Raw genomic sequence first — 72089 nt, forward strand, 5'->3', positions numbered from 1 at the left:
CCGAAAGTGATTGAGCTGAAGGAGCAACTCAAACAACTGTTAGATCAAGGCTACATCCATCCTAGCAGTTCACCATGGGGAGCTCCATTGTTGTTCCAGAAGATGAAGGATGGAGCACTTCGTATTGACTACAGAGGGTTGAATCAATCAACCATTAAGAACAAATATCCTATTCCAAGAATAGATGAACTTCTTGACCATCTTCAAGGTGCAAAGATCTTCTCCAAGATTGATCTCAGGTCTGGATATTATCAGATAAGGATCAAGGAAGAGGATATCCCAAAGATGGCACTCGGCACAAGATATGGACACTTTGAGTTCCTAGTCATGTCATTCGGGCTGACAAATGCACCTGCCACCTTCAACAGGCTAATGCAGGATATCTTTAGGCCATATCTTGATGACGTCATACTCGTCTTCTTCGATGATACCTTAATCTACTCCAAACAGGAAGAATATCATGAACCCCAGCTTTGCATCATCCTTGAAACGATGAGAGCACACAAGCTTTACGCCGAGAAGAAGAAGTGTGCATTTTTCAAGCGTCAGATTGAATATCTAGGATTCATTATATCAGCAAAAGGAATCTCAGTGGATCCGGCCAAGGTCAGAGATGTTCTGGAGTGGCCAACACCAACAACTATCAAAGAAATACATAGTTTTCTTGGATTGACAGGATGGTACAGGGTCTTTATCAAAAACTATGCCTTGATTGCAGCACCTCTGATGGATCTACTGAAGAAGCAAACATCAATTGTATGGTCAATTGTTGAACAATCTAGCTTCAATAAACTAAAGCAAAGATTGGTATCAGCACCTATCTTGAAACTTCCAGACCTTGGTAAGAAGTTTGAAGTAATAACTGATGCTAGCACACTTGCCTTAGGATGTGTGCTTATGCAAGAAGGTCATCCTGTTCGAGGAAATTGAAGAGCCATGAGAGGAATTATTCTACCCATGATCTGGAGATGTTGGTTGTCATCAATGCTCTCAAGCTTTGGAGACACTACTTACTGAGTATCAAGTTTACCTTAGTAACGGATCATAAAAGTCTCAAATGGAACTTTACCCAGAATGAGCTCAACATGAGGCAACGTCGATGGATTGAACTGCTGGAGGAATATTATTTTGAAATCAAATACTGGCTTGGAAAGGAGAATGTAGTTGCCGATGCACTCAATTGCAAGGCATTTCTGAATTCTCTGATTTTACTAGATCCATCAACAGCTAGATCTCTAGCCACAAAGGTATCCATGCCGAACAACCCAATTCTTGAGCTAGCTAGAGAAGAGGCATGCCATGATCCAACCTATTAGAAATTGCTAAGAGAGACCCCTATCAAGGATCAAGACCTGAAGCTACAAGCAAAGTATCAAGAATTCTCTATCAATAGTGGACTTGTCTACTATAGAATGAGATTATGTATACCAGGGCAAGCTAGTCACTCAAGCAAAAGATACTTTGGGAAGTTCATGACTCCCCTTTTTCAGGACATCCTGGCTATGCCAAGACCCTCAATGCAGTCAAAAAGAGCTATTATTGGGAGAGGCTTAAAGGTGACGCTCTCAAATATGTCACTGAATGTTTGTCTTGTCAATGCATTAAGGCCGAACATGTCAAAATGCCACGGAAGCTGCAATCACTTGACATTCCCCAAATGAAATGGGAATTCATTAGTATGGATTTTGTTGTTGGCCCGCCCCAAGTTCAGGGAGGTTACAACTCCATAATGGTTGTGGTTGATATGCTCACCAAGGTTGCACATCTTATTCCTATTAAGACAAACTATAAAGCCTCGGACATTACAAGGTTATTTATCAAGGAGATATTCAAACTGCATGGGTTACCCAGAAGAATCATTACCAATCGTGACTCTCTCTTCAATTCACATTTCTAGAGGGCTATCTTCGAAGCCATTGGGACTCAACTCTATTTCAGTACAGCTTACCATCCCCAAACCGATGGTCAAACGGAGCAAGTCAACCAAGTCATTGAAGATATGCTAAGGGCACACTATTGTCGAGAACCCAAAAAGTGGATTCAATATTTGCCACTAGTTGAGTTTGCCTACAACGCTTCTTACCAACAAAGCATTCAGATGACCCCTTTTCAAGCATTGTATGCACATGATTGTCGAAGTCATTTAAACTTCTCGAATCCAACCTTGAGGGTTGAAGCCTCAAAGCAGATGCTGGAAGATATAGATGACCAAATCAAGTCAATAAGACAGGACATCCAAGCCGTCAAGGACAAACAGAAGGCTTACGTGGATCTGAAATGTCAAGATAGATCCTTTGCTGAAGAAGATATGGTATTCATTCACATACGTCCAAAGAAGAGTTCCCTATTACTGGGTGAATGCAAGAAGCTAAGTCCAAGGTATTGTGGACCCTACAAGATTCTCAAGTGCTTAGGGCCTAATGCTTATAGACTACAACTCCGTAAGAACCTAAAGGTTCATAATGTATTCCATATCAGTCTATTGAAGAAGTATGTGCCTAACCCTAGATACATACTTGATGATCAACAAGTTGTAATGCCTAGCCAAGGAGTCCTTGAGCTACGGCCTGACAGGATCTTAGATGTTAGGGAGAGGCATTTGAGATTCAAAACGTTGAGAGAATATCTTGTCCAATGGAAAGATTATCCCAAAGAGGATGCCACTTAGATGGATGAAAGTACTCTCAACCAACAATACGCCCAGTTCCTCTTGAGATGAAGACATCTCGATTCCTCTAAGGGGGAGAGAATGTAATATTTTCGCATGAAATATTTATGAATTTTGACCACTACACGGCCCGTGCAGGAGCAACTTAAAATTATCTCCCCGCGACTAAAACTACCCTGGGCTAAATGCTCCAACCTCACGCATTAATAAACTCCACCCGCATGGTGCATAAGAGGCCACGGCTTGAAACCTACAAGCCCGCATGAGAACACCTCTTCTAGAGGGAAAAAGGGATAATGGTTAGAATTTTGGCAAATTTTTTTATTAATTACCCCCTCCCCTTAGCCGATGCATGGCAGGGGGAGAGGGAGTGTGAGAGGAATGGCGTAGTGGTGGAGTGCATGGGGAAAGGGAGGAGGCATGCAAACCATCCACGTGGTGGCTATCTCTCCCCCCCCTTAGCCTATATAAACTCCCCCTTGGAGCTTGGGGGAGGGAAGCACGATCCAACACCGTGCTGCCTGCCCATCAGAGGAGCTGCCGCCCGTGCCGTGCTGCCGCCAGCCCCTAAACACCTCTGCCCTGGTCGCCGCTGCTGGCCGCCTACATCATCACCATCATCATCTTCATCTCCCTCAATTGTCACCTTCCTCCCTCCTCCCCAATCATTTCCACCCCACTCCACGTCATGTTTCTGAGACAGAAGTATAAGAAGCTTCTAAAGACAAAGCTTCCATAAGCCTTGTGCACACAGCTTATCCCCGAGGATTCTTAAAACCGCGACTTGTAAAGGAAATTCATGCGCGAGAGGGAGTAGGCAGATTTTGAGACTGATTTGCCAAAGGCTAGAGGAAGTTCGGAGATCGTAAAAGTGCAAGGACGAGTTCGCAGAGTCAAGAGTCTATGTCATCGATGGCCCCCAAACAAAAGACGCGAGGTGCACACACGGGAGCCTCCAACCCACGTCTACGCGTGGACATCCCTACGAGTCCTCATGCCCAAGTTCTTAAAAGATTAATTCTTCATAAAAGGAATGCATTAGACACGTTTAAATTTCATGAGGAAGTTATGAATGCAATTACTCATTCGTCTTACGAGTTTTAGTTGCATTTTGCACTTTGCTTGCATTTCCAAAGTGACAATCCTAAACTAATATTGCATAGGTTAAATGGATGAAATTTTGTTTAAATGGATCCTTGTCTTCCTCACAAGAAAGAACAAGCACTTAATGCATTTAGGCAATGATTCCCTAGATGTGATTCGTAGGAAATAATCATCGACGTCCATAAAAATGGTGTCCAAGTAATTGCATTACATGGAAGGGATTTATGTACCATGCATATTGCATGCGATGTTAGTTGCATCCTAGGTTTGCTAAGTGCTGAAGAACAAATTAAACCAATAATGGTTCCATATCATTCATGCATGGACTTCATTTATCGAAGTTGGATTTGGGAATGGATGAAATTTCATATTAAATCATGAATTCAATGCATTGGAAAAAGGGTTCATAGGTATAGTTCTTGATGCAATCCAACATAGGCTTTTATATGACTTAGCCATGAATTGTCTATCATTATATATTAGGCAAGGAAAAGAGATGGTCATTTTACGTTTTATAGTTTCATAGAAGGAAAAATTCAATGAATTGCATATTTGCACGTAATGTGATGTCTTGCAACTATTTACACCTTTTAGGACAAATATTAGCGTCCCTAAGAAAATATCGTTTCTTGTCGCAAGACAACTAGACCGATTTAGCTAAATCACTTGTAATGACATAACCCACATGGGATTCTTAAAGCATAAACAATTAGTACAACAAACACCTCAAAGTGCTAGCCAGGGTTTAGTCACGATAAAAATTCTGCCTAGTATTGCACTTGGGATGCCAAGTCAATACTTTCGATCCCAAAGGTCCTACCTACATTCACGGAACGTCAGGATTAGTTGAACGCCCATGCAACAACGATCTAGGGTTTTACCCTAAGGATCGAATGACCTAATACTAGACTTCTGATTGAGTTTAGAAACCTTAGGGTCAAACATTGTCGACCTAGTAAGGTTAGGGTTGGGTTGGGTCAAGAGGACTCCCAAACCCTACACCTTGATCAAGCATATTTCTTAACCAAGAAATGCCATTTGATGGGAGAAATAAGCCCACAAGTTAGGTGCGACACTTGTGCAATAAGTTGCAACGTCGCATGGCTTTATGTTTAAATCACAAGATAGATTTGCCACTCCTTGGAACAAGGTTGGCATGTTCCAAGTACAAGCTTAATTTGCAAGAGGATCAGTAGTCATCCTGCTAACTAAGTTGCCAAGTTAGGGTAACGAGAAATTGACTAATCAAGTTAGCGCAACAAAGTTGCCCAGGATTTACTGTCTAATTTAAGGGACCTAAGGTGTTGGTTCACTTGGGTTAATAGGGTATAAACCCTAACCCAAGGATAAAAGGGTAAACAAACAAACCCTTGGGGATCTTGCCAAGTCGCAATTGATCCCAGATAGAATGTTGGATACATTTGGAGATGAGGATTCACACCTTAACAGTTGGCCAAACAAATGACCACTGGATTGATTGTGTTTGTATAGTTAGGAGCACTATTTGTATTGCTTTGCTCAAGGAACTAAAGATGGAAAAATAATTAATACTTCAGGTTGAAGACCTAGAGGGAGAGGCAACATCAGTTACCCCCGACTGTCTGCCTAACCCTAACCAAGGGGGTTATTAGTCGCGCCGAGTACGTGGACCGAACCCGCCGCAAGAGGTCTCTCCGTGGGTGCTACTTGGAGCAAGAGGACGCTTGGGTGCCAGGGGGCTCTAGCCGTAAATCCCTTGCCTCCGGGTCCTGCACAAGAGGCCGACATGACTCGGGATTGGATCTTGAGGCCCGCATACTAGTCTACGTTCAGAAACTTAGATTAATAATCCCTAAGTATTGTTGGATTGCCTTCGGGCGGATTATGGATTAGCCTACAGGTTGGATTATATGATGTATTCCAAAGACTGATAAATAAGATCAACTGTTGAAAAGGAACTTGTTTGTCATTGTTTTTCTATGTCAGTGCTTAAGTTATGTGAAGGAGCCGGTGAATAATTGGTTAATTAAGGAAGATGTTTTTGCATGTCAAACTAAACATGATAGGTAATTATACAACTAAAGCAACCCCGAGGAAAGTGCATGGATGTGGCCGTGGGTCCGTCCTATGGATGGGTGGTCCTGAATGGCCGGGAACTTTTCTCAAAGAAGTTGACAGCAAGGTAACGAGGACTCAAAATCTAGGAAGCTAGAGTCTCGATTTGTGTTGTTTTAGGGGAACAGAATGGGACTATACCTTACGGGTAGAGAGGTCGAGCTTTGCAACCCCCTCGTTTCCCATTCTCCTTGAACCGAGTGCAGCATGAATCTATTTCGACTCTGACGTTTCTGCGTAAAGTAGTTCACCTGGGGTTCACGCTAGCTACCGTTCTAGGAATTTTACCACTAGGAAAACCCTGATTCAGGTCAGTCCTAAGTGGGAACGGCCAAAATGCTTCCACTTCGTGGCAGACTCGAGAAGACCTAGATCGCAAACCCCGTGACATTCCGTGGGAGTGTTGGGCGGCGCTTTCTAGACTCTCTTCCCGATGAGCTACTAAGACATGTCTTGCAAGTGAACAGGTAGACACATTATAGGAACGGAGGCCATTCTACCCTTAGAGTTCTTTGTCCCTAGCTTAAGGATAGCAGCTTAGGAGCGTTGGGAGGGAAGAGAAGCTTGGACCGACCACTTAGTGGAGTTAGAGCATCTCACGGAGACTCGACTCTTAGCCACCCACGCTCTGATTTGTGAGAAGGCACGAGAAAGGATGTGGTTTGACAAGCATGTCAACCAGCGCAACTTTGATCAGGGAGACCTCGTTCTACTATACTCTGTGAAAGGTCACAAACAGAAAATGAAATTTTGAGGACTGGGACCTTTCCGGGTACATGCAATTAGTAGAACGGGCAATGACACTCGAAGGGGAAGGAATAGGCTTCTTCAATGGCAATCGCATGAAAAAATACTATCCTCCTTCCCATCCGTTGCACGAGCCACCTATGTTTGAAGCCCCTGTCAACATCTGTGTTGAGTGTTGAAATGACTTGTTTTTTGGCTGATTTTTGTTGTTTTTGAGAGCTGAATGGTTGATTTTATGGGAAGATTGATTGATTAGGAAGTGGTTTGAGAGTGTTTTAGATGATAATGATTGTGTTTTGGAAGATTATGATGTTTGTTGATGGTTCTATGATGTTCTGATAGGTTCTTATTGGTTCTGTATACCTTCTGTTTTGTTCTGTTTTGGTCTGTTTTTGATCTGATTGTCTTCTGTAAGGAGGGATGGAGTATGGATTGATGAAGAATGAGATATTGTGAAAGCTTAGTGAATGGTTTGTGAGAGTTTTGAATGGTTTGAGAATGAGTTATGTAGTTTTGATGACCTTCTGTAACGTTCTGTAGGTCTTCTGTTCTGTTTCTGTTCTGTTCTGTACTGTCTCTGTTCTGGTACTGTTCTGTAGACTGTTCTGTAAGTGTTCTGTGGAATGTATGTGTGATTTTTGGGAAAGTTTTCTAGCCTTGGAAAGAGGTGAATACAAGTGCAAAAGAGCTGAAAGAAGTGGAAGAAGTAGCTGCTGAAGACTCAAGAGAAGACTAGAGTGAAGTGACAGTAGTGAGCTGTGAAGAGACACTGTAGTGGCTCTGGTGACCTTTCATATCAGACATACCTCTTGGGAGGGGTATCCACGACCTAAGAGTGATTATTGAGAGTAATTTTAGAGAGATTGTAGTGAGGATATGATGTATTATTGATGGAGTGTGAGAAAGAGAGTCAGAGATAGCCAATTCTATTGAAACAAAGTGATTGTATATGAGAGATTGAGAGAGAAGACTATGAAGATATTGAAGATGAATACTATGTGATGTATTTCCATTCAAAGATGGTGTATTTCTTTGTTTTCTTTGTGATATTGATGGATTTTGTGAAGATGTTGAAGAATATGGTTGATTCTATTAAAAACCGTGGGAGATTTACATGATGCTGCATGAAGATTTGTTGTGCCTGGTGTTCTTTTCTTCATTGTGATCATATGAAACATGATAAACAAGCTTGTTGATGTTACAAGATAGATTTTCTTGCAAGAGAATTCCCTTTTCCTTGGTGTTCCTCTCGGGGCTCCATGTTTTTGGTGCACAGCCGGGGAAACTTGCCATCAACAAGCACCAAAAGAGGCTGAAAATGAAGGAATTGGCATTGCCAAGAAGAGAAGAATTCAATGGATGTTTGTAAAATTCATTTTTCCACTGAAGAGTTGGAATTTCTCATACTAAAAGCCACTTTTCACAAGAAGTTCATCCCACAATGGCGGAAACATATCACCATCATGATGCATGCTCTATGTGGTGGACAGTTTCCTCTTTCTGTTGAAGCAGCAGAAACTTGCATCTTGGTGGCAAACTGTTTGGGAACAAACTGAAGAGCAGAAACAGAGAGAATGAACATCCATGGAAGACTTGGCATTCATTGAGAAGTTTCCAGACAACATCAAGTGGGAGATTGTGAAGAAGCTTCAGGAGTCTTGGTCTGTAGAGGTTCACAGGGACAAGAAGGAAAAGAGTTGGAATTTGTTCGTGGATGCTCAACAGCAAGATACATGGGATGCTTGGTGTACTGATAATCTTCTGTTTGTTCAATTAGCAACCCACTGGAAGTTGGTAGGCAGAGTGTTTTTCACAACATACACTATTGAAACCATCAGAAGCTGGCATTACTATGATGATGGCACCACCACAATGCTCAGACGTATGCATTTTGACACCTTCAGAACCGAATACCTTCCTCTGTGCAGTGGCATGAAAGCAGAATTTAGGGACGTTGAAAAGAAAGAAGTAGAAGAAATGTTGGCAAGAGAGTCCTCCAGAGACTGAAGCCTTCTGTTAACCCTCTGTGGAGCACTAACAACATAGTGGAGTCAACCCCCTGATGAATGACGCGATAAAAAGGCAAGCGTTAGAACGAGTCCAGAGGTACGTAAGAAGAGAGAAAGCAAGAATCAGAGCCGAGAGCGAGCTCGCAGCAGAAGCCGCCTTTGACGCCCTTGCGGAACTCTTTACAGAAGTCCCAATGGCACATCAAGCCCTTCCTCCTCCTGCTGGAGGTCCACTTCCAAGCCAGATCCGTCCTGGAAATATTGATGACAGACCAGCGAATGTAGTCCCATTGCCAGTTTTTAAGGGAGAATACAATGAAGACCCCGATCTTCATGTAGCAGAGTTTATGGTAGCATGTGTGGCTAACAATGCCAGAACCCCTGAGCATTGGTTAGCAATATTCCCCGCCACTTTCAAGGGCGCGGCGTTTCAGTGGTATGAGAGACAAGCAGCAGGAACTTTTGGCACATGGGATGACCTGAAGTTGGCCTTCCTCACTAAATTCAGGCGTGAAGGTTTTGAAGAGCGGATGAGAGAGGAATTTATGAACCTAAGTCAGTCCTCTAGAGAAAGAGTGGAAGCCTATGTCTCACGAATGGAATCCATCCTGAAGAGATGGACTAACCATAATCTAGATGATGGCATTCAGAAGGGAGTGTTTCTCAGAGGATTACAACCAGAAGTCCGTAAGTTTGTGGAGCTTCAAAGACCAGCCACCCTGCAAGCTGCAACAGAAGGTGCAAGACTGTACGATGAAGTGGAAGCTAGATTAGCGATGAATACAGGAAGAGGAGTCCTACCTCCTCTGATGTCAGGAATGATGTATCCACCAAATGCAGTCCCAGGGACTGTTCCCTATCCCTACCAACAGATGCCCCCGGTATCACAGTACAGTGCACCAAATCCACAGTGGCCACAATCCATGCCTCAAATGATGGTTCAACCACAACAACAATGGTCCCAACCAATCTCCTCAATGCAAAATCAGCAGCAACAGTGGAACCCTACCAACTGGAGTCAACAGCCAACAGTTCAAACAGGAGCTCTGAATCAGAACCAGAACAGAGACCCCTCTGTACCAACCCAACCAGTTTATGCAGTGATTACAGAGACTCCTCAAAACCCTCCTGCCAGTACGTCCGGAGGAGAAAGCTTGAAGGATTATTTATCCAACTCAGTTGCAAACATCAAAAAGGAGTTGATGGATGTGATTACAGAGCAACTACAGACGCTGAAAGTGAACACCGCTAGCATATCCAACGTTGCAGGAGCAGGAAGAGATGTGATGCAGTCAAATACTTGGTGTGGTAAGTGTCATCAAGCAGGCCATTTAGCCACTGAATGTACACGTAAACCAACCATCCCTGGAGCCTTCTGTTCCTACTGTTTGCGGAAGAATCATACAGAGGACATTTGCTCTCTGAAGGAGATGCATGATAGGAGAAGAAAGGAAGAAGACGCAAGATTCAACTTGCTGGAATCCAAAATGACAACACAAGATATTGGACCCAAGCCTAGAGAGTTTGGTCCTAATTTCGGACCCAGAAGATTTCCTTCCCAAAGTTACAGAGGAAGACAGTCTGGCGGTGGTCAGAGATCAGAAGTGGAGTGTTACAGATGCGGAGAAAAGGGACACATTTCACCAAATTGTCCAAATCCTCGAATGTCAGTGGATTACAAGCCCTTATGCAGTCGATGCAAAGGAGAAGGCCACACTGCAAAAGACTGTCCAAGCCCAGCCCCAGTGAAAAACAGTGCTACTGATAGTCCGTCCAAGGTCCAAGAGCCTACCTCCAATTTGGTAGAACTGGAAGTTGCTGCCATCACGCGTGCAAAGCAGAAGGAACCATCTACCCAGAAAGAAAATAACCCTCCTGCCAGAACAGTGAAGTTCAGTCTTCCACTCGAAGAACAGAACAGAACAGAGCCTAACAGTGCCCTACAGAGCCCTACAGTGCCACAGAGAGTTACAGAGACAGTTACAGAGACAGGACCAGAGGTCCAGGATACAGAAGAGGAGGAAGTGCCACAAGTGGCAGAAGAAGTTCCTGTAATTCCTCTGTTGGAAGAAAGAGGGAAAATGAAAATGGGTGTTGCCCCATTCCCTAACCGATTAGAAAAGCCAGTGGATCCTGTTAAGGAATACGATCTGGTCAGAGATCTAGATACCTTTAAACCAAACCTCACATTCCGACAATTATTGATGTTGTCCCCCAGTTGCCGGAAAAGATTCAAAAGTATACTGACAAAAAGACGTGGCTTAAGGATTGCTCCCTCAACAGCGACAAAGTCCAACGAGGCTACAGAGCCTGTCAAAGAAGTGGACGTGGCTAATGCTTTTTTAGATCCGGGTACCCCAGAGACTGGCGTGTGGATAGAAGGCTGCTTCATTGCAAATGCACTGATTGATGGTGGTTCATCAGTGAACATTATGACGGATGTGACGATGAAGGATTTAGGCTTACAAGGTGTGCAACCAACCCAATGGCTCATCAGACTGGCGGATCAGAGCAGAATCAAGCCTTTGGGCGTTCTTCCATATGTGAAGACTACAGTGGCTGGAAAAGATTATTGGCTGACCTATTTGGTGGTGAAGCCAAACTCTTATGGTACATCCTATCCCCTGTTACTAGGCAGACCATGGCTTTTTGAAGCCCGAGCAAGGACGGATTGGTTCAAAGGAACCTTGACCTTGGGCAGAGGACCCAACAAAGTGGTGCTGAAACTGTATGGTTCTCAAAAAGGACATGGATCCACCTCTTTGGAATTATCTTCTGACTCCCCTAACGAGGCTACGGATGGAACATCAGCAGACGAAGATGCTGTCAAACAAATCCTTCCTAAGAAAACAGTGGCACATTCCTTAACAGTGGATACAGTAAGCCGACTTCCAAAGGATGCAAAGCCATTATCAATGGGTGAATACTTCCTGCCTGAACCAGGCATGACTTCTGAAATCACTTCTGATAGTGAGATAGAAGCATGGATGTACTGCTCTCCCTGTTACATGGCCACAGCAGAGACAGAGGATGGAGAGGAACCAGAGAATCTGTTCTTCTGTTACAGAGCTCCTACAGAAGCAGAAGCAGAGACAGAAGCAGAAGCAGAGAAAGAAGCAGAGACAGAAGCAGAAGCAGAGACAGAAGCAGAAGCAGAGACAGAAGCAGAAGCAGAGACAGAAGCAGACGCAGAGACAGAGAAAGAGACAGACGAGGATGAATATGATATGGACGAAGAAGATTATGAAAGTGAGACAGAAGGGTCTATCCCCCTTGAAGGGGATACATTTGAAGAAGAAGTTCCAGAAGTATCAGAAGCCGATGAGCTCATGCTATGGGACAGAATGGCAATGGTACCATTTGGTCTGGTAAATGGATCATCTCATATGCAAAACCTTTATAAGAAATGGATGAAGAAGAACAAGCCATCTTTCAAGTGTGGCTCCTGCCGTCCTAACCCATCCTTGCCAAAGAAAGATGATGATGATGCACCATGCCAACAAGCACCAGTCCCACAAACCCAACAGGCATTAGTAGGTCCCTGTTATGTGACGTTCCTGGATGTATCATCAGAAGATGAGTCTTCAAGCCAAGAGGTAATTAACTTTGAAACCAAACCCGAAACGGCGCTTATTCCATTCCAACGTCTTAAGGAGCAACCTAAGTCTCCACCAAAAGAGGAAGTTGGTTCTAGTGGGACATCAGAAGAGGACACCACTCCCTTGAAGGAGTCGGATCTGTATCCAGAAGCAGTCCGCGGGACCTTCATCCGTGAAGTAGAAGGTGAAAGGCAGTTAACCTTTGTGGATGCAGAAGGCACTGAACGCCATTTGAAGGTGGGTAGCAGTCTCCCAGAAGAGGAGTTGTCAACCTTGTACCACTTGTTGAAAGAAAATTTGGACGTGTTTGCATGGTCTTACAAAGACCTAAAGGGGATTGATCCCACAATATGCCAAAATCATATTGACTTGGAGCCTGATGCCAAGCCAGTACGGCAACGACAGAGGCGAATGAACCCAAATTATTCCACATTGGTGAAAGCGGAGCTGCTGAAGCTTCTGGAAGCCGAGTTCATTTATCCAGTGGCAAACAGTGAATGGGTTTCACCCATCGTGGTTGTACCCAAGAAGAATGGAAAATTGCGAATATGTGTGGATTTCCGAAAGCTTAATTCCAAGACGAAGAAGGATCACTTTCCTATCCCTTTCACAGACCAACTGTTGGACACAGTGGCAGGACATGAGCTTTATTCTCTTCTGGATGGGTTCAGTGGATACAACCAAGTGCAGATCGCAGAAGAAGACCAGTCCAAAACAACCTTCACCACAGAATGGGGGACCTATGCTTACCGAGTGATGCCATTTGGGCTCTGCAATGCCCCTGCTACGTTCCAACGAGTCATGATGGCTGCATTTCAAAATCATCTGCACGATTTTATTGAGGTATATTTGGATGACTTTTGTGTCTATAGTTTGATCCGTGAACACTGGGGACATTTGGAACAATGCTTTGATCGATGCCGGGAGTATGGGATTTCCCTCAACCCCGACAAATGCATCTTTGGGGTCTCTTCTGGAGTCTTGTTGGGCCACATTGTCTCTGCACAAGGGATATCAACAGACCCTGCAAAGATCGAAAAGATCTCAGCTCTGCAAGCACCCACCAACCTCAAACAGTTGAGGGGATTCCTAGGCCATGTGGGTTACTACAGAAGGTTCATAGCTCACTTTGCAACAAAGGCAACCTCCTTGCACAAGCTTCTGAGGAAAGATGCAGAGTTTACTTGGACGGAAGAATGTGACAAAGCCTTCCACACTCTGAAACAGTGTCTGATAGAGGCACCCATTCTGCAACCTCCTGATTGGACGAAAGAGTTCCATGTACACACTGATGCATCAATTGAAGGCTTAGGTGCTATCCTCTGCCAAAAGGGCTCCTCGAAGTTGGATCAACCGATCTATTATGCAAGCCGAAAAGTCACTGATAGGGAACGGAACTATACAGTGACAGAGTTGGAGTGCTTGGCAATGGTGTTTGCCCTGGAGAAGTTTCGCCATTACCTCCTATCCACCCATTTTAAATTTTATGTGGATCATGAGGCCATGTCCTTCTTGATGAACAAAGCAGATGTGAAAGGACGGATGATGAGATGGCTCCTTTTATTCCAGGAGTTCGACTTTGAGGTGATTACTAAGCCCGGTCGTTCCCATGTTCTGGCTGATCATCTGTCGCGTATCCCACAAACTGCAGACGAGGAGCAAGATGATCCAGACCTCCCCGATGCTTCCCTATTCTTGGTGGAAACTGTCACTCCCTGGTATGCGGATATTGCCAATCTGCTGGCAACCCAACAATACCCTCCTGGTATCTCCAGTCGGGAAAGGAAGAAGCTCATGCTAGAATCAGCCCCATACACCCTGCTAGGTGGTGCACTGTACAAGAAAGGCAAAGATGAAGTACTCAGAAGATGTGTTGCAGGAGACGAGATTGGGATTGTTTTGAAGGCTTGCCACGACGAGCCATGTGGAGGTCACTTTGCAGGAGAAGCTACAGCCAGGAAGGCTCTGCTAGCAGGATATTGGTGGCCTACCATTCACAAAGATTCCTATGATTACTGTAAAAGATGTGATGCTTGTCAAAGAATGGGGAAACCCACCAAGACAAGTGCCATGCCATTGCAACCTATCCTTCCGTTGAAGCCGTTTGAGAAGTGGGGCATCGACTTCGTAGGTCCAATCGATCCTCCTACCAGAAGGAAACAGAACCGATACATCCTCGTATGTACGGATTATGTCACAAAGTGGTGTGAAGCTAAAGCCCTCAAGCGGGACGATGGTAACAGCGTGGCCCTGTTCATGTACGAGAATATCATCACCCGTTTTGGCAGTCCCTTAGAGCTGGTAAGTGATAGAGGCACTCATTTCCTTAACAAAGTCATGGAGGAGTTGACAGGATTGTATAAGATCCGCCATCGCAAGTCCACTCCCTATTACCCCAGAGCCATTTGCCAAGTCGAAGTCACCAATCGCATCCTCTGCTCGATTCTGACAAGAACGATTGCTGCACATCGTCGTGATTGGGACGATCGACTTACAGAGGCCCTCTGGGCGTACAGAACCTCCCATAAAGCAGCAACGGGACAAACACCTTTCCAGTTGGTGTATGGAACAGAAGCTGTTTTTCCTGTTGAACTGGAACTACCCTCTTTGAGAGTGGCGATCAAAGAGCGTTTGGGGGATGACGATTCACTGCAACGCCGTCTCCTGCATTTGGAATGTTTGGACGAAATTCGTAGGATGGCTCTACAGTGCATGGAAGCCACGCAAGCTCGACGTAAGGCTTACCATGACAGCTTCATCAAGCACAAGGAGTTCAAAGAAGGTGATTTGGTCTTAGCCTATGATTCACGCTTTGGCAAGTTTCCTGGCAAGCTCCAACAGCGGTGGATGGGCCCCTATAAGGTACTTGCAGTCAACCCTAATGGCTCTGTCCAAATACAGACCGTTGATGCCTCTGATGATCCCTTTCTGATCAATGGATATCGCCTGAAGAAGTACTTCCCTCCTTGGGGATCTTGACAATTACGGTCACTTGATCTTTTCCCTCGTTGGTGCGGCACTGTACTTCTTATGATGCTACTTCTGTTAGCCGTTCTTCAATCACTCCTGCTGAAGCGGATGCAACCCTCTGTCCCCTCAAACCCCCCTTCTAGCCTTGATCTCTTAACCTCTATTTTCCACCAGCGACAGTGGCGAGGTGGGTTCTGACACATGGTCTTTCTACCATTCCCTTGTTCAATTTGAAGAAAAGAGAAAAAAAAAAAAAAAAGACAAAAACAAAACATATCGGTTATGGGAGAAAAGGACTTAGGTCCCTGTCATGCCGACCTATCCTTCGAGAAAAGGTGGAAACACCCTCGGGAATAGGGAAAAAAAAAGAAAAGAAGAAAAAGAAAAAAAAAACAAAGAAGAAAAAGAAAAAGAAAAAAACAAAACAAATCTGTTATGAGAGAAAAGGAAGCAATTCCCTGTCATAGCAGGCCTCGTTTCGAGAAAAGGTGATAAACACCCTTGGGCGAGAAGCTGGCTGTGGAAAAGGTGGTAACACCCAGCAGTCCAGAAAGTGGATTCATTGATTGATATCCCTCGGATCCAATTCCGAAGCTGCCTCCCTTGGTACGCCGTGTCCTGGGTCTCTTTGCAAAGTGAGTACCTGTCCTCCAGCAGACGACATATTCCTATCCAACACAATGTTCGAATTTGATGGCTACCTCCCTGGGTACGCCTCTTCCACAATTGACGACGCGATCTTCATCGACAACCCCTTGAGTGATGTGAGCTTTCATCCTAACCGGATGGGGACGTGAGTATGGTTGCCCTCTGTAACTATCAACAGAGAGTGAGACAGAGGGTGGGGCGAGAGACCAGTCTTTTCCCTTCAAAATTAAATGAGAGGTGAGAAGTGTGAATGAAGAGTTGCACGCACGGGATGGGCCTCTCAAAGCACAAAGCACAATTTGTTTCTGTGCACTGCACCATAAGGCTCCCTGGCCTTCCTTCTTGCACCGTATGCCGGCACAGGGCGGGATGCACTGTTGCACCATCAAATGCGCACAAGGCATACAACCTTTGCACAAGTGACTGTGAGGATTACAACAATGGGTTTCAGGAAAAGGCTGCCCTCCTGTATCTATCAACAGAGAGTGAGACAGAGGGTGGGTTGAGTGTGACTGGAGTTTCTTCAATCAATTACTGAGAGGTGAGATTGAGGGACGTTACGACACTTGGAGTCAGGTATGTTCCCGTTTCCCTATGCACCCACGGGATGGGTCTTTACCATCAACACAAGACACATCACCCTGTTCTGTACACTGCACTGTAAGGCTCCCTTGCCTTCCTCCTTGCACCTATGCCAGACGGGTTGGACGCACTAATGCACCGTCAATCGTGCACCCTGGCATACTCCTCCTGCACCATTTCCCCCTTGTTGATTCCTCAACCGGGTATGAGTTACGGGTTTTAATCATTCTTTCTCGAGTGATATTAGTCATGGGGCGAGTGACTGTTCCTTCATTCCAAATTGAGTGACTGTGAGTTGAGTGCAATATCCCTCATCAACAACGAATTTCCTACGATTCCTTCCATCAGCTACCTCCTTGGGTACTGCTGCGTAGTCCCTGCCATGACGAACGTGTGCCAAGAAGATGCCTTGGTCCCTCTAGCGCCGACAACAACTCTGGACGTGCCGTCGACACTCAACCTTGATTCTTGACGAAATGGGCCAAGTTTTTCTAACCCTACAACTTCTGTTTCTTAGTGATGTTCATGTTTTAAGTGTGGGGAAGTTAGTGGATGGTCTGTGGCATGGTCCTGGGTCCCTAATGCTCGGTTAACCCTATCCGTTAAGGTCTTAAGTGTGGGGACGCGTCCCTACGCGTCTACATTGCATACTCATCTACATATGCCTTATCTTGCTCATGCATGTATACCATGACTTGCTTTTACCCTCCTGGGGTCCCTTCCCACCCGCCCGGTTATGTTTCACTCACCCTTGGGGCTGTTTCCTTGCAGTTTTCCTTCATTCCCTGATTTTGAGGTTTTTCCATGTGAATGCACCCTACGTTCACTTAAATCCAAATCCAACCTTATAGCCCTGTTCCTCTCTTTGAACGGACCATTTTTCCTTTTTACCTACCCCTATTCCGGTGCACGGTTTTTGCGTTATTAATTTTTGAAGCATTTTACAATTTAGCCGGTTTTCCCATGTGAACGTATTTTTCTTGCTTCGGAACCGTGATCTGACGTCATAGCCCTGACCAACGCTTTTTCCCTGACATTTTTCCTTTTTATATCGCATCATTTCGATACACGGTTTGTCCGTTATTAATTTTCCGGGTTTTTCAGACTTTTTCGTGCGTATTTTTGACATTTTTCCATGTGAACCTGCCCTATTTGCATCGGAATTCCAATTTGATTTGACAACCGTGTCCCCTGTGCCTTCCCCTACCTTTTTCCTTTTTCCTCCACCCTTTTTCGACTTCTCGATTTTTACTTATTAATTTTTAAATGACTTTTCGGCGTATTTTTGGAGTTTTTCACATGTGAACCCCTCCTATTTCTATCGGAACTACGTTTTAACGTGATAACCCTGTGCCACTCCTTCCTGCGGACATTTTTCCCTCTTAGTGCATGTCATTCCGGTAAACGGTTCGTCCGATATTAATTTCCGATCCCATTTTTGGGTTTGTTTTTTGGGTTTTTCCCGTGTGAACGCGTCTTACCTTCGTCGGAATTATGTTTTGACATGATCGGATTATTGGGCACATCTTTTTGCCCAGTTTCCCTTTTTTCTGTACCTCATTCCGATGCACGGATCTTTCGATATTAATTTTTAAATTGCGTTTGTGGTCCGTTTTTTCTGTTTTTTGCACATGAACGCCCTTTACCCCTCCCGGAACCCCCGTCCCGTATTTTTAATGTTTCCCCCCTGTTGTCCTGCCCACTTTTTGTTTTTACGCTATTTCGTTTTGACATCCGGATTGGGAGTTATTAATTTTTCTTTATTTTTACATTTTTTCTCGCGCTTGTTTTGCGCGTGAACGCGCCCGTTTTCGATTTAACGCGTCTCCACGCGCCCCGGTCGTGTCCGCGTCCCCCGTACCGTCCTCCCCGTGTCGTTTCAATCCCGTCACGGCAAATTTTTTTACCCCGCCCCGCGCACGTGCGCGGGACGAGGATCCGCCTTTTCTTGACCCCGCCCATCCTCCCTAGCCCCTGCTTTTCCCTCCTGCCCGCCCACCCATTTTATTATTATTTTCTTTTTGTTTATTTAAAAATATATATATATAATAAAACCAAACAAACTCCTCTCCCGCCTCAACCGTTTCTCTCTCTCTTTCTTTCTCTCTCTCTCTCTCTCCCTCTCTGCACGTCCTCTCCCTCTCCCTTCTCTCTTCTTCTCTCCCCTCTCTCCCTCTCCCTTCTTCTTTCTTCTCTCCCCTCTCTCTCTCTTCCTTCTTCTTTCTTCTCTTTCCTCTCCCTTCTCTCTCCTCCTTCTCTCCTGCCCGCCATTCTTTCTGCTTCCTCCCCTCTTCCTCCTCCTTCCTCCATTCCCTCCACCTTCCTTCTCCTCCTCCCTTAACCCCCACCACACCCTCCTCCTCTGCTCCCTCCCGCCTCCATTCCTTCTTCCTCCCTCCCTTCCATTCCTCTCTCCTCCCTCCATCGCAGCTCCCTCCCCTCTTCCCCCGCCTCTTCAGCCCTCGCTCCCACCCTTCGCCGCCGTTTGCGGACGCTGCAGCCACCCGACGTCCTCCGTCGCAGCTCCCACCTGCCACGTCGCCGTCGCCTGCCGCAGCCGCCCCGCTGCCCGAAGCGCTGTCGTCGCCCGGTGGTCGAGCCGCCGCCACCTCGCGCCGCGCCGCCGACCGCCCGCCCACGCCAACGCCACCTCTCCCCCTTCTCCTCCACCTCCCACCTCCACCTCCTCCACTACCTCCCTCCCAGGTAGTTACAACTAACCTAGTTAGTAACTAACCTAGTTCAATCCTAACTCCCCTAGTTAATCCTAACTGACTTAGTTAATACTAACTTACCTGACTTAGTTAGAACTAACCTAGGTTGATTTCCCTGACTAACATGACTAACCTAACTTAAGTAACTTAAGTAACTTACGTGACTTAAGGGACTTAAGTGACTTGTGACTTATGTGATTTATGTGATCAATGTGACTTACTTAATCACAAAATTCATTTTTTCATAAAAAAAATTCAAAAAATTTCTAAAAATTCCTTCTGTCTTTTGTTAATTTTTGGACCTTTGTCTGCTAGGAATTGCCTTTCCTATACTTTTAGAAAAATTCATCTTTCCTAAAATTACCCATAAATTGCCAAAAAAATAGGAAAAATCATTTAAAAATTGTAAAAACTTGTAAAAAATTCTAAAAACCTTCTAAAAAATTTCCCTCACCTCCCTTGCTCATTTTCCATTTATTCCAACATAAAAAATCATACCTAAAAATCAAATTAAATAAATAAAAATAAAAACCCAACATCAATCCACTTAATACATCTGCTAAGGTGTTATTTGTTGTTTCATCAGTGCTTTTTGCTTTTCCTTTCCTGGGACTCTTCCGTGCGCATTCCTGCATTTCATACACACCCTGCCAGGTATTTATTTTCTGTTATTTATTTATTTCATTTTTCCCCTTACTCACATTAATTGTTAAAATAAACCCTTTAATTCACCCACCATGGCACGCGCATTCGCGCTAAATACACATTTTTTTAAATTAAAATAAACCAGCCGTTCACTTAGCACGCGCTACGTGCGCTACAGAGGCACTCTAAAATTTTTATTAAAACGAACCAGCCGTCACATGAGCACGCGCTGGCAAAAAAGCGCTCCACATCACTTTAATTATAATCAATGAATTGCATTTAGAGACCCAGTCGGGAATCGAAGTCCGGGACTCGTGTAACTGCACCGGTTTAACCTAATAATTGGTAATTAAATTTGTAATAAGGAACCGCCGTTTTCTTATTAAGGTTTATCACCTAATAAAAATTCACCCATTTTTAATAATTGATTAAAATCAATCCTTCATTAAATTAAATTCCCCCTCACTGCACTTAATTCCCTTTTTAATGAAACGTTTCGTGGGATGGGTATACGCAGTCATTAGTGTTATTTTCGATGGTCCAGTCTTGGTTCTATCACAGATGTCGTATTGATATGTGTCGGATATGGTATGGTTTTGGTTTCATGTCTTAGTTACGGTTACGGGTACGGTATGTAGTTTTTTTTTCTTTTATTGCCTGATACGGGGTTCAGGGTGTTTGTTTGATGCATCGCATGAAGCTTTCGGTCGCATTTGTCTCAGGGTCATGTCAAATTTTTTCTAGGATGTGGTTTGCCTGGGGTTAGTAGGTCGTGTCACGTTTGATTGGTAATTCTCTTATCCTTGGTTTTTGTCTATTGCTTTGCAGGCATTCTCTTTGATTGTCTGTGTTGTGGTGTGTGTGTAACCATCTGAATGGCGCCTTCTCATGCTCCTCCCCCTATCCAGTACGTCCCACTAGTTAGTAGGGATTACTCGTCCCTACTTACTTTTGAACCCCTCACGAAGGCGGGACTTGCTGCTTTTGTGGCCACTCCTTTTCCATTACTTCCAGAGGATCCGTCCGTATGTGATGAGTTCCTGGCCTCTTACAGCAAGAAGACAGGAGTAGTCCAAGGCATGTCTATGACATTGACGTCTCGAGGCTTAGGGAAGGCTTTGTCCTTACCCTCTAAAGGAGAACCTTTTGTGACCACTCGACAGCTCTTCTCTAATGAAGAGATTCTCAAACTGTTGCAGAAACAGACAAGGGAAGTCCTTGATGTTAAGAAAGTGATAAACTCTTCAGGAGTTTCGTTTTCTATGATTACTGATCCCGTCTGGAAGACGATGTGCCAGTTCCTTCAGGACAGGTTCATGCCTGCCAAAACGCCATCCCACTATTTGTCCAAAGAGCTTTTCACAGCTTCCAGGATGGTGCTAAAAGGAGTTGCCATTGATTGGAGCACATACCTCCTTACTAAGATGGATCAACATTTTGTTAAAGTCACGAGGGGTAATGTTACCAATGTTACCTATGGATCCTATTTGTCTGCCTTCTTGACCTATTCAGGTTTACAGAAGACTGTTCCTCCACCTCCTCCATCAGATCCAGTACCTCCTCCTCCACCTTCAGAAGAGTCCGCACCTATTGACATTGAGGATGATGATTCTCCGCCTCCCCTGGTTATACAGCGCAAACGCTTGAAGAGGGTAGCGGACAAAGCCCCTGCTGTACTTCCCTCAGTGCCTATCCCTGCTACTTCTGGCAGTGAACTCCCTGGGTATCTCACTTGCAATAACCTATTCAGGGCACATAGAGAAGGATCCTTGGAGATCTCAGTTCCTTCCCTGAACAGTCTCGTTTCAGGAGATGCCATTCCTTTCCTCTGCAAGGATATTCAAAGTTCCATTGAGTTGTCAGTGACAGCCTGTGTTCAACAGCTGTACGCATCTTTCTATGAGGAGCTCATGCAGTCCAAAGACCAGTTGCATAAGGCAACATCTGAATTAGCATCTACTAAGGATACCCTAGCAGATCTATTTAAGCAAATGGAACAGCAAACCCAACTGGTTGCCACTCAAAGTGATGAGATTTCTTCATTGAAGACCCAGTTATTTGAGGCTCAGTCACAGGTTACTAGCCTTTCAGCGGAGAAGGAGAGGATGTCCAACGAAGCGAAAGAATTCCAAGTTCTTTTAGATGACAAGCTTTCAGCTTTACAGATGGCTAATGACACAGTGGCCAACCAAGCCTCCCAAATCTAGCAGTTGCAAGATCAGCTTGCAATGTCCCGCTCTGTTCCTCCAAGCCCTCCTGTTCCAATAATTCCTTATCTTTCACAGCAGGATTTGGCTGCCCTACAGAGACAGGCTACTTTGTGCCCTTTATTCCAAGACAAAGTGGAAAGATTGCAGTCCCGAATGGACTTGTTATGGTCTACCTTTGAACAGTTTCAGGAATATGTCTTACCAGACCATTCTTTCTTTGTCCACTACCATTTACAGAAGCTGGTCTTCTATATGAAGCTTTCCACGATGGATTTACCTTTTCCAGAGGATGGCTGGAGTGGGGCTTGGTCTGCTGAGTTGTTGACAGAGGTAGTCAGAATGCTCTTTGAAGATTCTGTTACGCCAGACACCATGCTGATGTCATACATGTATATCCGAGGAGATTTGTTAATTCTAGATGAGGTAGATATGGCATGGTATGTGGGGGATGTGGTCTTACAGGCTGTTCTCTATGTCAATCATTTGGAGTTGCGCATAGCTGAAATGTTTCAAAGTTATTCCTCCAAAGTGGCTGATTGTCAGGATAATTCATGGCATCCCATGATTGATTCTGTGGTCCTCAATCACCGACAAAACACAGCTCCTACTTTTGTACAGAGTACTAACCAACTGAGGATGGATCTCTTAACCTATCTTTCCAAACATAATCCGTTTGATGCTACTTTCTTTGATGCCTATCAGAGACGCTCTCTCTTAGGACCTTCTGTTCCTACCCTCCTTTATTATCAACAATTGGCTCACCGCTATGCTATCTATTTTTCCCTTTGTCAAACTAATTCCACAGTAATTTTACCACTTCTTTTCCAACCTTCATCTTCCCCTCAAATTCCTATTTTCACTTACTGTTCCTTTATTGAGGATAGGGTATTTTCCCCTTCCCCACCCTGTCCTTCACCCCTCATAAATGTACCCTCCACATTTCCTATTTATCAATTAACACCGTTCCTTAGTGATTCCTTACAAATTTCTGCCACTCCTTCTTTAACCTTTTCTTCCTTTTATGATTTTTCCTATCCTTCCCTACATCCACTTTCTCTTATTCCATTACCCTCTCCTAGCACTTCCATATCTCAACCACCTCAGTTGGTTAGTGACTGTGCTGGTTTTGATACTCAGATTTCCAGAAGAAGGGGATGGAGTTCGGATGATTGCCTTACAGGACCGCAGATTAATTGGCCAGTAATTCCAGGGGAATGGACAGTTTCAAGTCAAGCTTATCAAAACTATGTTCATTTTGCCCAACAATATTCACAGTCTGCAGATCCCTCAGTGAGATTAACTGCTCACTTTGCTTGGTACCTGGCGTATATGCATAGGCACTCTCATACTGATTCAAAGCCTATCCCAAAGTTGTGCATGAATGTCAATGTTAGCATTGATTCTCAACAGCTGGAGATACTGTATTTTCATGCCCTCTGTTTGCCTAGCAGATACTTGGTCCTGTTGGAAAGGATGTGCTGTCTCCAATTTTTTCAAAATCCTCCTAAAAACTTTGTAGATGAATCCTTATCTATGGATCGATTCAGACAACATCAATCTTTTAAGAGGGATCATCTTCATTGATGCCTTTCCAATGTATGGTGCAAGCTTTTTAATGCCAAACTCTTCTTTTTGAAGAAGTCATTCAGATGGTTGTGTTGTGTATTCGTATTAGTGTTGTGAGTTTATGTATGTCAAACGAACGTGGTGGATTTTGTGTACGAGCTATGTTTTGGAGATTTGTCGAGTTGGGGTCGTGGCTGGAGAGTTGAAGCAAATGAAGATGATGAAGAAGAAGCAAACTCTTATATCCTTTACAAATTTGTGATGATTTTTAGTTTGATAAAGAGGTGTTAATATGTAAAAAGAGTTTTCCTTTCTTTGTATTTTTATATCAGAAACAGGTTATAAGTTGGGGTCGTGGTGGATGGATTCTTTGTGAGAAGATAATGAAGATCAAAGTGAAGCTTTTAAATGAACTTGTATTCCCTTTTTCCTGGGTCGCGAGGACACTTCCTTATTAAGTGTGGGGATATGTTGAGTGTTGAAATGACTTGTTTTTTGGCTGATTTTTGTTGTTTTTGAGAGCTGAATGGTTGATTTTATGGGAAGATTGATTGATTAGGAAGTGGTTTGAGAGTGTTTTAGACGATAATGATTGTGTTTTGGAAGATTATGATGTTTGTTGATGGTTCTATGATGTTCTGATAGGTTCTTATTGGTTCTGTATACCTTCTGTTTTGTTCTGTTTTGGTCTGTTTTTGATCTGATTGTCTTCTGTAAGGAGGGATGGAGTATGGATTGATGAAGAATGAGATATTGTGAAAGCTTAGTGAATGGTTTGTGAGAGTTTTGAATGGTTTGAGAATGAGTTATGTAGTTTTGATGACCTTCTGTAACGTTCTGTAGGTCTTCTGTTCTGTTTCTGTTCTGTTCTGTACTGTCTCTGTTCTGGTACTGTTCTGTAGACTGTTCTGTAAGTGTTCTGTGGAATGTATGTGTGATTTTTGGGAAAGTTTTCTAGCCTTGGAAAGAGGTGAATACAAGTGCAAAAGAGCTGAAAGAAGTGGAAGAAGTAGCTGCTGAAGACTCAAGAGAAGACTAGAGTAAAGTGACAGTAGTGAGCTGTGAAGAGACACTGTAGTGGCTCTGGTGACCTTTCATATCAGACATACCTCTTGGGAGGGGTATCCACGACCTAAGAGTGATTATTGAGAGTAATTTTAGAGAGATTGTAGTGAGGATATGATGTATTATTGATGGAGTGTGAGAAAGAGAGTCAAAGATAGCCAATTCTATTGAAACAAAGTGATTGTATATGAGAGATTGAGAGAGAAGACTATGAAGATATTGAAGATGAATACTATGTGATGTATTTCCATTCAAAGATGGTGTATTTCTTTGTTTTCTTTGTGATATTGATGGATTTTGTGAAGATGTTGAAGAATATGGTTGATTCTATTAAAAACCGTGGGAGATTTACATGATGCTGCATGAAGATTTGTTGTGCCTGGTGTTCTTTTCTTCATTGTGATCATATGAAACATGATAAACAAGCTTGTTGATGTTACAAGATAGATTTTCTTGCAAGAGAATTCCCTTTTCCTTGGTGTTCCTCTCGGGGCTCCAATCTGTGTGGCCACAATTACCGAACTAATAGATCAAGATGAAGAAGCACTAGCACCCACCTACCTACGAATCACTGTCACTGTAGGACGGACGTATTCTTTTGATGCCTTGATCGACAAAAGTGCCGACTGTAATATCTTGACGCATGACCATTGGACACGCATCGGTCAGCCTAAATTACAGCCCACAAACGCTAAACTCAGCCCATTTTGGGGCAACACTTACTCACTCTTAGGAAAATGCAAAGTGGTTGCCTCCATCGAGTCTGAAAGTATCCTAGTCTTATTTTATGTGTTACCAAACACTAAAGGGGCCGGTAATAAGTCACTACTAGGTCGCACTTTTAAAAAGCAGATGAATTGCAATGTGGACTACAACCTAGATCGCATCCATCTTGTTGTAGGCAATGTGCGCATAGTGACTACTTTCAGCAAGGGTTATCTTACGCCTCTTACAACTACAGAGCCACCAATAGAGACCCCCACGGCCACGCCCATGACCAAGCCTAAGGAGAACGGTAGGGATATCTCACCGCACGCTCAAACTACTATAATCAAGCCCACCCATGCCATTCACAAGGCCAAAGAGTCCACGCTCATATGGCTGCCAAAACAATGAGGGCCACCTCCCTGTAAACCGCAGAGACGTGCTTCTAAATGCAAAAACTATCAGTCGCAGCCTAAGAGGCAGCTCAGATGCTATCAATATAGGCGCACTACCGTGCCATGATGGATCCCCAAAAATCTCTTGCGAGTATGAGGATATTATGAGGGCAACCCCTAGATATGGGTGCCTAAGAGTGAACATTTAAGAGGCTCAACTCTTAACAACCCCACTCCAGCTAGACAGGCTAGCACATACAAAGCACAAACTGCAAAGAAAGCTGAACTAGCACCAGTGGTGATTAATGAATCCTAGTACATTTATCGTCCCAAGCTGGATGCCCCAGCATCATCTAGGTGAGAGGAGTTGCACACCCCCATGCCGGCTCGAATAGAATGCAGCACGCTTCCTATGCCAATGAAGCCCACTGTAGCATCTCAAAGTGCTCCAAAGTGCAAAGTCCCATCTATGATGCCAGCAATGGAGTCACCACTGTCCAGCCCAATTGCACCATCACCACCAACAGGTCTTAAGCCTTCATACGAAAGATGATCTTTCCTTTTAGTGGCCAAGGATCTCGCTGAGACCTCGGGAAATGATGTAGTGACATGCATCAAGGAGTTGGATGACACCTTCACCACATTCGCTAGGAGCTATGAGAGGCTTGATCTAGGACTTCTTGATGAACCCCTTGCTTCTGATGTTCATGCGTTGCCATGTACTTGGGAAGACTACGAGTTTATGACCATCAAATTTCCCAAAATTGCCATCGAATTAGTTGCTAATGGAGAAATCTCAAAGGAGCAAGCTACTCTCAAAAGATTGATCACCTCTTACTGCAAGCCTGCTCACTCTACACCTGAACAAGAACTGGAGGAGCTCACGCGGCTTGCCAACTCTACTTCTTCGTTCTTACAACTGTGGTATGCCTTACGACTCCAATGGGAGAAAAAAGGCTGTCGTATCATGACCAATGCTAAGCAAAGGAGGGCAATCAAAATAATTGAACACAACCCTACTTATGTGGCACCTCTTTCATTTAGGGTTTTGGCCATTACACGCAACATACACTTAGATGACCAGGTGTTGGCCCACCCTTACATTGACTAGTTCCTCACGGAAGAGGAGTTGCACGTTGCTAGTTGCCTCAACTCCGGGGACATCTTTCATGATGTCTTGACCTACATCACTCAAGCTTCCATACGACCATGCAAACTTGATTGTCATGCCTAGCTTGAATATAACACTAACCTTTATACTTGGTTGTTGGCCAAGTAACTCGCCCCACACAGCCTATGCGAGCCTTCCTCCTCCCCTTCCTAATCCTAGGAAGGATTCCCTTAACACTTGAGGAAAGGGGGGGGAGCAAATGAGAGCCAAGTGATGTAGCAAGATGTATAATGGATGAAAATGATCAACTGAATTCAAATAGGAAAGAATGCAAGGAGGAAATAGATGTTGGTTGTGAATTATTTCCAAGATTCATTCCTCTGAATCAGCATGACAAATTGTCACACACATTCTTTCTTGGGTTTTTGTTAGTGATGAGTCAAATTGTAACGCTAATGTTGACTTGGTGTGATGACAGGCACCTACCATGGCAAGACAAAGTCAACTCCCATTCATTGAAGCGGAGCTGACAAAGTATGGAATCAGCGTCGAGACGCGTGGATTTAGCCAATTCACATTCAAGCATACCATGAATTTAGATGAAGCCATCCTAGAAGAGCCGGCCGTGAGGGAGCTGGTGGACAAATGTAACCTCCAAAAGTACGTGGAAAAGGTCAGACAGACTGTAGACTATAGCATGTGTGCGGACTTCTTAAGGAGCTTTGATGAAGGAAGGAGCTGTGGCACGGTCACAGTAAGGGTGGGTGACCATGAAAGAAGGGTGCAAGTGCCCCTTAACGCAGACATTGTCGAGAAAGCCCTAGGGCTTGTGCCCAAGAAAGAGAGGCACCCAAAAAGAGATGTGTATGCCATGATGGGAGTCAGAAAAGAGGATGTGCACATGGTGGATGGAATCAGTTTGGCTGACATTCCAGACCCTGCGATGAGGATGCAAGCTAAGATGGTCCACGCCCTTTTCTCGGGCCACAGATACAATGCACTAATGAATAGAATCGAGGTGCCATTGCTGGAAAGCATCGTGGCAGGAGTTCCAAAGAAGGTGTATTGGAATGGCTTTGTCCAGAAAACTATCAGGAGTTCAGCTGTGTTGTCCTGGCTCTAGCCGCAGCACCAACTAGTGGGGAATCTCTGACCTCTACCGCACGATCCACAAGAAACAAATCGGCCACAAAAGCCTTTACAATCAGATATGGAGGTGTCCTCATGGCAATCATCGACCAGGTAGCATGGGAGTCTAAGAAAGATCCGAAACGGCAAAAGCTAGAGGCATCAACCACTACAACCCCTACTCCCATGCCACCTGGTGCGGACTACAAGGCTTACGTGGTTGAGCTCCTGGCATAGTTGGATGAGGCAAAAGAAGAAAAGAAGGTGGCCCTGGTGGAGTTGGAGAAGGAAAAGGAAACTTTGGCAGCCTTGAGGCTAGAATTTTCAAGGCAAGGAGCCCACCAAAAAAGGGAGGTGAAAGTGCTGCAAGATCAACTGGAAGCAAAAATGAAAGAAGCCCAAGGCAATGAGAGCTGCCTAAGACAAAGGTTGGAGGACGAAGAGCAAAACCTGGTGGCAGAGTAGTGGAGCTTAAAGTTACTAGTGCAGCAATATGCTAACCTGGAACAGAGAACTGCCAAACTAGAAAGGTATGGACAGTTAGTAGCTCAAGAAGGTGAGCCAAGCAAGTGGCAAGAGGATACCATAGCAAAGCTATGGTATGAACTCGAGGAACAAGATAGACTGGAGAGAGAGATAGAGTTCTTAGCTTAGGAAAGGCCGGTAATCCTCGCAGCAGAAGCACAAGGACTGCAACAAGAGGCACAATGACTGCAAGGTGCGTTGGAGATTGCCAAGGAAGACACAGAGGCCCTCATGGACATGGCCTTCACACAACGAAGATTGCACCTTGCAGAGATCCAAAGCCAAGAGCAGCTAGCGCAAGAAAAGTCAGAACTAATTGCTGAGGCAGAACAGAGATTCAACGTTGCAAATCAAGCGAAAGAAATTATTGAGGACAGCTGGCTCGAAAATCCAGGGAGTGAAACCAACTCAGGGTCTTAACAAATGAACAGCAGCAGGTGGTAACCACCTTGGCAAGTGAGCTGGAAGAGGGAAGAAGAAAGATGGACGAGAGAGCCAACGAGTGGGAAAAGAACAACTTTGAAAGGATTAGGCAATTAACGGAACACTTGGCGGTGGGCTGAGTGCGAGAGAGTGCTTGCCGAATCCAGGGCAGAAGCAGCCGATGTATGCACCAACGCACAAAGGCAAGCCTTTCTCAACACAATACTACATGTCACCCAAGCGGAGTGCAATGATTTAGTGGATAAGATAAGAAGGAAGCTAGAACTGACTACCCGAGCGCTAAGATATGGCCTTCAAGAACGAGAGCTTCCAACAGGTACAGGAATCATGAATGAGCAGCAATTTCACTACCTGTGCCATGCCGGCCTCTCCACTGTTGAGCTTAAGGAACTAGGGTTTGAAGAACAGGAGCAGCCAACACCACCACCACAAGTGGCCCCAGTAGTGGTCGAGCAAAATGTCGAAGAGGGTTCGAACTTGGAGCAAGATGCTGAAGAAGAACAACGAAGAGTGCACGGTCGGCCTCTACCAAACCTCTCGCTTGAAGAGCCGGAAGATGCCCACATGCTCGAGTGCATTGTGGCAGCTAGAAGAAGAAGGCAGGAACTGGCAAAGGAAGCACAATGCAGAGCATGGTCACTGCCCAGACAATTCCCTAAAGAGCCAGTGCCACTACAAGGGGATCCCAACCCTATCGATTGGCCTCAGGAATTGATCATATGGCATGATCAGGAGTTCCAGACAAGACCATTTGAGCTTTCATTTGATTATCCATGCTCTCTGGACTGTGCATTGCCTCTGGGCATTCTAGCCAAGATCAAGGACCTGGCCAATGATCTTGTGAACAGATGGATAGAAGAAAGGAGCCTCGTAATAACCAGGTGGAGGCAAGAGCCTGCAGATTACTGGTAGGACAAGGTAAACAGGGTTCCCAAAACCATCCAAGGCTAGGAGGCATAGCCGAAGTGGCGGAGGAGGATTTGGGATGGCAATTTTGACGCATGGACCGCCTTTTCACTTCCTGAAGAATGTAGTGACCCCTTCTACATGCCCTACCCCCATAGGCATGGAGTTGATTATGATCGAACCATTCATGGGGATTTTGACTTTCCTAGAATATATAACGTAAATGCCCGGAGTCCCGAAGAATGCCTAGTTTTTAGAGTAGAGGATCTCCTCCCATCCATCAACCGCTTCCTCGTGGATTTTTCTTCTTGCTCGGATCCAGCCTTCCTAACCACCTGTAATTATCTTAGGCTTATCAGCTTATCAAATTCCTATTAATGCAAAGACCTACAATCGAGGAAGCCCACCTCCCTCCCCTCTTTTTTGACATCAACCTAGGGATAGATAGTAGGGCTATGACTAGATTAATGATGAGGGCAACCTTGCTTCCTTCCTTTTGCCTAGAAATCTTAGAGAATACGAATGATACCCACTTCATGAGGTGTAGTCATCCCTTCTTGTAATCCATGTCAAGATTGTGGGAGAGAAGGAAGGAGTCTCACTTGTAGCTTTCTTGCTTGCACAATGGGGGAATACACACAAGGGTGGAGGTTGAAAACGGTTTTCCTCTTCTTAGTTGTGTAAGCCAAAAGAAATCTCATACAAAGAAATAGAAGAACCCTATATATGGGTCTCAAACCAAACTCGACTAACTAAGGTGGCATACTAACTGAGCCATGAACTAGAGTAGATAAGGATAGCTATCATGTAGCTATTATTCATGGGCGGTGTACCAACCGCATCTGCAACTGACACGTCGGTGACATAAATGCACAACGGTCACCCTGGCATATCAGGAGTGGAGCTCGATATCTCAACACTCCCCCTCAAGCTCAATCCCAATTCCTGCACACCAAGCAGGTCTCCGAACTTCCGCAGCTTCTCTGCGCCCAATGCCTTCGTGAATATGTCAGCTACCTGATCCTCTGTGCTGACATAAACTAGATCAATAAGACCTAGTAAAACCCTCTCCCGCACATAGTGATACTGCACCTCAATGTGCTTTGTTCTAGCATGATAGACTGGGTTATTTGCCAAGTGTATACTGCTCATGTTGTCACAATAAATGACAACTGGCCCATTTGTAGGCTAATGCATATCATAAAGTAGCTTATGCAACCAAGCTACCTCACATGCAGCCATTGTTGCACCCCTGTACTCAGCCTCTGTGCTCGACAAGGCAACTGTAGGCTATTTCTTGCTGCTCCAAGTGACTGCAGCACTCCCAAAAGAGAACACATATCCACTGGTAGACCGTCTATCAGAAATACTACCAGCCCAATCAGCATCAGTGTATCCATGCAACTGTATCTGAACCCCAGTCTCATAAAATAGTCCATATTGCAATGTGGACTTCACATACCTAAGTATGCGTCTAGCCGCATCCAAATGCGGTTTCCTTGGAGCCTGCATAAACTGACTTACCAATCCAATAGCATAGCTCAAATCTGGCCTCGTAATAGTCATATAAATCAAACTTCCTACTATGCGTCTGTACATAGTAGGGTCTTCCAGAAGCTCACCTGCATCTGTGCTCAGCTTCACATTTTGCTCCAAAGGAACAAAAATAGGCTTACAGCCTGTCATCCCATATTTGGACAGCATGTCCAATCCATACTGCCTCTGCAAGAGCTATATCCCACTTGGTGATCTAATCACCTCAATGCCCAAGAAATAACGCAACTCTCCCAAATCCTTCATCTCAAACTTCTGCTTCAATAGCATTTTCACATGAAGGATATCTTCATCACTATCACCTGTCATAATCAAATCATCAACATAAATGACAAGTAGCATAATACATTTCTTTGTTTTTCTCACATAAAGTGAGAAATCTGCCTTGGAAATCTAAAAGCCAATAGTGACAAGATACTGTCCTATCTTGTCAGACCAAGCTCTGGGTGCTTGCTTCAAGCCATACAAGGCTTTCTTCAACCTGCAAACAAACTCAAGATGAACAGCATGCACATATTGAACTTGTTCGGGCACTCCTGTGGCATTCATTTGAATACCTACACTCTTGTCTTCACTCTTGGCAGCCATAGCCACACCTTTCAAGTCAGTCTCATCTTTCTTGAGCAAGCATTGAGCCTTCTTGGGCAACCTTAGGGCATTCATCTACATGTATTGGAGCTCTCATTTCCCTCTTTATTTCAATCCATAGGGTTTGAAGAATAGGGTAGCCATGGCTCAACCCATGTTTGGAATTGAGTTCTCTCTCTTCTATGCCTATTGAGGCGCCTTGGGAAGCTTCTTTGGGAGCCATAGAAGCTCCCTAATCATTAAGTAGTGCCCAGCTCCCTTAGGAACATCAAAAACATGATTTCAGCAGGTTGTACCATTTTCTTAGCCTGTAAAAAATGTGGCCTTCATCTCTAGTACCTCTTCAGGCCATTGACACTACACACAAAGGTCTCATTTGAGGCATAGGAGCACGCTTCAACCATGGCATTGAAGGCTTGAGCTTGGCATTGACATTTAGGTCTAATATACCTCAATCTAGGACTGTTATAACAATCCATAGGCAGCCCAAAATAGTGCTTCATTAGCATTTGATGTTTATGCTTGCTAGGTACTAGCTATTGATGCCATTTGGTATTTGAATCATGCTCAGATGTTATGGGAAGCTATGCATATGATATGCCATTGATTTGGTGCTGATTTTGGCCCTGTTATGCTCATTTTGACAGTGAATTTACTGCTATAATAGAGCATGGCTGAAGCTATTCAACTCAGGTTATGTTATGCCTATTGGTCTAGGGTGCTTCTCGAATGCTTGTTATGACTATTTGGATGCAAATGGAGGTTGGCAAATGTCTTGGATGGTTTCGAAATGTATTTTGAGCCTCATTTGAGCTCTGTATTGATTGACACTTACTTGACATTGGTCTACATTGGCATGCTTTGTGACAGAGGTTATACCTATGGTCTATGCATGACTCGTTGGTACATGCTTTGAAGCATATATTAGTGATGCATGCTACCTACATTGTTTGAGCTTCTTTGCCACTTGGAGCTTCAGTTGGGCTTGTACTTGGATACTTTGGAACCTCTTTTGGATGTTTCTTGGCTTGTCAGAGGTTAACTTGGGTTCATATATTATGTACTTGGATGCTATAAGATGCTTGACCGCTTACATGCTCTTGGTACTTGGCTATGAGATGTCTTATGCATTTACATGCTATCTCTGAGCTTGGTTGCTCATTTGCCATCGACTTTTGTGCCAGTGGGAGTTTTAAGCTTATGGTCTTGGATTTACCCAAAGCTTGTGGGTTATGCATTTGAGCTATTACTTGAGATTTGAGATTTGGATCTCTTACACGTCCTTGACTGTGATATTTTCTTAGTAGATGCTTCCATGTCTGCTCTTGGATGCTTATGAGTTGATTTGATCCATTTTCATTGAGCATACAATGACCTTTGTCAAGTCTTGCCAGTGGTGTGTACATCTTGTTTATGACTCAAGGGATGTATTGGTTGTACTAATGGACTCTCTTTACACATTTGGGTGTTTGGCTCATGCTTATTGGATGCCATAATGCCTCTGTTATGCTCACTTGATGTAGGATTGGACTTGGTAGTCATTGTTGTCATTGGATCTCTATTAGCTAACCGTTTGCTCTCATTTACTCACTGCTGTCATTTATTACAATAAGCTATTTTATGCGGACAGTGATGTATTTACTAGGCTTAATCATGTCCTTTTGATGTACTTTTGGTACTATTTGGTGGACAGCTGGTCATTCAAGTAATTTGTCTACTTTTCAACTTGTTTTGGCAATGCTTTAGGCCTATTTACTGCTAATTACAACAAGTTGTTTTCTGCATAGTTTGCCTCTGTTTGACTCATTATGGCTGGTCATCTCAAAGATACGGCTTTGTTTAACATTGCCAAGTTGGATGGCACCAACTATGGCTATTGGAAATCTCAAATATGGCAAGTTTTGGTACATAAAGTGCATATTAAGCCACTAAGAAACAAAGGTATTAAACCCGAGAATATGGTTGATGATGACTGGGCTGATTTAGATACCTTATGCAAGTCCAGTATCATTTTATCACTCTATGAAGAGGTCCATAGTAATGTTGTTGAAGATGAAGATTAGAGTTCATGGAATCTATGGAAAAAGATTCAGGAACTTTATGCAAAGCAGAGCCCTACTTCACAAATGTATTGGCTTAAACAATTGTGATGGATCATCGCATGAAGGAGGGGACCCCATTGTCTGCTCACTTTAGCTAGTTTCATTCTATCATGAAAAAAACTGCTTCAGTAGGATATTGAGTTTCAGGACAATCTGCATCCTTTGTTTCTACTTAGCACTTTATCTGAGTGTTGGGATGTATTTCACACAGCGAAATACATTCTGTACTAACAAGCTTGATGGATTGAAATTGCAAGATGTAGAGAGTGCTCTTTTAACTGAAGAAATTAACATGAAAAGCAATTATGCTTCCTACATTTCACATACTTTATCCATTAGAGGTGGCTGAAGTGGCAAGAAAGATAATGATCATCATGCGAAGGACTCTCAGAAGTCCCAATCTAAGTCACGTGGGCGCAAAAAGTCCCCTGGATGTAAGTTTAAACTTACATGCCATTATTGTGGGAAAGCAGGACACATACAGCCGCAAGGCCATAAGATGTGTGATGACAAGTGCAAAGAAAAGGGGAAACAACAAGTGTAGGAGAAATCCAATGATTGTAGCATTATACCTGCAGTGTAAAGATTGATTGAGGAGATAAATGTCATGCAACTTGAGGAGTCTGATGGTGACTACATCTTAGCAGCCTCTTCATGTGATGCCTCTCAGCCGAGGCTTAGTCTATTTACGCACAATGTTGGCTCTTGGATTCGGGTGCATCTTTTCATGTGACCCCCTACTATGAGTGGCTTCATACCTATCGTAGTGTATCTGGTACCGTGCGCTTAGGTGATGATCGGTCTCTTGCTATTGTTGGCATTGGTGATGTCACTCTACAGTTTCCCTCTGGTAGCACTTTTATTCTACATGATGTACATCATGTACCCACACTAACTAAAAGCCTTATGTCTGCTAGGAAGCTTGATGATGCAAGTTATCATATATGCTTTGGTGATTTTGTATGGAAGATAACTCATGGCAGGCTTGTTCTTACAAGAGGTGCCAAGTCTGACAACCTCTACCCCTTGGTTGTATCTGGTACTATTGACCATGTTTTGTCAGTGGATTCTATCCCACATGTATCTCTCTCGCATGCTCGTCTTGAGCACATATCACTTAAGGGAATGAAAATGCTTAGTGCTTTGCAGTATCTTCTGCCTTTTGACTACTCGCATTTTGAGTCATGTAATGGCATGTAGACTAGGAATTTGCATAAAAAGTCTGGTATTCCACACATGGGTGAGATTTTGGCTCTTATGCATTCAAATGTATGTGTACCCATGCCCTATCAGTCATTAGGGGATGCGAAGTACTTTGTCACATTTATTAATGATTATTCACGTAAGGTTTGGGCTTATTCCATAAAGCAGAAATATGATGTCTTGCTGTCTTTTAGTGTTGGCTTGCTTTAGCAGAGAATCAATCTGGGCATAGGTTGAAATGCCTAAGGACTGATAATGGAGGTGAGTACGCCTCGCATGCCTTTGAGAAGTTTTGTGATGAGCGGGGTATTAAGTGTCAGTTGACCGCCCCTTACACCCCTCCCCATAATGGTATGGCTAAGCGTATGAATAGGACTATCTAGGAGAGGGTTTTAGCCAAGCAAGCTTACCACATCATTTTTGGGCTAAGGCCGTCTCGTCTGCTGTGTATCTCATTAATAGGTCACCTTGGAGTGTTATCAACTTCCAAGTTGCAGAGGAGGTAAGGACAGGAAAGCTTCCCTCATATGCTCATCTGTGTGTCTTTGGATGTGAGGCCTTTTTCCATGTGCCCAAGGATAAACGAATCCTAAAGTGTGAAATGCATTTTCCTTGGCTATGGAGACGCAAGTGAGATGGGATAACGTCTTTGGGATCTGCATGTGTGGAAAGTGATTTGCAGCCACGATGTTGTGTTCATGAGGATGCATATGTAGCTTGAGAAAGTTATTGAGATACACATGGTTATCTTTCAAGAGAAGCCCCCTGCTCTCGCACAACTAGCTAGATAGCCTGCACCAGCTGATCCTCATGGCCAAGATGTTAGACAGGATATTGGACAGGCAGCACAGCCTGCATTGAGGTGTTCTACTAGAGATAGATGACCTCCTGACCACTATGAGACCTCCATAAATTATGTATTGGTTACAGATGCAGGAGAGCCTCTCACCTATAATGAGGCTATACACAGGGGTGATAGTCACTCCTGGGAGAGGGCTATGCAGTTTGAGATTGACTCATTGCATAAGAATCATACGTGGGATTTAGTCTCCTTGCCCCTAGTGGCAAGAGAGCTTTGCTTTGCAAGTGGGTGTACAATTTGAAAAGTACCCCTGTTTTGAGATGACAAGCTCAACACATGTGGACATTGATGATGGATCGCCTGGTTAGATGGCTCCACACGTCTACACTTAGCACGTTGGTGATCATTATGACTCTCACATGGCCACTAACTCACTACTTATTATATTCAGGTTGTTACACCTATTTACATGCTGGCATAGTTATAGCGCCAGTCGACTAGTGTAGTCGGTTATGCATTGTTTGACTTAGTAGGCCACTTTCCTTTATGTTGTATCTTATCTATACTTTGTGTACATTGTAAAGACGGTGAAAGAAGAAGAAGAAACTAGCAAGAAAACGTTTTGGCCTCCATCTCTCTTCTTGTCTCTTGAATGAGCTTCTCCTTGTGCATTCTGTGTGTGTTCGGCACAGCATCTTGAGCAAGTCTCCCTACCACCCGATTCTTAACATGGTATCAGAGCCGCATCACTGAGAGAGGCTGATTTTGAAGGCTAAAGTAAAGGAGAAGAAGCAAGGTTCGAGCAAGCAAGCCAGGGGTAAAAAGCTCTCCCATCCTTCCACTCTTTCTCTTGGATAGTGCCTGTGGAGGCACCGGAAGCAAGGCAAAGCAAAAATCTCAGATTGCAGTGAGATTTGGTGTGCGCGAAGAGTGCTGTATATTCTGCAGATTTGCCCTTTAGGGCTCTCCCGCAGTTATTTTGGGCATCTGAGGCCGTTTTCAAGCCCCGTTTTAGAGCCGCAAGATTGTGGACAGTAGTTTTAGGATACACTGTGATTTCGGTTGTTTTGACCGAAAGTGGGTGTGCAGGTTACAAACTGCGAATCTATAATTCTTGAGGTGTTTGCAGGAAGCAAACATAAGATTTGTCTGCAAACAGGTTGCAAATTGCATGTATTGTTGAGCAGACAATGAAAAAGGCTATCTGGTGTATTGGTGTGCACTACATGTCAAGGGTTGCAGAAGATTTGCTTGCTGTTTGGTATTAGTTTTGTGATAATGGCAGAGAACAGTGGAAGCCCCATCATTGAGAAGCTCGACAAGAACAACTACCCTTCATAGAGGTCACTAACTTCCTTATTGGAAAAGGCCTCTACGAGTTTGTTTCAAGTGAAGAAAAGAAGCCGGAGGTAAGTGATCTTCCAACTGCAAAAGAGACAAAGGCACGGAAGGAATGGAATGCAAAAGACAAGAAGGTCATGTATTGATTGTCTGTAGTAATTGACAATAATATGCTGGGACATATTAGAAATGTAGAGAATTCATATGCAGCTTGTACCATACTTGAAAGTATGTTTTCCGTAAATACAAAGGCACGAAAGATTCAACTCAACCAAGAGTTGAATACATTGAAGAAAGGGAAGATGTCTATCAATGAGTATGCACTGAAGGTAAGGAGCATTGCAAATGCATTGGTAGTAGCGATTGATGCAATGCCCGATGATGGACTCAGCAATGAAAAGGCTTGGGTGGACTCAGCAATGAAAAGGCTTGGAAGTCTTTTGTAAATTCCGTATATGTTAGAAAGCCATTTCCAGTCTTCGATGAGTTGGCCTCCCTTATGATCAATGAAGAGATCAACATGCAGAGTGAGACATATAAAAGAAGTGGTGAACAGGTCCAAGCTTTCTACTCCAGTTTAGGAAGGGGACGTGGCAGGTTCTCTTCAAGAGGCCATGGTACAGGACGTGGTAGTGACAACCAACAAAACAAATTAAATCAGCAATTTGGCGATATACAGGTTTCAAGAGATCGTGGTAACTTTAGAGGCAGGGGGAGCTTTAGAGGAAGAGGTGGATGGCAGAACAGAGGTTCTAAAAACTCTGGTATTGTGTGTCACTACTGTGGAAAAACAGGTCATATTGCAGCCCAATGTTATGCTAAGAAAGATGATATTCATAGTGCTAAGTTGCAGCAAGGAAACTATGCATCGTCTTCACGACAAAATGAAGACAAAAATGAACGTTTGTTTGTTATGCAGCATATGCTAAATGCTGTTACAGGAAAGGGAACACATGATGATGTTTGGTATATTGATTCAAGTGCATCCAATCATATGACCAGCCATGCAGAATGGTTTGGAGAGATGCAGGATTTGCAAAATGCAGGTTATGTGTAGACGAGTGATGATTCATGCCACCCAATTTTACACATTGGAAAAGTTCTCTTGTCCTTGCATGATGGTAAGACAAAGAGTCTTTTAGAAGTATTACATGTGCCATCTATTACAAAGAATTTGGTATTAGTCGGTCAAATGGTAGAGCAAGGGCTGCAAGTCAGATTTAATGCAAAGGGCTGCTTTGTAGAAGACTTCAATGACAAGTGCAGGTTGGTAGCAAAGGGAAGTAGAGTTGGACGTATGTTTACTCTAGATGCTGGAATTCCTACTATGAATGCTGCTATGTATGCTAAAGGAAAGGTGTTGTTGCAGATATTGAAATTTGGCACAAATGCATTGGACATGCAAATGTACAAAGGCTGAAATTAATGCAGTCCAAAGGGTTGGTTACAGGTTTGCCTACATTTAGAGTTGCAGAATTTCATAAGGTATGCGAAGCATGTCAGTTTGGTAAGCAGGCAAGACAACCCTTTTCACATGACAGAGATGTAAGCAAAAATATGCTTGATGTTGTGCATACAGACATTTGGGGGCCTACACAAAATGTATCTCTTGGAGGCAGTTCATACTTTGTCACATTCATTGATGATTGTTCTAGAAAGCTGTGGGTATATTTTATGAAGGAAAAGAGTGAAGCATTTGAGCACTTTAGAACTTTCAAGGCTGCAGTTGAAAGAGAAACAGGCTTGAAAGTAAAGTGCTTAAGGTCAGATGGAGAGGGAGAGTACCTCTCAAATGAGTTCAGTGATTTTCTAAGGTCTCATGGGATAAAGAGACAATTCACATGTAGATATACCCCGCAGCAAAATGGGGTTGCAGAAAGGAAAAACAGGCATATTGCAGAAGTTGCACGTGCCTTGATGGCTGAAAACAATATACCTAAGCATTTTGGTCTGAGGTTGTTCATACTGCTGTTTATATTATGAACAGAACTCCCACAGCTGCAATTCATGGTATGACCCCTAAAGAATGTTTTACAGGTAAGAAGCCTGATGTCTCACACTTGAAAGTGTTTGGCTGCATTGCGTATGTTCATGTGCCAAATGAGTTGCGGAAGAAACTAGATCCAAAGGCTGAAAAGTGTGTCTTTATTGGATACTTTTTAGAGCAGAAAGGGTATCACTGTTATAACCCTGTCACATGTAAGTTCAGAGTGAGCAGAGATGTCATCTTTGATTATATGAGCAGTTGGTATGCATCTAGTGGTGATGCATTGGATGATGATGATGATCATGACACTCATGTGCAAGCTGAAAAGCAAGAATCACAGACTCTTAGTGGACCAAAGACATCATCTGATAGTCCTTGGTCTGGGAGACTAAGGAGTACCTCTACATCTTCAGGTGCATCTAGTAGCACTACAGGTAAAGACAAAGGAAATAATAAAGTGTCAGAAGGCATTGATGCAGTTCTTGATGGAGACTCCAGTGGCTCAGAGAGCTTGGATGATAAGCTTGGCATTCCTTCAGTGAGGACTCCAGGTGTGCAGAGAGCACACGTTAGTGCAAAGACTCCATTGAGTGATCTAGTGGTACACAGGTCTAGCAGGGTGAGATACCCTATTAAAAGATTTGGTTTTGAAGGTTATGCAGCTCACCATTATGCTTATATGGTGAAACTAGTTGAGGATGTTGAGCCCACATGTTTTGAGGAGGTTGTTGGTCATGCTCATTGGGATGCAGCAATGGATGAGGAGATGGCTGCATTAGAGGCCAATAAGACTTGGGATCTAGTATCAGTGCCGAAGGGCAAGAAAGCTATTGGATGTAAGTGGGTTTATAAGATTAAGCACAATGCAGATGGTTCTATTAGTAGGTACAAAGCTAGGCTAGTTGCAAAAGGCTATGCCCATACATATGGCATAGATTATGAAGAAACCTTCAGTCCAGTTGCTAGGATGGCAACTTTCAGATATGTGATTGCTTTGGCAGCAGCCAAAGGTTGGAGATTGCAGTAAATGGATGTGAAGAATGCCTTCTTACATGGTGATTTGTAGGAAGAAGTGTATATGGATCAGCTAGCAGGTTATGAAGATTTAGAGCATTCCACGTATGTGTGCAGGTTGAAGAAGGCGCTCTATGGGCTCAAGCAAGCACCTAGAGCATGGTCTGACAAGATCAGAGAGTATCTTGTCAATATTGGCTTTTATGTTTCTGATGCCGATCACTCACTTTATGTGAGAAAGGGAGATGCAGGTTTGGTCATCATAGTCATCTATGTGGATGACTTGATTATTACAGGTGATAATGATAGTGGGATTGCTAAAGTCAAGGACTTTTTGAAGAAGAAGTTTGAGATGAAGGATTTAGGTGAGCTAAGGTACTTTCTTGGCATTGAGGTGATCAGATGTGATGATGGTATATGGCTGTCCCAAAGACAGTAAAGCTTGGATATGTTGTCCAAGTATGGTATGACAGCATGCAAACCACTTTCAGTCCCGTTGGAGCAGAATGTAAAGTTGAGTAGGGAGTTTGATCTACATGACCATTACAAGGCCAGACTTGAGCTACGTTGTTGGTCTTGTGAGCCAGTTTATGCAAGTACCTAGAAAGCCACATTTGGATGCAGTCAGATGCATATTGAGATATGTCAAGTCCACGTTACATTATGGACTTTTCTATGAGGCGGGTATAGATGTACAGGTGTTTGGATACACAGATGCCGATTGGGCTGGTAGTATGGCTGATAGAAGATCTACCAGTGGATACATGTTCTCTCTTGGTAGTGCAGCAGTTACTTGGAGCAGCAAAAAGCAATCTACAGTTGCTTTGTCGAGTACAGAGGCTGAGTATAGAGGTGCTGCTGTTGCAGCATGTGAGGTAGTATGGCTGCAAAAGTTATTGGTTGATTTAGATGTGCAGATGAAAGGTCCAGTTGTCATTTATTGTGACAACATGAGCAGTATACAATTGGCCCCAAACCCTATGTTCCATGCCAGGACAAAACATATTGAGGTACACTACCACTTTGTGAGAGAGAAGGTACTAGCAGGTGAGATGGCATACAAGGCCAAATTGGTAGCAAAGGGTTTTAAATAGGAGCATGGTGTTGACTTTGATGAGGTTTTCTCTCATGTGGTTAATATGACCACCCTACGCTTAGTCTTGGCTTTGGTTGCACAGCTTGACTTGGACTTGTATCAGTTGGATGTCAAGATGACTTTCTTACATGGGGACTTGCGATGAGATTTACATGGAGTAGCCTAAGGACTTTGCAAAGCCTAGTAGGGAACACCTAGTGTGTAGATTGAGGAAAAGTCTTTATGGCTTGAAGCAAGCACCTAGGGAATGGTATCGTAAGTTCAATGCATTCATGCACTCACAAGGCTACAGTCGTAGTGCTATGGATCCGTGCTTGTACACGAAGAAAGCTTGTGATGGATCTTTATTGATTTTGGTCCTTTATGCGAATAACATGCTTTTGGTAGAGAAAGCTCATGATGAGCTAGATGCTCTTAAGGCTTACTCAAGAAGAGCTTTGAGATGAAAGATTCGGAACATGCCTCTCATATTCTTGGTATACACATTACGCGTAATAGGCATCAAGGACTACTCTATCTATCACAAAGAGAGTATATTCATAAAGTCCTTGAGTGCTTCTGTATGCAGGATGTAAAGACTATTGGTTGTCCATTGCCTTCTCATGTGAAGGTATCACATGCCGATTATCTACAGGTTGGCAGATAGATGAGTAGAGGGCCAAGAGAGCCAAGATTCCCTATGCATCTGCAGTGGGCAAAGTCTTATGTATGCCATGATAGCCACCCGTCCAGATATTGCTTTTGCAGTTGGTGTTGTGGCACGTTATACGGATACATCTGGCAAGAGGCATTGGGATGCCATGAAGGATATCATGAGGTACCTGAAGGGCATTGCTGATATGTGCATATGTTATGGCAACTAGGATACACGAGTCATGGGATACACTGACTTTGACTATGCAGGACATGTAGACAATCCACCTCTGGCTATGTGTTTACTTTTGCTGGAGGTCCTGTTTCATGGATGTCTAGGATGCAGAAATGCACAATCCTTTTTACTACAGAGGCCGAGTGTGTTGTAGCCACCACTAAGGCTTGCAAGGAGGCCATTTGGTTGGGTCGTTTGGTTGCTGACCTTGGTATTGCAGATGCTATCCTTACATTGCATTTGGATTCCACGAGTGCTATCCACCTAGCCAAGAATCCGGAATCCGGTCTTCCATGAGAAGATAAAACACATTGAGGTGAGGTATCACTTCATTCGCGGGGTCGTTGAGGACAAGTCTATTGACCTTCTCAAGATCTCAACTAACCAGAATCCTGCAGACTTGCTCGCGAAAAGCCTTTCCACAGAGCGCTTCACCTTCCTTAGGAAGTTGATGGGCATTGGATGAGATGTCATCTTTCCTCATCCTCTTGTATCTATGTACATGTTGTACTATCTTTTTTCTTTTTTCTTCTCACTCCTCACACTAAGGCAAATTTACCTTTAAGTGGGAGGTTATTGGGGGTAAAGGTGCCTCTACCTAGCCACCCGTGTATTACTACACTAACAGTACCCGCACCTGTATATTGCAGGCAGTGTGTGCCCATCACTGTCACTTCATTCTTTATTCTTTCAGTGACATTTGAATAAAGGAAAGGCTGGTCACACATTGTGACTATTGGAGTTTTCACATTTGGAGTCTCTCTCTTTCTTTCTCTTGCTTCATCTACCATAGCTCTCACCTTCATGCTCTCTTGCTCGATCCTTCTCACCTTTCACTTCTTAGCACTAGATTCTTGTGTTTGGTCACCTATTTCAAGTGGGGGATCTTTGTTATTAATTGTCATTTATAGCAGACTTGTTGTATACTTCTAACGTAGCAAGCATTCAATCATCTACTACTTGTTTGATACTTTACAAATGCTATACTAATGCCCAAATTATCATTGGATGCTTATAGGACATTATGGTGATGTACTAAGGTAGTATTGAGCTAATTTGAACTACCATATTTTAGTATTGGTAGGGTGTTTTACAGCTATTCATACTCAGAACTACTTGCCACTCATTCTACTTTGCTTATTGATGCTCTAACACTTGCTTATGATGCCCAGTTTTTGCTAGCACAATATGTTGGGATGCTTTTGAGCTTGGATTGAGCTTGCATTAGCTCATTTTTTACTATCATATCAGTATTGGCTTATTGTGGATAGCAAGATTTTATCAGAGAGTTTATGGCTAATACTCATTAGTGCTTTACGAGATACTCAATGGATGTACCGATACTTTGGTTGTTATGCATACTTCTTGATATGCTATGGCATGCTTTTGAGCTAAGATTTCGAGTCAATTACATTGAACTTAACTATGGTTACTTACTATTGGATGTTGTTTTGGATGCTCCAATAGTAAGAGCTTGAAGAAGATATTAGGTCTCATGCTCTCGTATGTATGCCACATGTATCTTGGATGCTTGGATGCTACACCTCTAACGTATTAAGCTTTTTTACTCATTTGGCATTTACTCTTTGTTCCAATGGGAGCTTTCTTGACATTTTGGATGTTACATGGAGCTTTGGTCATTTGCAATTGAGCTTAATCTTAATTTCACAGAGACCGTGGGACACTCACTTCATGTACATGCTCTCTTGATATGTTTGGATGGAGTTACCCTAAATTGGGCTAATTTGGTCACTTTGGACGTGGTACTTATGTTTGTCATTGTGTTGTTAGTGATATTTATATGCTTTTGGATTATGTATTGAACTTTGCTTAGTGGGTTATACATTTGGCAATTCTCTTCTTTTTCCTTGAGATCCACTATGTGCATGATGTTTATGCCTATTATAATGTATGGTTATTGACATACTACAGTTGTGACAGCCTTTGGTGGTTGTTGTTCCTAGTTCTTTTTTTTTTCTTGGTTGCTCATAGTTGGTTGTTGGCATGCTATTGTTGCTTATTATAATAGCATGCCATTTCAATTTTATGCATTCTATCTACGGGTAATCACTTGGATTTGATAGTTACTTGATTACAATTTGTGGACAACTCACCATTTTGGAAGTTTCTCGTGCTTGGCTCTAGATTTGGCCATGATTTTGGGATTGTTTTAATGTCATTTATAGCAGCCTATTCATCTTGGACTGTGTTTTCATTTACTCCATTACGGCTAGTAGGCCAAATGATAGTGCCATCTTCAACATTGACAAGTTGAATGGCACCATCTACAACTATTGGAAGGCATAAATTTGCTAGGTTCTAGTGTAGAAATTATAGATTGAGCCATTGAGACATGTGTTGGGATAAAGGGCAGTGCCCATGTCCACCCGTAAGGGCCAGGTTGTACACAGTACATATACCTATCTAAAACATTATTGAGGTACACAAATTGTGTCTCTATCTCTTCTCTCTCTCAACCTACATCTCTACATAGAAGCTCCATTGCAGATAACTCAACAAAGTGGTGTTAACCCTCAAACGAACGAAGGTGGAACCCTCAAACAAACGAAGGTGGAAAATCCAAAAAAGTTAAAAACACCATATTGGGAAATATGGGAATTTCCCATAAGTTTGGGACACGTGGTCAAATCTTTGGATTTGTCATAACTTGAACAATATAACTCCAAATCGAGCGCTCTATAGCTCAATAGATTCCATTTTTCAAGCGCTTTCCAATGATAGGTCAGATCATATGGTTTTGAAAAACTTATGGGCATGTTATCCAGGTGCCACCTTTTTAGTATTCAAAAAATGGGAATTTGGGAGATTCCCAAACTCACTAATATTGTGTTTAAAGCAGAAGACAAAGACAAAGGCCAAGGCAAAGAGAAACGGAAGACAAAGATGCACAAGGAGAAGAGTCCTAAATAAGGGAGAAAGGCGCACAAGGAAAAGCGCAAGTCAAAACTTTTGTAAAAGAGCGCAAGCGCATCATGGTTTAATTCAAGGAGCGCTAGGCTCTCACCCGTGCAATTTGTAAATGTAGACGGGCGATGGAAATGAAGCTAGGAATATAGAAGGACAATGGGAAAAAGGGCCTAGGCTACGGTCGGCCATATAAAAAAAGGGGAAAAGGGGATGACCGCCCAAAAGGGATTTAGGGTTTTGTATATAAAGTTGAAAAGTGAATGAGAAGCTCATTCTTGTGTGTGGCAAAAAATAGCTCTCCTCTTCTTCTTCTTCTTCTTCTTCTTGCTTGCTTGAGCTTGTGCTTGAGAGAGGGAGTGTGAGAGTGTGAGGGAGTGAGTGTGTGAGGGTGAGGGACCGAGGAGGAGAAGCTCTCCATCTTCTCCTCTCTTCTTCTCTTCTCTTCTCTTCTCTTCTCTTCTCTTCTCTTCTCGCGGCAATGGAGCTTGGAGCTTGGAGCGGGAGGATCGAGCTTACTTGAAGCTTGCACTTGGATCGTGGAGCTACCGGAGTGCGCGGGAGAGGAGGTAACTCAAACGGCACGGGGGTAAGCTCACTACACCCGTAGATATGGATGGTGCATCGGTTATGTGAGAGGTAGCCATTAGTGCTCGGCTTGGAACACTTGAAACAATAAGCGGTCCGTGGTTCGTGGCGGTTGAGCGAAAGCTCCCACATTTTGATTCCGTTGCCAGGACTAACAGATTCAAGCCTTGAGCGCTTGCGCGCTTCGAATCGAGCATCAAAGTAAGGGCTTTCCCCGAACCGGTGCTTGAGATAGGTAGGAAGGGAGGGGGTTGAAGATGATATTCGATCTCCTTGGCAAGTAGGTTTTTTGCTTTCTTGAGATTTATGTTGTGGAATGAAGTAGTGTAGGTATTTACTTTGTGATTTGGGTGCATTAGGGTAGGAAAAAACAAAGAAAAAGAAGAAAAACAAGCATCAGGCTTTCTGCTATGTCATAACAGGGCATGAGGGTTTGATTCATTTTCTAATTTGCATTTTGGAGATTATTGGCTATCCCAAGTATATAGATCTCTTCCCCATCACTCCAACATCATTCATGTGGAATCTTGTAGCTTACAATAAGCAATACCTTAAGATTTTGGACGATTTCATGCTCCAAAGTGCGTTCAGGCCGGCGGAATCGAACACCCGATTCAGTGTCCGATTCTCAGAATCGGACGTCCGATTTTGAGAATTGGACGTTCGGACAACCGTCTGATCGAACCAACCCATCCGATTTTGAGACTCGGACCACTCGGACCAACCCGTCTGATTTTGGAAATCGGACCACTCGGACCAACCCGTCCGATTTTAGAAATTGGACCACTTGGACACTCGGACTCGAACCACTCGGACCATCCTGTCCGATCGAGGCATCGGACCATCCTGTCCGATCGGACACTCGTCCGATCGAGGCAATCAGACCACCCTGTCCGATTGGACGCTCGTCCGATCGAGGCAATCGAACCACCTTGTCCGATCCGATTCCCAGAATCGGACCTGTCCAAAATCGAACCACTGGGCCAATCGGACCAACCCAAAATCGGACATCCGATTCTGATAATCGGACTCCTGAAAATTGGACATCTTAGAATCGGATAGAAAACTGTCAAAATCGGACAGGTATCTAGAACACAAATTCTGACGCATCTAAACCCCGAAATTGACCCAAAGACCACGTAGAGCTAAAGGCACGTCACAGATCCATCAGTGGGCTGAAACTCAGAGCAAGTAGTTCAAATTTTGGCTATAAACGGTCCTCCAAATTGCGAATGGTGTTTACCGTAACGGCCCCCTCCGCACCTCCCCCAAGTAGGTTGGAGAGAAAACGCACATCGTGACAGATCCTCCAAATTAGACCCTAGTGTAGTAATAACACGAGCATGGATTCTCACTTCCAAAAGAGCAACCAAAAGCCCATACCTGAACAGAGAGAAACAGAGACCCTAGAACATCAATGGGCCAATCTAGCCATCAAGGGCAAAAAGGCCACTCCACGAGAATACAAAGACATTGTGTTCATACCATGTCTAGTCAGAGCGAAATGCAACATCAGCAAGCTACAAATGGCAAGATGACTAGACATGTCACTCTTGACAAGAGATGTACCTTGAGCAATACTGCACAGACAACCCAAGACATTGGTGGAGAATCCACGTCTGGTCATGCAAATGGGGACTCAAGGGCATCTGTCAGAAGGCTTAAATTTACAAGCCATGATCCGGAAGATGAAGACATAGTACCACCGGCTTATCTTAGGGTCAAACTCACCGCAAAAAGAGAGCATACTATTGATGCTCTGATTGATGAAGGAGCTGATTTTAACATCTTGACCTATGAATCATGGACCCTACTAGGCCAACCAGAGCTGACACCGACTAATGCAACTCTTAGTCCTTATGGGGGACCTCCACAAGCACTCATAGGGAAGTGCAATATCCTTGCAACAATTGAAACTGAAAGCTTGCCTATCCTATTTCATGTTCCTCCAAATAGTGCTAGGCTGCGGGAAGGAAACCCTCCTAGGAAGGCCCTTCAAAAGGGAGACCAAGTGTAAGGCTGACTACGTAGCTCAGAGGATACACCTGACACTACCAGGTGTGAGGATAGTCACAACCTTTAGCAAGGGTGACCTTAGCAAACCTCAAGGGAAAGGCAAGGAAGGTGCTGATGTAACAGTCAAGCCTATTAACGAGGGCAAGGACTTGTTAGAAGAGTTGATACAAGCATAGGTCGAGCAATGAGAACCAGTGAGTGAGGCCATGCTTGAAACAAAAAGGTTAGGAGACAAGGCCAAGGATGGGGTTTGGACTTACAAATATCGTAGAAGACCACGAAAGAAGCCCAAGCCTTATAGACGAAGGCATCGACAGAGAGCTAGCACAACGCCACAATGGATATCCAAGGCGTAGCTTCATGCTCAAGGGTATTATGTAGGCAATCAATGGATTTGGGTACCAAAACTCCCTACTAAGCCACCTCTGTCAGAAGCCCAAATTATGTCCAAAGCAAAGAGGCATAGGGGGAAACCTAAATGAAAAGCCAAGTCTCGAACCAAAAATATTAGAGTGATCGAGCCCCTCACTATTGAAATCAAGAAACCAAACATGGCCTATCAAAAAGTAGATCCCAAGCCTGGCGTACTTAGCAAGCAGATATCAGAGGTAACTGTTGAGCGTGCACAAGGTCCACTAGTGCCCAAGGAGCCTTTGACTTCCCAAGAGGATAATGGGCACCACAGGCACAATATTGCTCATGATAAGGTTGATCACTCAACAAAGCTAATGACAGAATCGTCTAACAATCACGAGCAAATTCTCCAGTCAGTGCCAAGCCCACGTAGGAATCCCAGATCTCCTACATCCTCTTCACCTAAATGGACACGGGAAGCACGGCAACAGCAGCCTCGTGCCGCTGCTCAACCTACACAAGTGAAGGTGCAAAGGGCAACAAAAGGCACGACCACTTCTGATCACCCTAGGGACTTGACACCGCAATCCACCAAGGGTAGCCAGCCTACTAAACTAGCTGTTACTACTTCCAATCAAGGAACACAGCAGTCACAACCCTTGGCCGTGACAATGCCCCTGGTGGAACGTGTCCTTAGTAGTTTACATGTGAAGGAGGTGTCGCAACCAACTTCATTAATAACTCCGGCACCTCCAAAGAACCTGAAGCCTGGACTGGAAGAGTTAAACACATGGGAAACAGCTGAAGAGCTAGACTCCCCCAAAAGGGAGACAGTTGTACCCACGCAACCTGGCAAGGCTATTCCGCAGGCCACGACTAGGTCCCATGAGGACCCTCTAGAGAAGGGAAATGCTGAGGCCCAACCAAGCACATCAACGATCGATATAGCCCAGGGTCCTGAGACGTTAGATGCACCTGCATTGACCAAGAAAAAGAGGAGGAAACAAAGAAAACAACAACAGTTGCAGGTGGTTGTGGACCCCAAGAGCATTGAGACCAAGAGCAATGGAGAGCTGGGGAATAAAGCATCAAGTCCATCCACCAATGAACCCATTGATGTCTCTCCTAATAGCGGTGAAACCTTAGTCACATCCGTGTGCTCCGACAAATCAAAGCAGTCGTTACCATCAATGGCTGCTTGCAACACTCTATCCACTGACAATAGAACTCTCATTGACAAATCAAGAGTGGATACAACACTGTCACGAGGGGTGACGAATTCGCACCAGTCACACCCAAGGATAACCATGACGCAATAACGAAGCCTCAAAAGAAACATGGAAACCCCAAGAGCATGAGCAATCCTAGCATTGACCAATCTTGCTCATATAGGCCTGAACCCTCAGCTATGCTAAAGCCTAGGCAAATTCCTAGAACCTTGCATGAGATAGCAACCAAGCAAGCCCTCGTTGAACATAGAAGTGTCACAGAATGCTTAACTGAGTTGGATGCTAAGCTCAAGGTGTTCGCTTGTGTCTATGTCCTAGCAGACATGTGCGTATTCCCTAAAGAGCAGCTTGGAGATTACTTGCCCTTCCCTTTATCCTAGGAAGAGCAGGAACATCTTGACGAGCACTATAACAAGCTCTTACATGAACGCATGCGACTCATCTCTGGCGAGGAGGCTGACGAACTACGCTTAACCGTGACATTTAATGAAATGCTCTGCCAACCGAATCTCGTAAACATTGAGCAACTAAAGCTATTGTCAGCAGGCCGGAGTCAATTTGAACAGCGTTGGTGTGAAAACCGCGTTGCAATGGCCAAACTAGGAGCTCAAATCACAACAATATCTGAGGAGCGATTGGCCAAATGGCGGTCTCAAAGAGACCCAACCTATGTGGCACCAACTTCCCTTCGAGTGTGCTGACTGCCATTTGAGGTACGGACTTGGCTGAACCTAGCCAAGGAAACTCTTTGTTCGATAAGGTTCTCACTGAGGAGGAGTTACATGTTGCCAGTAGACTCAGACAAGGGTCCATGCTGCTCGATGTGGCAAAATATCTATCAGTACTAAGTAAGCTGCCACGAGTGCTGGATGCGTGTGCCACGCTCCAGTACAACCCCGAGTTCTACAATTGGTTCTTATCCTCGTGAAGTGACATGGATTCATAAATATGTATATAAATAAACACTGATTTGTGTGTCACCATGTATAAACAATGTCAACACACACAAGCAATGATAGTCAAGCGCAGGGAGAAGAGTTGGGTCTGACAGGCTAAGCTCCTCAAGTCCTCCTCTCATCACACATTTAAAAGCCATGTGACCATCCCCACCTCCAAGTGAAGGGCATGCAACCCACATTACCGCCATAGGAAGCCTTGACCAACAACTCTGATAGTGTAGACAGGGTGTAGTCCCTTTCTATACACCTTCTTCCCTTTTTGGTCTATCCTTTCGAGGATGTGCCCTGTCCCACTCCATGACAACCAGTCCAGACAACTTAACATAAGCCAATATCTGCTAATGGTTGGAGGAAAAACGAACATCACTATGGGGACCATCCCTCTACAACAAACACTGCATGCCTCACCCCTCCCCTTCTTGTCATATGAGCTTGATAAACCACACTAAAATCCCTTCCATGCAAACAATATCCTTTATCAAGGCCTAATCCTTGATTCGCATCTTACAGGCCCCCTGCAAGGAAAACATGGAGAACCAAGGGCAGCTAACTTGCAAGGATGCTCTCCGCAACCGACGGAAACATGCAGCACATGCCCCTCCTCCAAGAAACGTGGCCCTAAGCGACACCGCCCTAAGAAACACTCTTAAAAGGTACGCCAAGAAACGTGGCCCTAAGCGACACCGCCCTCGGATGAAGGCCGAAGAATCCGCGGGCCAGGGGAGCTGACGCTCAAGGAGGCGCACAAAATGTGGCAACACCAGTGGCACAAACCCCCAACGTACGCTCGGGTACCAGATGCTCAAGGGCAGAAAAGGCGGCCCGGGATAGGGAAGAATTTAATGAACTATTTAAAGACATTGTGGAAACGGTCGCAACCCGGGACTACACCATTCATGTCCCAGCCGACGTGTTTCCTGCCCAACCTCATGGGAGCCCCATACCGGTACCGCCCCGGTTGCCTGGCCAACCGGACTCACCCTGCCTAGTACCTATTGACTAAGCCCCTATGATGTACAAGTAGCTTGACAAGTCATCAGGCCATAACTTTTTGTTTTTTATGAGTAAAGGGGCAAGATCCCCACTTGTACACACTTCCTTCATCTACTGATAATGTATGCGACCTTAACAAGTAAGGGGATGGGCATCATAGCATTCTGAAAAATTATGTCTTAACATGATTACATTGGTCCGATGTACTTAATGCAAGCGAGCATATACTCTCACGAAGTGACAAGTGGACGCAGAATGACACAAGTCAATGTCTAGAAGCGTTTAATATTCAAGTCACCACAAGACCACCAACCCCATAAAGAATCATTATGGAGGAAGTGACAGGAATACCAAGAAACAAAAGCCATGACGGAAACGCCACTGGATGAGAACCCAAGGACACCTCTGCAGAAAAAGCACATATTGCAACTGAGCATGGCCAAAGCATAATCATCGATTACCTTCTCATTCTTGGCCAAACTCTATGTTCGGGCAGGAGCCACGCCCTCAACAAGGGCGAACATCTCTTCATCATCCAGGATTCAATTCGCAAGATGCTCTACCCTTATCCATGCACAGCTCACTCCAAGTGCTACCTCAACTGTTTGATGTCTCGCATGTTACAAAGAGGTTTGCAAAATCTCAAGTGTATCTCTTCATCTCAACAATAGTTCCTCTAGCATCAAGGCTGGTGACACAATCATCTCTGGAATATCAATTCTTCATAGCCTTTGAATCCCAACATTTCTCAATCCAAATGAAAGGCTAACAGTCTCAATGTATGGCATTGATTGTATTCACTTTTCCCACAAAAAAAGAGGAAAAAAAAATAAAATAAAATAAAATAAAATAAAAAAGAAAAAGAAAGAAAGAAAAAAAAAGCGCACACGATCACAGCACCACACCTAGGGGTCCTCAAATTAGGTACGCCCAATGACCTTGGTCGGCTGGCTCCGTCCCTAATTCCCTAGCCCTTTGTACATCCCCCACAATTGTTCAGGGCACACCAAGGGCAGGACATACCTAGGGAGCTCGCCTCGCCTATGGTTAGACCTGTCACCCTAAACCACTTGCCATTTCTTTTGCACTCCATCTCAATGCCATTACAATCAATAGTGGTAAGCAAGGCATGAAATACAATGGAAAAGTACACCATACTTTTCAAGCACTACAAGTAGTCACTAGCTACCAAGATCTAGACATCAAGGAGCTCAATTATGCTACATGACCATGACAAGACCATAATGATGTCTCAAGAAATCTTCAAGTGTACTCCCCGTCTTCATTGACAAAATTTTCCATAAACTTAGCCCCTTGCTTCACTTACCCATTACTATACAAGGAACCAGGCCGACAGTCTTCTAACTAAGTAATATCTAAGTATGAACAAGCACTCACATAATACCTGCACCGAAGTATATACACAGTTTGGGTCCTCAAGTGCAGAATAATACTCTCAGCTTGCTTAGAGTTCAACCTATCTCCCAAACTAATTGCACTATGTCTTGTGCACAATAGAGAAGACTAGCACTACCCTTAGGGAGAGACCACATGAGAAGTTTTCAATTGCAGGTGTTGAAGACTCCAACAAAAGTGTCATTCGCTCTTGATCAACACCCAACTTTGAATCCTTATCCCTTACCATCTCACAAGCTCGCAAAGAATCGTCCTGTGCAGAATCCCCGACAAACCAACACTTGTACTGGCCATCAATGCAATCCCCAACACAGAATAGCCCTACCACCAACTCCAATAACCTTCCACCAGCCACCTTGGCCACCAACAAGCCCCCAGGACCTTCTGCCACACCACCACCAACACTCCTCCACGGAAACCACAAGCGTCCTTGTCACCCATGTCTTCGGTGCATGCTACAGCCTGCTACCTATGACGGTGAGTGCCATGGGATTGGCACTCATCTAGGAGGGGGATAATGTTAACCCTGAAACGAACGAAGGTGGAAAATCTGGAAAAGCTAAAGCAGAAGACAAAGACGCACAAGGAGAAGAGTCCTAAATAAGGGAGAAAGACGCACAAGGAAAAGCGCAAGTCAAAACTTTTGTACAAGAGTGCAAGCGCATCATGGTTTAATTCAAGGAGCGCCGAGCTCGGGCTCTCACCCGTGCAATTTGTAAATGTAGACGGGCGATGAAAAGGAAGCTAGGAAGATAGAAGGACAATGGGAAAAAGGGCCTAGGCTACGACCGGCCATGTAAAAAAAGGGAAAAGGGGATGACCGCCCAAAAGGGATTTAGGGTTTTGTATATAAAGTTGAAAAGTGAATGAGAAGCTCATTCTTGTGTGTGGCCAAAAGTAGCTCTCCTCTTCTTCTTCTTCTTCTTCTTCTTGCTTGCTTGAGCTTGTGCTTGAGAGAGGAAGTGTGAGAGTGTGAGGGAGTGAGTGTGTGAGGGTGAGGGACCGAGGAGCAGAAGCTCTCTATCTTCTCCTCTCTTCTTCTCTTCTCTTCTCTTCTCTTCTCTTCTCTTGCTCGCGGCAATGGAGCTTGGAGCTTGGACGAGGTAACTTGAATGGCACGGAGGTAAGCTCACTACACCCGTAGATATGGATGGTGCATCAGTTATGTGAGAGGTAGCCATTAGTGCTCGGCTTGGAACGCTTGAAACAATAAGCGGTCCGTGGGTCTTGGCGGTTGAGCGAAAGCTCCCACATGCACCTTGGACTTTCTTAGGAGCCATCGCAATTGTAGTCTTTCATATGTGGAACCAGCTTTACAACTCCTCTTTGGAATTCCACCGTCGCTCCCTTGCACTGTCCGTCGAAAGTAGTTTTAGAAGGCTCCCTCCTTGAAGTAGGGATTTCAAAAGAAGAGGTGTTTCAAAATCTTTTGCGGATAAGACCCATTAAAGCCATGGGAGGGGCTTAATGGCCTTGTAATGACTCGCACAAATGAGGAATGAAAAAACGTGGAATCCCTTACGAGGCTTTTTGAGTGGAAAAGAAAGGTGTCAAACGACCCTTAACATTCCTCTTTCTTTTACATGTGGGAAAAGAAACAAGGTGCGGGAGAGTTCCAAGGGGTATTTTTGCATGGCCTAAGGGGGATTTTAACAAAACATGGGAGAAAAAGGAAAGGTTATTTGAAGTAACCTTTTATGGGGGAAAAACCCTAAGGGAAAATTTCCAAGAAAAAGTAACCTTAAAGGTTATAAGTAAGGGTCTAAGGACCCTTAGGGAAAATTTGGAGGAAAGGGGTTTCAAGATGCCTCAAGAGAAGGGAGGCTAAAAGAAATTTTTAAACATGGGGAGGGTGGGTTTCCAACATCCACGGGAAAGGGGCTAAGGGGGAAAAAAAATGGGCTTATGAGTTTAAAGGGGGGGGGGGGGGGGGGGGGGGGAGGGGAGAAGGGTTTCCAACATCCATGGGAAGGGGGCTAAGGGGAAAAAAGGGGGCTTATGAGTTTAAACACGGGGGGGAGGAGTGGTTTTGAAGCCCAAGGGAAAGGGGGCTAAGAAGCCCCCCCCCTTTGGAAGCTTCTAAGCTTCCAGAAGCTTATGTGGGGGGGTATTAAGACCGCGACGGCGAAGTCAGGCGGCAGCGGCGGCTCGACAACCCTCGTCTGGTAGAGTGCTCCCTCAAGCCCTCTCTCTCTCTCTTACCCACTACTCAAAGTGGTATTGTGGCCACCCTCCCGCTTTCCTCTTCCTCTCGTCCCCTCACGGTAGCAATAGGCCATCTCTTCTCCTTTTTTCTCCTACCTCACGGCGATCCCCCCCCAGTTTATATAGATAAGGGGGAGGGACTCCTTCCTCCCCTACGTGTATGCGCAACGGCAGTTTGTGACCAGCAAGCTCCACCGAGGAGCTTTTTCCATGCATTCTATTCCCCTTCCTCTCCAGCACAACAGTTGGCTGGGGAGGGGAATAAGAAAAAAAAAATTGCATTATCCTTAGGAAATTCTCAAAAATGCTATATCATTATCCCCATTACTTAAAAGGGGGTTCATGCGATTTGCAATGTTTGGTATATTACATTCTCTCCCCCTTAGAGGAATCGAGATGTCCTCATCTCGAGATAAACTGGGGATATTGATGGTTGAGAGTGCCTTCATCTATCCAAGTGGCATCCTCTTCAGGGTAATCTTTCCACTGGACGAGGTATTCTCTCAAGGTTCTGGATCTCAATTGCCTCTCCTTAACATCTAAGATCCTGTCAGGCCTTAGTTCAAGGACTCCTTGACTAGGCATTACAACTTGTTGGTTGTCAAGTACATGGTTAGGATTAGGTACATATTTCTTCAATAGGCTGATATGGAATACATTGTGAACCTTTAGGTTCTCAGGGAGTTGCAATCTATAAGCATTAGGTCCTAAGTATTTGAGGATTTTGTACGGTCCACAATACCTTGGACTTAGCTTCTTGCAATCTCCTAAGGATAGGGAACTCTTCTTTGGGCGTATGCGAATGAAGACCATGTCTCCTTCTTTGAAGATTCTATCTTGATGCTTCAAATCTGCATATGCCTTCTGTCTATCCTTGGCCGCTTGGATGTCTTGTCTTATTGACTTTATTTGGTCATCCATCTCTTCCAACATCTGCCTTGAAGCTTCAACCCTTAAGGTTGGATTTGAAAAGTTTAGGGGACTTCGACAGTCATGAACATACAATGCTTGGAAAGGGGTCATCTGAATGCTTTGTTGGTAAGAAGCATTGTAGGCAAATTCAACCAAAGGCAAGTATTGAATCCACCTCTTCGGCTCTCGACAACAGTATGCCCTTAGCATATCCTTGATGACTTGATTTACTCGCTTTGTTTGGCCATCCGTTTGGGGATGGTAAGCGGTGCTAAAACAGAGTTGAGTCCCAATAGCTTCAAAGATAGCTCTCCAGAAGTGTGATGTGAAGAGAGAATCACGATCACTAATTATTCTTCTGGGTAAACCATGTAGCTTGAATATCTCCTTGATAAACAATCTTGCAATGTCTAAGGCTTTATAGTTTGTCTTTATTGGAATAAGGTGTGCAACCTTAGTAAGCATGTCAACCACAACCATGATGGAGTTGTATCCTCCCTGGACTTGGGGTAGGCCTACAACAAAATCCATACTGATGCATTCCCATTTCATTTGGGGAATGTCAAGCAGTTGCAGTTTCCCTGGCATCATGACATGTTCGGCTTTGATACGTTGACAAGACAAACACTCGATGACATATTTGAGAACGTCACCTTTGAGCCTCTCCCAATGGTAGCTCTTCCTAACTGCATTAAGAGTCTTGGCATAGCCAGGATGTCCTGAGAAAGGGGAATCATGAGCTTCCCACAATATATTCTGCTTCAGTGACTGGTTTGCTTGTATACACAGCCTTGTTCTATAGTAGACAAGTCCACTATTAATAGAGAATTCATGACACTTTGCCTGCAACTTTTGGTTTTGATCCTTGATAGAGATCTCCCTTAGCATTGTTTGGTAGGCCAGATCATGGCATGCATCCTCTCTAGCTAACTCAAGTATAGGGTTGTTTGGCATAGATAGTTTTGTAGCTAGAGATCTGGCTGTTGATGGATTCTGTAAGATTAGGGAATTAAGGAATGCCTTGCGACTAAGTGCATTGGCAACTACATTCTCTTTTGCTGGTCGGTACTTGATTTCAAAGTCATATTCCTCCAATACTTCAATCCACCGACATTGCCTCATGTTGAGCTCGTTTTGGGTAAAGATCCATTTGAGACTCTTATGGTCAGTTACTAGGGTAAACTTGTTACCCAACAGGTAGTGTCTCCAAAGCTTCAGAGCATGGATGATAGCTAGCAATTCCAGATCATACGTAGCATAATTCTTTTCATGACTCTTCAATTTCCTTGAAGAGTATGCTACTGGATGACCTTCCTGCATAAGTACACATCCCAAGGCAAGTATGCTAGCATTAGTTACTACCTCGAACTCTTTATTGAGGTCTGGAAGTTTTAGAATAGGTGCTGATACCAAACTTTGCTTCAATCTGTCGAAGCTATTTTGTTCAGAAGTTGACCATGCAATGGCTGTTTGCTTCTTTAGTAAGTCCGTCAGAGATGCTGCAATCAAAGCATAGTTTTTTATGAAGACCCTATACCATCTTGTCAATCCAAGAAAGCTACATATTTCTTTGACAGATGTTGGTATTGGCCATTCTAGCACATCTCTTAGCTGGGTCCATTGAGATTCCTTCTGTTGATACTATGAATCCCAGATATTCAATCTGATGCTTGAAGAATGCACACTTCTTCATCTTAGCATAAGCTTATGCGCCCTCATTGTCTCAAGGACAATTCGAAGTTAGGGTTCATGATCTTTTTCCTGTTTGGAATAGACTAAAGTGTCGTCGAAGAAGATAAGCACGAAATCATCAAGATATGGCCTAAAGATATCCTACATTAACCTGTTGAAGGTGGCAAGTGCATTCGTAAGTCCGAATGACATAACTAGGAACTCAAAGTGCCCATATCTTGTATTGAAGGCCGTCTTGGGGATATCTTCTTCCTTGATCCTGATCTGATAGTAACCTGACCTGAGATCAATCTTGGAGAAGATTTTTGCACCTTGAAGACAATCAAGAAGCTCATCTATTCTAGGAATAGAGTACTTATTCTTGACCATTGCTTGATTCAACCCTCGGTAATCAATACATAGTCGAAGTGTTCCATCTTTCTTTTTCTGGAATAGTACTGGAGCTCCCCATAGTGAACTGCTAGGACGGATATAGCCCTGTTCTAGCAATTGCTTGAGTTGTTCCTTCAGCTCAATTGCTTCTGGTATGGACATTCTATAAGGTCTCTTTGCAATTGGCGCAACTCCTGGTACTAACTTAATCTCATGATCCACTTCTCTTTGAGGCGGGAGTTTTGTCAACTCTTCAGGGAATACGTCTGCGTATTCCTTTAGCCAAGAAGGTCCTTCATTAGACTCTTGTTTTTTATCTAACTTGTTGAGCTTAATTAAGTAGACAAGTAATCCTTTTCTAACTCCTTTTATGATCCGAGATACTTTGGCCAATTGGATTCTCGGCACTCCAGCCTCACCTTGGGTTGTCATTAATTCCCTTCCAGAATTTTGAAAGGAAACTTGGCCCTTTCCACAATGAATGCGGGCGTCATTAGGCTTAAGCCAATCCATTCCAAGTAGACACTCGTGGATACCTAAGTCCATGACTTTGAATTTGACCAAAGTCCTCTTTCCTCCCAGAAAGAATTCCACCTTGGTAGTTTGCCTAGTACACGTAACCTCACGACCATTTGCCAATTCCACAAGCAAGGTAGGTGCTTCTACTGTGGATACTCCTAATCTTTTTGCACAAGCTGGTGAGATAAAGAAATGTGTACTTCCACAATCAATCAAGGTCTTGAAACTTTTACCTTGATAGTCTAAATCACCGAGAATTGGCGATTCGGGCCTTTCTTGTGTAGAGCGGCATGGACTATTGCCCTTTCGAACTCTGCTTCCATGGTCGGATCTTCTTCTTCTTTTTTGCACAATTGCCTATTGGCAACGCAGGTGGTTTTTCCTTTGCCTCCTGTAGCGGCTTCTTGACCACGGCTTGTTCCTTGGAAAGGTGCTTGGCGATGTCCTCCATCAAGCTTGGGACATTGCCTTTTGAAATGACCGGGTTCGTTGCAGTGGAAACAACGGAGGTTTCGGGCCCATTGCTTTGAGTAGGAACAAAGTTGTTGACATTATTAGTCCTTGCTTTCTTTCTTTGTCCCTGATTATGACCTTGAACTCTCTTCATTTGAGGTCTGAATGCGCCTCTGTTTGGGTCATTATAAGACCAAGTTTTGTTACCCCTTGGTCTAGACTATACCTCCTGAATTATAGGCACCACTCGAATGAGTGCGTCCTGAAGATCTGATGGATGCATAGATTTGAGACAGGTATTTACTGGTGGATTTAAACCCGCACAAAATTTGGACACCTGTTGTGTCATGTCCATCTGTGGTGCATACTTAAGAAGTGAGACAAATTTAGAATAGTATGCGTCAAGCGTGAGCCCCAGCTGTTTTAGCTCATAGAACTCATTCATTTTCTGCGTGCAATATGCAGGTGGCAAGTATCTTCCCTGCACGGCTTTTTTCAGCTTCTCCCAGGTAATGGATCCCTTCGCGATCCCTTGATTCCTACACCATTGCTTCCACCAAAGTCTGGCTTCGCCGGTGAGCATTAGCTTGGCGAGCATAGCCTGATTGGCGGGTGCAGTACCGGCTACTTCAAAGTAATCCTCCATGGATTCAATCCAAATTTCAGCATCCGCTTGGACGGACCTGCCTCTCTCGTCAAACTCGGGCGGCTTGATCTGTTTGAGAAGAAACTTCTTCTCCTGGATTACAGCAATACTTGATGTAGGAGGCGAACTAGAAACCTATACCTGGGGTTGTGCCTAGATAAAGGTTTCTTAACGTCATTATACGATAAGCCAACTGTTACATTTATTTTGGGGAGAATAACGTTGTATTACATTTATCTACAGGAACTATATAATAGTATGGTTTCGGGTCATGGATCTTCAGGAATCGGTAAGTCATTGGAAGTTCAGGGTATCCTTTCCTTTGGAACCCATTCTTTTCATGGTGCCCTAACACTTTAATCCTGTTAGCGGGGATTACACGGGTTACTTCCTCATATACATATGAGTTCATCTCAACCCTCCGATCTTGAATATGTAAAGTTGAGTTTACGTGAGCTTCCACAAAAATGAACAACTTCACGACTTTCAGGTCTTCCAACCACTTAATCCTCTTTAGGTTGGTTTGTAGATAAGAAAACCGGTGGGCGGCTATATAGTAGATTCCTGAAGCACCCATCCATATTCGTTCCATGTACAAAGGTGATGGATTATAGATTTGCTCTAGGATGTTCATCATCTCAACCCTTTGTCGGTAATGCGGAGAATGCATTGCGGTCATAAACATGATTCAAAATACTAAGAACTTGTTCCATGCTTCGTAATTCTGTAAGACAGCATTGAAGGTAAGGAAATGTTTGGAACATCAACATTTGCTTTACTTCTTCTTATTAAGATTTCATAAAACAATTCGGTTGTTGGTCGGCTCTGATACCAACTGTAACTTGTCCACTTGTATTTTCAGGACACATCTTAGCAGTCCATCGGAAAAGATGTCTAGAAAGCTCCACCCAGCACTCCCATGGAATGTTATGGGGTTTGCGATCTAGGGCTTTCCGCGTCTACCACGTAGGAGAATTATTCCAGCCGTTCCCACTTAGGATCGACCTGAATTAGGGTTTTCTTTAGTGGTCATTTCCTAATGGCAACTAGCGTCGGACCCAAGCGAGCTACTTTACACAGAAACACCAGGTCCGAAGCGGATTCACGCTGCACTTGGTTCAAGGACAATGGGAAACGAGAGGGATGCAAAGCTCAACCTCTCTGCCATAAGGCATAGTCCCATTCCGTTCCCCTAAAACAACGTAAATCGGGTTCAATCATAACTCTAGGTCAACGCTTTTGTTGTTCGTATTCTTTGACGATCTTCCTGCTGTCCATCGTGATTTGAGAAAAGTTTTCGGCCAACCAGGACCACCCATCCATAGGACGGACGTATGGCCCATCCTCCACACTTTCCTCGGGTTGTTTTAGTTATTTAATTACCTAACACATTAGTTGGACATGTAACAACTAGCTTCTTTAATTAACCCATTAGGCACTGGTTCTTTCACGTAATCTTATCACTTGACATAGAAAAACAGTATCAGACAAGTTCCTTATTAACATGTTATCATATTTATCTTTGAAATACAAAGAGTCCAACCCGTAGGCTTATCCACAATCCGCCCGAAGGCTATCTAGAAATCCACAGGGATTATCAATCCAAGTTTCCGCCCGTAGAGTAGTATGCGGGCCTCAAGATCCAATCCCGAGTCACGTTAGCCTCTTGTGCAGGGCCCGAAAGGCGAGGGATTTATGGCTAGAGCCCCCTTGGCATCCAAGCGTCCTCCTGCTCCAAGTAGTGCTCAACGGAGAGACCTCTCGTGGCGGATTCGGTCCACTTTTTCGGCGCAGTTAACAACCCCCTTGGTTAGGGTTAGGCAGGCAGTCGGGGGTAACTGAAGCTAGCACTCCCTTCAGGCCTTCAACCTGAAGTATAGATATCCTTTTATCTTTTAATTCATTGATCAAACAAAGCCAAACAATGCTCTAAAATCTGTAGCAAGCACAAACATTTCCATTGATCGTTTTTGTTGGCAAACTGCTAAGGAATGAACGAGAATTTGGCCATTCCCTTGTGATCCAATCACAAGATCATATGACTCCGTGCTTGTTGCGCAAGTGTCGCATCAAACTATGTGACAATGGAGTCACGAAACAATCTGTCTTAGGTTACTAGGCTGACCTCGTTAGACATAGGGTTTCCAAGTTTCATCTTGTAAGATTCTTAAGGACAAACCCTAGCTCACTTTCCAATTTCATTTCACTATCCCCTACATTTAGTGAATGTGGGCAAGTATTTAAAGTATAGGAGTTTCAGTTTTAGCGATACGTAACGATTAGGTTACGTGTTAATTTCCTAGTGAATTTCTTAGAATTCAACTCTTTCTAAACGAGTACTCCGCGGTTTAGGTGTTTAAGGTTCATACCAATTTGGTTAACTCTAGAAAATAATTACATGATCATTTCCACATGACTCGTTGTCTATGCGTAAATTAATTTTTCAACCTTAACTTATTGATTAAGGCCAGACATAGGTTAGGTTAATTCCAACTAATCTTCCTATACTTTGCGAACAAAATTCATGCTAAACAAACAACCTTTTACTTGATAATTTATGCAATTGACAAACGATATTTTCCTAGAGTTTATGCATCGTAAGAATCATTTCATGCTTGCACTTTCCATGATGATTCATTGCGAAGAGGATATGGGTTAATAGTGCGATACGTAGTTTATACATCTAGGCTTAAACGAAGTATACTATTTTAATGGACAATAATCTAGTTTATAATTTATTTCAATGCATAAAGCTATTTGCCAGAAATGCATTTATGCTTTCTTTATTTTGCATGATTCAATAAAAGTATTAATGACTAAGTTCCTTCGTCGTGAACATCTAGGACAAAAATATATCCTATATCCAATAGTTAACCTTGCATGATTGAATTTCAACATTTAAAAATTAGGAAGGAAAACCTGGGATTGGGGTGAGATGTCCACGTGGATGCCCGGAGATGACCCTCCCGCGGCTGCGCCTTGGACTTTCTTAGGAGGCATCGCAATTGTAGTCTTTCGGACGTGGAAGCAGCTTTACAACTCCTCTTTGGAATTCCACCATCTCTCCCTTGCACCGTCCGTCAAAAGTAGTTTTAGAAGGCTCCCTCCTTGAAGTAGGGATTTCGAAAGAAGGGGTGTTTCAAAATCTTTTGCGGATAAGACCCATTAAAGCCATGGGAGGGGCTTAATGGCCTTGTAATGACTCGCACAAACGAGGAATGAAAAGGTGTGGAATCCCTTACGAGGCTTTTTGAGTGGAAAAGGAAGGTGTCAAACGACCCTTAACATTCCTCTTTCTTTTACGTGTGGGAAAAGAAACAAGGTGCGGGAGAGTTCCAAGGGCTATTTTTGCATGGCCTAAGGGGGATTTTAACAAAACATGGGGGAAAAAGGAAAGGTTATTTGGAGTAATCTTTTATGGGGGGGAAAACCCTAAGGGGAAAATTCCAAGGAAAAAGTAACCTTAAAGGTTATAAGTAAGGGTCTAAGGACCCTTAGGGAAAATTTGGAGGAAAGGGGTTTCAAGATGCCTCAAGAGAAGGGAGCCTAAAAGAAAATTTTAAACACGGGGAGAAAGGGTTTCCAACATCCACGGGAAAGGCGCTAAGGGGAAAAAAAAAGGGGCTTATGAGTTTAAACACCGGGGGGGGGGGGGGGGGGGGTGGGAGGGAGGGAGGGGGAAGGGTTTCCAACATCCATGGGAAGGGGGCCAAGGGGAAAAAAGGGGGCTTATGAGTTTAAACATGGGGGGGAAGGGTTTTCAACATCCATGGGAAGGGGGCTAAGGGGGTTGGCGGGGGGGGGGGGGGGGGGGGGGGGGGGGGGGCGTATTAAGGCCGTTAGTTGACGGCGAAGTCAGGCGGCAGCGGCGACTCAGCAGCCCTCGTTTGGCAGAGTGCTCCCTCAAGCCCTCTCTCTCTCTTACCCACTGCTCAGAGTGGTATCGTGGCCGCCCTCCCGCTTTCCTCTTCCTCTCGTCCCCTCACGGTAGCAATAGGCCATCTCTTCTCCTTTTTTCTCCTACCTCACAGCGATCCCCCCCCCCCAGTTTATATAAGTAAGGGGGAGGGACTCCTTCCTCCCCTACGTGTTTGCGCAACGGCGATTTGTGACCAGCGAGCTCCACTGAGGAGCTTTTTCCATGCATTCTATTCCCCTCCCTCTCCAGCACGACATTCAGCTGGGGAGGGGAATAAGGAAAAAAAAATGCATTATCCTTAGGAAATTCTCAAAAATGCTATATCATTATCCCCATTACTTAAAAGGGGGTTCATGCGATTTGCAGTGTTTGGTATATTACAAGAAGGTAGGAGGAAAGAGGAAAGAGGAGGAGTGAGAAGAAGAGAAGGAGAAGGTAGGAGGGAGAAAGAAGAAGACTAAGGAAGGAGAATACAAGAAAAAGAAGAGAATATGGAGGAGGTAGAAAGAAAGAGAAAAGGGGGAGAAGGGGAAGAGAAGCATAATTAAGGGAAGAGAGTAGGAGAAAAAAGGAGATAGAAGAGAAAGAAAGGGAGTAGTAAGGAAAGAGAAGAGCAAGAAGAGACAACCATCACGTAGAAAAAGCACCACTTTCAACTTGCAGAAACTTTGTCCACCCTCTTACCCATGGAACTGCTCCTTCTCCTCTCTACAAGGCCTCTGTCTCGCAAGGATCCACCTAGCCACTCAAGGTTTCCAATCATATTTTCAAGACCGATGAAGCTCGAAAGGCTAGTGTACGAGGACCTTATTCACAATGGCACTAAAGAAATGATACTCTAGAGTGGGGAGTGTAGGAGTTACAAATGCAACTGCAAATGTGGACAACACACCGTCTCATGCAACACAAACCCAAGTTTCTTCATAGGCTAATGTTCATTTAATATAAGGATTAGAAACATAAATAAAAGATTGTTCAATATTCGATGAAAAATATATAGCTTAACAAATAGGAAAAAATGAGAATTCAACAAGGAAAGAATGTTAGAATAAAGTAGGAACTATTAATTTAGATTTTAATTTTTGAAAGGTAGGATAAATTACACAACATCACAATGCATTGAATAAATTCTTACTATAGTTGCATGTAAGCAAAATGCATCAAATAAATCACTTTTTAATTTAGGAAGGATCATTAAAAAATTCATAATAAATTTTAGTTAGAATTAGAAATCAACTAATTGCATCAATAATATTTTTCTTAGCATTTACAAATCATGTAAATATAGAGAGAGGTGAATTAAAATAGTAAAAAATGGATCATTAAATTCGTTGAGTCAAAGTACCCTCTTTGATAGAGAAAATCCCACTTGTTTAGTCAAATTGAAATTATTGAATTGCATTCGTAACCGTTAGATGCCTAGGATATTCAAATTGATTCGCTTGCCGACATGACAAAGGGAAGTATAGACCCTAGTTTATGAAGGAATCGAAAAGTTGATATAATTCACTCTCGAGAAAATAGAATATTAAAATTCCCAAGGAAATACTCGCCTTGTTGGCTTACATAGCTTTCAATGTAAAAATCAAGATTTCAAGGTTTTCAACTTAGCTTCCACCATGAGTTAGGGAAAATCTTAACCATATCCTAATACATAGAAATCTAGTAAAATAGTCAAGTCTTAATAAAGCCAATCGATCAACCTTCAACAGATGTTTAGACCGAGAAAGATTGTGAGCAAAGATCAAAACAAAGTCAGAAAAATCAATAATAACCAAGCAAAGTTACAATGAAGAAAAACTAATTAGAATTAAGATTTTGAAGGGAACGTAGAATAATCCAATGGGAAACTATGAGAAATCCAAGAAGGGGATAAGACCAAGTGGGAAAGAATGGCCAATAGGTTAAAATCTTACTCTGACTATCTCCCTATTTGTGTAGAAATGTTGTTTGAAATAGGAATTACATATGCTTGCAATCGGTGCATACAAGTTTACTGGATGCACTTAGGAAGTTTGATTGAACTAAGTCAAAAACCTAATGTACCAATTTTACAATAGGATAAAAGGAAAGCATGCTATATCCCCCCCAAGGCTAGCTGCAGAATCCTTCACCAAGAGGAATTGGTTTTACTGCCTCAAAGAGTTCACACTAATCCTTGATGGTTTTACTGCTTGAGAGAGTTTGAATTTACCCCCAATGGTGAGAGGTCACTCCGTAGGGGATCCTTGGATAGGAGGAGTTGAGGGTGCCAAGGGGGCTTTGGTTGGTAAATTCTTAGACTCCTAGGAACTATCCAAATGCTTGTGTGACTCAAGATGGACCTCTTGAGGGTCCCGTTACTAGTTAGGGTTAAAAACTTGGTAAAATAAAGGCCTTTAGGTCATTCTTTTGTATGGGTGGAAGGTGAATACTTGTATAAGATTCTCTAATGAATAATAAAGTTTTATTCCAAATAATGGTTTTCATTGTTTGTGTATTGTGACTTAAGTTACATATACAAATACTGTGACTAAAATGGACTAATTACAAATATTGATTTTATTTGTATAACTTAAATATGTTAGGTAAGCAAATAACTAAAACTATCCAACCAAGGGAAGCAGGAGGGCGAGATTCTTGATGAATCCACCCTAAGGCAGGGTGGTCTCGATAAGCTAAGAGCTTCTCCATATTTCGATGCATTATAATGTAGGGAACATTGACCACATAGAATCAGTTAGCACCTTGACTCCATATTGTTTTAGGAGAATATAGTAAGACTTTTCCCTATCAGTAAAGGGGTCAACGTACCCATAATCCCCCTCATTTCTTACTTCCCTGAACCAAGTGTGATACGAGTCGGCTTCAATTTGGGAAATCTAGCACAAGTAGATGCTCAAAGATCAATGCTAGTTAATTTGAATAGGTGACCTTAATTTATTTAGAACCTAAAATTTTAGGTTAATTCTTGTGGAAACAACCAAGACCTTCCATTACGAAGTGGGCTTGAGAGAGTCTAAGCAGCAAACCTCGTGGTATTTGAAAGAGTTCCAAGTGGCATCATCTACAAAATCATCTCGATGGACCATTAAATCGTGCCACCAAGGATGTCTCAAAGTGGACATGTCACATGTTTCATAGGCCTTTCTCCAACATTAGGATAAAAGAGGTTGTCTTTGCAATGAAGAAAAATAAAGCACATCAAATTGATGGCTTACCAATATAATTCTTTTAAAAATTGTAGGAATCATGTAAGTTGGATTTGTGCAAAATTGTTAATGGGGTAAGGGGAATCAAGACTCTATCTCTCCAATATTCAATGTAGAGTTGTGAAGCTCTTCTCTGAGTCTCCTCAAAGGCAATGCTAGAACAGAGACATTGATAATACTTACGACTTTGTATAAAATACTAAAAAAAGGTTTAGCTAACATATAATATGTTTAGTGGTAGAATAGAAGGGTTGGTACACAATTTGCTAAGATCAAATATCCTCTCATGGTAGCTTCTCTAACTAAGAGTGTAGCATGCCACATCTATTATTAGTCCTTGCATAGTTTGCATCCCATTGACTTTGATCCTTCTTCCTACCACCAAGTTCACATATTCCCATGATAGATCATCGGCCACTTTAGCTTTGAATCCAAAGATGTTGAGATGGGAATTTAGATAGGAGATTACATAGGAGTTTGTGGGCTATGTCCTCTAAGTGCCCCAACCCCATACTATCATTTAACGATGTGAACGTCTCTAACTTTTCTAGTGCCCTTTGGTACAAGTAGGCAAGTTGTTGCTATAAAAAATGTTGAAGTCTAAAATATAATGTCAATTATAAGAAGTTTTCCTCCCAAACTAAGGGGTAGGTTGACCATCTTCTTGATTTCATCTTCAAGCTTAAATGAGATCCATTGGAACTACTATGCGGTAGTAATGCCTAGTGGTCAAGGATGCATCACCTTTTTGTCCCATTTGCCATAAACAAATTGAGACCACTACTGATCTATTTTGGCAATGCTTCAACCAAGGTAGTTTCTAAGGTGGATCACACAAGCTAGGTTCAATACTACAAGTTCTCTATGCCTAACTCTTTTTGGAGGTTAGGAGTGCCCTAGATGAGGAGTTTCTCCAAATTTGAAACATTATAAGCGCTATAGTCCTCTGGCAAGTGTAGTTATATAGGTAAATTTTTCTTATGCAAAAACCAATGGCATTAAAAATAAACCAACTCTTGATGACCTATAGGTAAGAAGTTCTAAGCTTGTTAAAGAGGTTTAGAAAGTCAAAGCTAATATTCGTTTGGTTTTATACTTGTCTCTAGATTTTAGACTATCTTATCTAGAATCCATAAATCTTTTTGGGGTCTTATCCCATGCAACACTTGTCTTTATGAGTGCTATCAAACCTTTCATAACGAATGAAAAAGTTCAAGGTAGGGGATTTGATAAAAGAGAAATGACAATTTGTCTCCTTAGATTGAGGTTTTGAGTTTGTGATATGGCAAAGCATTTGAAGATGGTACATCCCCTGCTTTTGAAAAACCAAATCTTTCATTAAGTATGGCTTATAAGGGCATGTTGAAATGGTCTAACTTTTGGAATGACGCCACACTCCAATGCTAGAATGAATGGTTATCATAGTATTTTAGTAAGAAAAAAAGAAGGCCCTTTTCTATCAAGGAGAGAAGAACTAGGTGGTTGAATCAACTATTTGACAATGCATTTCCCATCAATAAATGGAAAACTTAAATTGCAAAACTTATTGTTTGCCTAGGCTAGCTAAGGTTGCTGAGTATGATCGATTCACGACAATGGCCAAGCTAAAGAGGTTGGGAAATATGGTTTGTAAAGGGTACTCAAATTCCAATGTTCAAATTGTTTTCTTAAAAAATTTTAATGGGCAAGTTGGCTACCAAAAATAGACTCTCTAAGTGGGCCATGTTGTTGTAGCATGTCCTTTATGTCAAATGAGGATCCCCATTGCCTTTATGTCAAATGGGACTATCTGGATAAGAAGGAAGATTTAATAGTGGGTTGCTAAGGCAAACCTTCATAACAAATTGACTTAGCCATAAGTGAGTTTAGGATGTGTAAGGACATATAACTCTTGCTTTCTATGAAGTTTGGTCACTTATGAGAATTAGTTTCCTTAACTGAATATGGGAGCTTAGGCATAAGTGAGTTTAGGATGTGTAAGGACATATACCTCTTGCTTTCTATGAAGTTTGGTCACTTATGAGAATTAGTTTCCTTAACTGAATATGGGAGCTTAGGAATAAAGTGATCTTTAAAAGAATCATTGGTGTTTTGGCTAAGTTTGGAGAACTCTTCAAGTAGTATGCTAAGGAGTCTTATAGGATATTTTAGTCTATTAAGTCAAACTTCACACTCTTTTTTTATATTTAAAAAGCTCAATAGCTCATTAGAGCCTATAATGCCTAAATGGTTAAACATTTACATTTTTTTCTATAAAGTTAAACATCTAATCAAGAGCAACCTAATTTTAAACAAGTTCTAAAGTTTTGAAGTGGGTATCATTAACTTAATGTAAAGGCACATGGCATAGTGAATGAACATTTTTGTCTCATTCAAATTGGCCATTTTTAGAAGCTACACAAAATGCATAACCATGAGAATAAGGCAATGTGCTTTATCTTAGTACTATATTATTTTCGCTATAGGTTCAGAAAGCCCCAAACCTCCAGAGGGCTTCTCGAACCTACCCCTTTTTCCAAACCTCCATTTTTCAATCAAAACCCCCTCCCCTCCCCTCTTTCTCACATGTAATCTCTTATTTTCTCTTCCCCCTCCCTTTTTTCATTCAAGCCTTCCAGCCCCTCCCCCCCTTTTTCAAATTAAAACCCCCTTCCCTCTCTCTCACTTAATAATCTCTCTTTTTTTCCCGTCCCCTTTTTAATTAAATTCCTCTCTCTCTCTCTCTCTCTCTCTCTCTCTCTCTCTCTCTCTCTCTGTGTTAGATTAAATTTTTCTTTTAATTAAATATTTTAAAAAGTTTTTTAAATTTATTTTTTTAAACATAGTTTTTCACACACTTTGAGAGAGAGAGAGAGAGAGAGAGAGAGAGAGAGAGAGAGAGAGAGAGAAGAATAAGAATAAGAAGAATGGTACGGAGCGGAACACATGGCAAATCTAGCTAATCAAATCTCAATCATAAACAAAGAACTTAGTGAAAAAATCTAACAAATCAAGCATCTCGACTATTAAATACAAACAACATTATATATAATGCATAAGAGGATTTAAATAACTCAATAGATTGAGAAAGACAAGAGAAAAACTCACAATTGGACCCAACCTCCCCCATGGCAAAAGCCATGGTTTGCCATCCTTAATTATATATTATAGTTTTACATGGATATTTACATTTATATCTTACATATAATTACAAAGAAAGTATAAATATCAATTAAAATACAGAGTTTTAAGAGTCAAGAGGTATCCTTTAACATGCTGTAATTGCTGCAAAAATTTCTGCACTCTGGATCTTGATGTTTTAGCATTACCATTGCATTCGGAGCATGCCAAAACCCCCAAAACGACTCTTGAAGCTCTAAATTCCGATTTCGAAAGAGAAAAAAATGAAAAAACTCAGTTTTTACCTTGTTCTATTTTGTGCGCGATCCTATTGCTTTTATAAAGAAAGCTAGAAAATCCTTCTAAACTTAACCACATTAAGAAAATAGCAATGTATTCCATAAAGAAAGCTTATTTTAATAAAAATATATCTTAAATTTTATATTTTAAAACAATCTATATTAAAAATAAATAAATTAATAGTACTAAGGACAATGATCTAATTATTACTAAAAAAGTTTAAACTTATAGCTTACAAATAGAACATCATATAAATATATAATATTATATATTATACTTAAGATAACTAATCATGATTATGAAATTTACGCTTGGACTTACGCTAATGCTTAGTGCTACCCAAAGCCACCGCTACATGCTCTACACATCAACTGAAGCATTCACAATCGTTTATAAATAAAATAAACAAACAATAGTGAATACCTAGCAGTCTTCATTTACAAATCAATTTCTCATACAAGGAATCCACCTTATGTACAAGCCCCGACAAATACATATAGTTTTACGGAATCCACCGAAAAACCTCACGAAATTCACCGTGGAATATGTCTCTAATTTTACGAAATCCACCGTGGAATATGCCTCTTGGCATCAAAGAAGAATATGAAAAAGAAGATGACTGAGAGAGGAAAAAGGAAAGAGAATAGTCTTTTTTAATTAAACATTTTTCTTCTCCTCCTCCCCTCTCTCTCTCATGTATAGGGCCTAGATTTTCTTCCTCTCCCTCTCCCTCACACACACACACATTTAGATTAAACTTTTTAATTTGAACATTCTTTTTAATTAATTAATAAGGTACACACACACACACACACACACACACAAAGAGCAAAAAAGAAAGAATAGGAGAGGGAGGGAGAGAGAGGGGAAACATAGAGAGAGAAAATATAAAATTTAAGAGAATGAGAGGAAAAGAAAAAAGGAAAAGAGAGGGGGGAAGAGATAGAGAGAAAAAAAGGAGAGAGAAAATAAGAAGAATATAGAATTATAGAGAGAGAAAATATAAAATTTAAAAGAATGAGAAAAAAATTTAAAGGGAGAAGAAGGAAAAAAAAGAAAAAAGAGGAGAGAGAAAGAAAAGAGAGGAGAGGGGAAGAGAGAGAGACAGAGAAGAATAAAAATAAGAAAGAGGAAGAGAGATGGAAAAAAAGAGAAAGAGAACGTCTTTTTTTAATTTAAATATTTTTTGAGAGAGGAGAGAGGGGAAAGAGGGAGAGAGAGAAAAAAGATAAAATTTAAGAGAGAGAGAGAGAGAAAAAAAGAAAAATTAGAAGAAAGGGAAGGAGAAGAAAGGGGGTGGAGAGAGAGAGAGAGAGCGAGGAGAAAAAGAGAGAATATAAACATAAAAAGAGAATTATATATAGAAAAAGCATAAAATTTATATACTTTAAGAGAGAGGGGAGAAGAAAGTGAATGAGAGAGAGAGAGAGAGAGGGAACATGTAGAGAGAATTATAGAGAGAGGATATATAAAATTTAAAAAGAAAGAGAATAAAAAATAGAGGAGAAAGAGAGAAGGAAAAGAGAGAGAGAAGAAAAGCACAAAGAAAAGAAAAGGGGGGAGAGAGAGAAAATAGAAAATTTAAAAAGAGAAAGAAGAGAGAGAGAAGAAGAATTTTAAAAAAATGAAAAAATAGGAGAGGGAGAGAATGAAAAGAGAGGAGAGAGGGGGGAGAATAAAAGGAGAAAGAGAGAAAAAAAGGAGAGAGAGAGAGAGAACTAGGAGAGGAGAAAAAATAAACTAAAATAGAAGGCAAAGAGAAAGAATGAGAGAGAGAGAGAGAATTAGACACATGGAAATTGGGGTGGAGAGAGAGAGAGTAAACTAAAACTTTAGAAACAGAGAGGAAAAATAGAAGAGAGAGATGAGAAATGGATTGTTAAGCAAAGTTAGCATGGCAACTTTGCTTGT

The sequence above is a fragment of the Lygodium microphyllum genome, chromosome 1 (assembly GCF_053477565.2).
Source record: "Lygodium microphyllum isolate KBCC chromosome 1, Lygodium_microphyllum_v1.1.10, whole genome shotgun sequence".
Taxonomy (NCBI): Eukaryota; Viridiplantae; Streptophyta; class Polypodiopsida; order Schizaeales; family Lygodiaceae; genus Lygodium; species Lygodium microphyllum.